At 46.1% G+C, this 72,089-nt stretch overlaps 1 protein-coding gene across 1 annotated transcript; it reads right to left on the minus strand.

Moving 5' to 3' along the window:
* Positions 1-27,966: 27,966 nt before the first annotated feature.
* On the minus strand, positions 27,967-50,627 carry LOC146350872 (uncharacterized). The gene is made up of 5 exons (XM_084841934.1): positions 50,468-50,627; positions 38,210-38,327; positions 29,038-29,116; positions 28,217-28,447; positions 27,967-28,123 (listed from the first exon to the last, which is right to left on the minus strand). The coding sequence occupies exons 2-5, from the start codon at positions 38,318-38,320 to the stop codon at positions 28,062-28,064; spliced, it is 483 nt and encodes a 160-aa protein (XP_084698060.1). The 5' UTR covers positions 38,321-38,327; positions 50,468-50,627; the 3' UTR covers positions 27,967-28,061.
* Between the last annotated feature and the right edge of the window lie 21,462 nt (positions 50,628-72,089).

Genomic DNA, 72,089 nt, shown 5'->3' on the forward strand with positions numbered 1-72,089 from the left:
GTAATGTTAAGACCATACTGTTCAGTAGGAGAGTTCACACATTCAGCTGAGAGTAATCAAGTCTTGAATAATAAATCATGTGCTGAGAGATGAAGCAAGGAACATGCATGTATGAACCAGCCTTTAATCTCTTCTCACTAAATAACTTCTGGAGTTGCCTTCCTTGTGTACTGTTACTAGCATGTGTTCCAGAACCAGACCTCTTACACTAGGCCTATACAGTTGTGCCTAGGATGGTCCCCCAAAAGGATGAAATGCATCACCAAAAAAGAGGATACACCAATTTGCATAACATTTGCACATGCAGATTTGCTTAGCAAATGTATATGTATAGGTGCAAATTTAGAAATAATAACTATAATTTAAATAGAAATACAATATATCTCACCATAATGGAGAAGACTGACCAGGTGACCTGTGTGCTCAGCCTGCTGTCCAGATGTTCACTGTTGATGGGCAACTTCAAGGCCCCTCCCTTCTCCCCCTTTTATGGTTCTTTAGCTTTAAACTTTAGCTTTGGATTGGGCATCTCTTCGACGAGAGGGTACCTTCAAATATAGGACTTTAGAGACGTGACTGAAAGGTTGCCTGCACTCATAAAGCCCACTGACAGGCCTTGTAGGTCCCTTTCAACCCTACTATTCTATGATTCTATGATTCTATGACTATCCTCTGCCACCTCTCCAAAATAAAGGACAGTCCTCTTTAAAGCAAGACACCTGGCCACTCTAGTTGTGTCCACCAAGCCAACACCAACCACATGTTGTGACCTAAGAGCCCAACACTGTTTTGGCAGTCCCAGACAGGTAGCAAAACCAGGAGGTTTATTATGAAGCTGGGCAGAGGATAGTCCTATATTCAGTTTGGGGGTGTCACAAGTTGTGATGGCCTATCTTTCACTCGGAACTCCTGCTGCTACACTAGGGCATAAGTATCACAAGACAGGAAATTGTCTCTAATTTGCATTTAGAAATATGAATCATTTTTTGAATGAGATGCAAGTATTTTGGGGAAATGCAGGGGGCAAAACCATTAAGGATCACAGCTGCAGAGAAATGGGAACAGCCTTAACAGAACCACCAGGGGCCTAGATCATTAAGCAATATTGCTGCCTCACAGAATTCTAATTGAGCATTAGAAGAGCATAATAAACCTAGTGTCAGAGTGACACCAGAATTAGAGAGATAATTAGGTATGGATATATGACTCTATTATATTTATTAAAACACACTAGATTTATGCTGCTTGATGGTCTCCAATGTTACAACATGTCTTCTTGTGGGTAATTTCAGGTCTGCAGTGTATATTCCCTGTAAACATCTTATTACATAAGAATGAAGGTTTAAGGGGAATAATTTTACCATCATTTTCTCTGTCATCTCTTCATTTTCTGAACTGTCTCTCTGCTACCCAGCTTGAGAAAAGGCTATGGGTTTTTATTTGTTCTCGGTCAATGTAAACCACCATCTCTAATTTCAAAACAGTAACTGCTAACCTTGGTAATCTTACCTAGTAAGCGGAAGATGTAATACTGCAGTCTGCTGAAGATGCTATCTTCTGTATCACAGACATTGTCCTTTACAGATGCAATCCGGAACTGTTAAAATCAATGGCGTTTCACTGGTGACTTTAATGAATTGGGAAATGCACACTTAGGCTGTAATCTGGCATGTTGTTCAGCTGCTTGAATTGCATTGACTTCCATGGAATTTAAAAAGCCAAATAGTGTGCAGGATTGCATCAGTGCCACTTTTGGTTGGTTAGATGCCTATAACGTTCAGGCTGGTTTTGTGCTTCAGTCTTTTGGCCCACAGGGGCCCCAGTTTTTCTGGGTAGATGTTAGAGGCCCAGGATTGAGTTCTGAATTCTTGTTGTGCTCCTATGGAATTGCAGCACGCACATAAGGTAGTATCGAATGAGACCACTGTGCTCCCGCTGTTTCCATTGCACAACTGAGATCCACTGCTTGGGCAATGCGGGTTTAGTGCTTCATAAAGCAAGTCCTGAAAGGAGCAGAAATGCTTGTTTCTGGATCAGGACCAGTTGGCAGAGCTCCATTATGTGAGCTCTGCTGACCTGCCCTGTTCTGGAAACGAGCATTTCCACTTGTTTCCAGTTCCTATCCAAAGTGCTAAATCCTCATTGTTGCAAGTGGTGAGCTGCCTGGTGCTTGGGCGGCTTTGGATACTACCCATAGATTTGATTATATCATTACCTTGCACCAACTGGAAAATAACAAACCTTTCATATTTTAGAGTTATGTGTTCAGATATATCCTGGGGTGCAGTTCTCCTAGAACTATCACTGCAGAAAGCAACTGGAAAATGGCTTATCTGAATACCCCCTTCATGTGGAGAGCTAGGGTGCTTCCAGACCAGGGTTTTAATGAGCAATCACCCTGCCTCATTCCTGGAATTTTACTGGGGAGTCCAGACAACATCATCATCCACTTGTAATCCTCCTGTGTTTTCCCACCGCCTCTTCCATTTTTTTTTCTCTGTTAAGAAAAGACAGAATAGCTGCACAATGCCTTCTGATAGTTAGCGCTGGCGTGGGACCCCTCCATCTGGTATCACTCCTAGAATCTCAGGGGAAAGGGCTCTAGTCTTGCCTTCTCCCTGATGTACTATTCTATCTATGCAAGGAGAGAGAGGGAGAGATTTGATGCTACCGGTTTAATCCTTTGTGCTCTTTAAGGAGATGGTAAGGCATACTTCTGCATTTGTGTTGGGCGCTAGTCATGGAAGAATCAGTCTCCAAGCTCAGGTGGAATCCAATACCTCTCTCCTCCATGCTGTAGTCCCCCCCACACACACACACTGCCCCCCCAAATCTGCTCCGGAGGGTCCCCCAGCCCTCCAAAGCAGACTTTGAGGGGCTAGGAATGGGCTCTTTCCCAGTTCCACTGACAGAAGCAGTCTTTATTGGATTTCACCTTCAGGCTCCTCTGCGGCTTGCAGTATGTTGCATGGCTGGTCCAATATTTGCTATCTGCTATAAGTGTTCGGATTCATTTATTATTGCCATTTCTATCTACCTTTCTGCAAAATATTCAAGGAGCTTACTATATTGTAAAAAAATACACAGTCATAATTTAAAAAAAACAAAAACAAAAATCAGTTCAAAATCAGAAATAATCCCCAAACCCCAAAAGGCTAAAAAAGCCAGTAACAGCATAAACACTTTGTTGTTGTTGTTCAGTCGTTCAGTCGTGTCCGACTCTTCGTGACCCCATGGACCATAGCACGCCAGGCCTTCCTGTCCTGCGCTCTCTCCCGGAGCGTGCTCAAGTTCATATTCATTGCATCCGTGATGCTATCTAGCCATCTCATCCTCTGCCGTCCCCACAAAACTCCCCCAAAAGCTCTCTGGGCTGCAAAGGGGCCAAGTGGACCTCTGTTGGGAGGCTGCTCCTGATCTTGGATGCCACTGCTACAAAGGCCCAATCTTGGATACCCACCTGCCATATTTCTGAAGGTGGAGAGATGCAACACAGGACCCATGACATAGGGTTGCCTCCCCCTGCCTGATTTCTTCTGGCAAGTCTCTTTAAGACAGTTGGCTTGTTGGAACTGGGCCAACTGTTTTTCCTCTTAATTAATGGCTGGCCCCTTTCTTGTTCCAGCCTGAACAGCAGCACATGTATCACACCTAGCCCTGATAAAACAATGGGGTGTGCTCACTCCTTTGTGACTGGAGAGCTGGTAGTAGGTGAATGAGTTGTTGGTCTGGGGTTTGTCTCCTGTTAAGGAGATGGTGGTTTGTGAGGCATTCTCTGATGACTGTAGTGTGGGAATAATTTGGAGTCTGTGGAAGTTAGATAGTTTTAAAGTTTGGGTTTGTTTTCGGTTTAAATGTGTCATCTGTTTTTCCTTTGTCTCTGTAAAAGCTCAGAGAGAGAATAAATGCATTTTTTCCTTTTCTAATTTGGGTGTGTGATTGAGGTTTCTGAAAGAGACCTCAAGGAGGAGTGTTTTCTCCTGATGTAGCCTAACCACTCTAGCATACTACCAAGGTATTTGATCCAGGTCCTGGAAAGGGAGAGTTGCTGCCTAAAGGAGACTGGGTAATTTCCAGCTCTGTCACAGGACCTTAAAAGAAGAGTGATGTTATGGATATTTTGGTATTCCAAAAGATATTTTGGTTTATTACTTTAACAGTCTGATCCCATACACCAAGTATGCTGGCAGGGAAAGAGATACTCCACTACTGTTGTAGCTGGGCTGTTGTGCTGGCATATTTTGTGGCAATGGCATAGCAGTGTTATTTCACCCCTGTAACAGGGCTTTCTCTATATCTTATAGGCCAGCCTTACCTAACCTGGTGCTCTCCAGATGTGTTGGGCTATACAACTCCCAGCAGCCCTAGCCAGCCATGCTGGGGAATTGTCATCCAACACCTCTGGAGGGCACTGGGTTGGAGAAGAATGCTATAGCCCCTCACCTGCATAATCTCAACTATAGGATTGTGCCCTAATGATCAAAAACATCACCTTATGTTGAGCCTGGAAACAAACTGATGACCAATCAAGTTGGTACAAGCTCAGAGTCCTATGATCTGAGCCACGGGCTGCAGTCAGAACTCCAGCAGCTGCATTTTAGGTATTAATCTGTGCTGTACAGGAACTCAGAATTTGTTAATCCGCATTGGGAAACAGACAGAATCCACAAAGGGTGTGTGTGTGTGTGTGTGTGTGTGTGTGTATCTGACAGAAATTTGTGTAGCTGACTTGCAGCCTGGTACCAAAACTAGACACCTGTGTAGCTTTCAGGTAAATAATTAGGTTGGCTGCCATTTTGGGCCCACCTTCAAATGCCCCAGCAACTAACTAAAAAAGAAATTACAGAATCAGACTATTCCCATCCCACTTTAGTTCTGAACCTCTTGGGCAGCACTTTTTCACCTTCAGATGCAGCAGCATTTTGAAATGTTAGTAGTAATTTCCTTCCATCTGAATCTTAATAACTGGAGGAGGTTATGTGGGGAAAAAGCAATTAATTGCCCAGCATGTCACCCAGATTAACTTCCTGGAGCTTCAAAGCCCAGTATGTATTTAAAGAAGTATCACAGAATTGAATGCAAGTATGAGGGAGGAAAAGAGAACTTGGCTCATTTTAAGCAGATTGACCCCTTCCAGATCTATTGTCCCTGTGCCAATGCTACATTACATGCATATATAGAGTCAGATGATAAAATGTGGATTCCTATATGAAGCCTATAATGTCAACTCTGCTAAATGTTTGCTTTCACTATTGCTGTTAATTGCTAAGAAGATCCCAGGAGCCCTAGATAGCAATCTCAGCTAGCTGGTTGTGAGCATGTGATATTGTTGAAACAAAAGAAAGAACAATAGCAACATTATTCTTACTGTTGTGTATTTAAGTGAATCTGAGCATTCATCATTACGGGCAAGTAAATCCCATTGGCTCCAAAGGAGTACCTTCAATCTAAGAACTGCAGTGTAGTGCCCAGTCATCAGTACTGAAGCCACATTGACACCAATATGATTTAAAGGCCATATGGCTGGGTTCGCATTGTGAGTAACAAGCCATGGGGGGTTGTCGTGTCATCCCAACCTGGCCCACTTTCAGCATGGTGGCTTAATTCTTATGAACAAGCCAACCTGACATCCTATGGCTTATTTTATCCCCAATGGGTTGTGGTTCCCTGGGTTCATATGACACAATTTTATCATGGGTTGCGGTGGTCAGCTAGAGAAACAGTCCTCTCATTGTGATCCATCTCACTTCCCAAAGTCTACCTAGCAACAGATTGCACCATTCTGTCCACACCCTCCCTCCTTCCCCAGCAGTCCCCTCCCTCGCCTCCTGCACTCTGTCGCTGCGCACTTGTTAGCAAAGTAGTTGTTTCTTGCTCATGTGTGCCAGCTGTGTGTGATCTGTGCAGTGACCTTGAATGAGCTTGTTATAAGGTTAACAGCTTTCATTAGAAAAGACAAGTATAGGCAGGTGCTAGGGTGGGGGAGGTGAGAAAAAACTCTGACAGGAGTTGGCAGATGTAGAACATGCCCCGAGTATGCAGCGGACCAATCGAAAAAAGGCTGCTGATGTAGCAAGGATATGGATTCCACCACAAAGAGAGCTGGGATATGTGCTAGAGCAGGCCGGGGAAGGAGGGGGGAAACAAGCTGTGGCAAGCCTGGGCATTTGTCCCACACAGCATAGCTTGTTTGCTGGGGTGTTTTATGAGCCCGCTCTATAACTGTATAATGCCGGTGTGCTGTACTGGTGAGAGTGTTGGACCAGGAGATGAGAGATCAGTCATGCTGGTTGGGGATGATGGGAATTGTAGTCTAACCCACCTGGAGGGTGCTGGGTTGGAGAAGGCTGAGCTAGGCTGTAACCACTGACTGCAATCCAAATTAAGTTTAACACCCGTTGAAATCAGTAAGATTCAAGTGGACAATTAAGCACATGTCAAAATGGGCTGCTTGACCAGCCTAGTCAGACTGGACTGCCTTAGCTGCAGTGGTACTTAGTGTCTTTACCTGTTGCTAAGATGGTATGCAGAGCATTATTACGAATGTATTAGTTACTATTACAATAAATATAAATTATTAGTATTATTTAGGCTTGGCTTCCTAGCCATGTAATGGACCATACAGAAATGGGTGGACCTCCCCCTATGAGGATAACCCCCTCACAGTCAATGCTCTGGGGCAGGGTGGCATGCCGAACACTGCCTTGCCTAGGGTTTGCCCACCTGACTGGCAGAGACACATGGCAGAGTGCAGTTCCAGACCATGCTGCTTATCTTGGCAGCTGGCTGGAACATGAACACAGTGTATATTAGATGGTTTAATATCAAGTGCTTTGCCCAATTTGCTGATAAGCTGCTCAGTACATTTTGCCCGAGTTCTGGCCAGTCGAGGTGGCTTCTTACTCTCTCAGGATGCAGGCAGCAGGTCCTCAGTGTCTTATTTAGACTAGTGAAGCAAGTATCTCCTGTCAAAATGGAGAAGACTTACCCACTCCCAAGGTGGTGGATGATTTATGGACCCAGTGGCCTGGGTGCCTGTCCCAGAAATCCCACCTCCAGGAGGGATACTGGAGTGGGATCATGTGTCCTTTCTATGAATCCACCATGGGCCGATAGGAAGAGTTTAGAACCCTGAAATATATGATTCAACCCCTCACTAATTAGCTCAGCAGGGACATGTGACCCCTCTATGATCATGCCCCATTACCATGGACCAATAAGAGGTTTTAGAGCTCTGAGACCCAAAGGGAGTGGAGATGGCCTCCATCTCTAACCCTTCCCAGTACTGACATTAGTTCTGTTGGTGAGAATTTTCCGTCAACTAAGCTTCTTCCTAAGGAAGAGAATCACATTTGACTTTAAAAGATGAAACTTTGGATTTGTTTTATGGTTTGGCTGATTGCGTGAAGTGGATTTTAGAGAAATGTTGTCTTTGTGTATACTGTCCATTTGCATGTTTTTTTATAGTTCAAATTTTGCACATTGTACTTTTAATGTTTTAACCTTTGTAAATTGCCCAGAGAGCTTTGACTATGGGGTAGTATAAAAATGTAATTAATAATAACTTCTCAAAGATGAGGGGATTGATAAAAAGGGAGCTGAAAGGGAAAGTCAACTGGGTCAAATAACTTCAGAATGCTTGGGGGGGGGGCTGTTACTCAAAACCACATTAATACAATCTCAGCTAAAATGTATACCACTGATCAGGAAAGGTGCCACCAAGTCCAAGATATCACCAGCATCATTAACCAGAAGTTGAAGAATTGTTGAAAATCTAGAGTAAGGATTACTATTATTTAATAGATTTATATAACTGCTTACCATATTTTAAAAATACCTCTAAGTGGTGGGGAACATCTGGCCCCTGCGGTCCTAACCTGCAGATATGGAGTGCAATACTAGGTGGGCTTGCTGCATAGTTCCATGTCTTCTTCTCTCACTACTGGAACCAATGGTGGGGGGATTAGATATACCATTCCCAGGATGAGGTAGAGACAGCTCCAATCCTGGGGACTCCCTGGCTCTCTTCACACCTGAGTTTTGTTTTGTTTTTTTATAGCAGGATCGTTCTTCTTTAATCACTGTTCTTCATGGGAGCTTTAAACGCCACTGCTGCTCTCCTGCTGCTATCTCACAACTTTCCTTCCCTCTTCCTGTGTTACCTGAGAACGGGGGAAACCCGGCAGTTTCTGTGCTTGCAATTGAAGTCAGCATTTCCTCCCTGTGTATTTCCCTTTTAGTGCTTTGTGTGGGTGTGTGCTAGGGGGTGTTGCTGGGCAGTGTTGAATAACATTGTCATGACAACAAATTGGTGGGAAGGGGGGCAGGTCACTGACTGGGATTCCAGTTACCATTTCTGCCTTTCTCCCATTCCACTACAGGCTCCGAGATCCCCTTGAACACAGCAGTGCTTACTTCTGAGTAAACCCATTGGCTGTAAGGAGTAAGTGCCATTGAAATCTGTGTGGCTCGCTTCTGAGTAGGCATGCATAGGATTGCATTGTAAGTCTACTTAGAATAGCAGTCTTAAGGTCTCCCACCCCCTTCAATGCATTTACTTTGAACCTCCCCTCCCACTGACTTCACTGACTGCTTCTTCTCCCTTTTGCTCACCAGATAGGCTTTTTTCCTCCCAGGGTGGATGGGGGTGTCTCCCTTCTCAACCACGCAGGAGAAAGGCTTGACAGTTAGGATTTCAATGGGTATTAAAAGTCCCTTTTCTCCTCCCCTGAATAAATTCATCATGGAGAGCTTGGAATGGTCATTTGTAATAGTTGCCTTTTGCGGTGTGTTGTTTTAGATCAGGCAGTAATGCTGAGGTGGTTTTCCATAATACTCCCTCCCACCTAGCCAGCCACTATCTCTTCTCCTAGCCCACCTTGCAGGGTTGTTGGGAAGCCAGAATAGGGGGAAGAGCAACAACAACATAGGGTGGTGGTGGAAGAAAGCCAGGTCTAATGAAGGTGTCCCCTGTGAAGTGGTCGGGGGGGGGGTTGCTGCTAGGAATGGCTTGATGCATTGACTGTATACAAGTCCTTTTGTGGATTTCTTTCTTCTGTAGTTGGGAACCTGGAAATCAGTATACCCTTCAAACTCAGTAGTGCAAGCAATATATTGCATTTAATTCCATCACACACTGACATATTTAGCAGAGAAGGACTAGCAGTACCAGCAACCTTGGGGTAAGCCACCAAGAAGACTCTCTTTCTCAGACAAAAGAGGGGACCAGCTCCCATAGCCCCCTATCCAGGCTACTAGAAGTGCTTCTGACTTCCCTCCTGCTGTGGAGGAGCGGAGGGATGGGAAGGAGCCATCAGTCATGTTACAGGAACCAACGATCAGGGGACGGAGACAGGGTATGGAGCTGGCAGCCCCTTCTGTCCTGATTGTTCCGTGCAGCTCGGCCCAGCCATGAAAAGGTATAATGGGAGGGACATGCTATGAGAGATGCCTGTATACAGGGCCAGTGTAAATCCCGGAAAGGATCTGTAATCAAAAGGACTGGTTTGTAGTGGGATAAAATGCCAGGTGTGAAGAGAGCTGCTGCCAGATGAAGGGGGCTTGGATCTAGTAGATCCAAGGCTACCTCTGTCTGTCCCTAGAACACCGTCTTTTGAGACTTTCTGGTGCCTATAACTGGCAGTAACACTGCTGGTGGTAGAGTTATGCCCAGGGAAGCTTTTCATAGGTGTACACTGGGGCCTCTGAGGCCAACACCCTCCCATCAGCAAATCTCTTTTCTGCCAGCAGAAAGGGGGACTTCCAAACCCCTCTGGGATGGCTGTCCCAGGGGGTTAGGATTGCTCTGCCCATCACTAAGCCTCAGATTTAATTAAAAAAAAACTAATGAGAACTAGACCTGGGCAACTACTACTTAAATTCTACAGGCCTGGATACAATTCAGAATAGAACAGTGGAGGCTGTTGGTCTGACATGCATGCCTTTGCAAGACTACAGATTTAATTCCAGATTTCTTTGCCCAGTTTTTTTTTTAAAACCCCCAGGAGAGTAGTTTGACTTTTCTTTTTTACATGGATGGTATCCATGGCTTTTAAATGTTCCTGTCTGAGGCCCTGTTATCTGCAGGATGTGTGTGTCGTAACTTGTTTTATAAGTAGAAACTCACTTTGTACAAGCAGTTCCCAGATTTTAAATGTACCATGTGTTTTCCCAGCTAGATCTAAAGGTTAGCAATTTAAATATGCTAAAGACAAATCCCAATAATTTATTGGACCTCATTAAAAAATGCTGTAACACAAAAGACAGGGTGTAACATCTATGCAGGGAACCATTGTCATTTTAATGACTGATAATGCTTGAAAAAAGCCATGATTTTTGTCTTCACATCATGGAGTGGTGGTTGCAGACGCTTGGCCTCAAATGTAGTTACAAACCCATTTTCCTGTAATAAAGATAAAAGAGTAGCTTTGTTAGGTGATGCTTTGACTGAAGGCAGATTATTTTCTCAGTCCAAAAGTAGTATATCTGCTTTTCCTCTATCCCCCTCACAGAAATATAGTTCCCTAGGGAATAAATGTTTAAAGCCCTCTGATCTGTAGCACAGATTACATTATCGGGGGGGGGGGGGGGTTGTTGTTGTTGTTGCTGAAACGTATGCATCCCTCATTGCTTTCTTAGAAAGTGGATCCCCTTTTCAGGAGGCTGAATAGCGAGTAGGGTTTGTAACAAGTCCAGCTAATAAAGCTGCCTTAAAAAAAAACACAAGTCCACAGTCCCACAAATCCTGCAAACCTCTGATGATGGCATAAGTAAAGCAATGGGTGGGGGTAGGGTGGGTTGCTATAAAGAAATGTAGAGATCTACTAATGTAGCTGTTTCTTGCAGTGGATAAAAGATAAAAATGGTAAGGATTTATTATAAGCACACACACAAACACACTCTTTGTGCTTCCTGATGAGGCTTTTATCATGCAATTGGCCTGCCTCGTTTCATTATTTTTTGTGTGTGATCAATTTATGAGGTGCCCAACAGCTGAAGCTCTCTGGGCAATGTACAGAATAAACGTGAAAATAAAACCAATTATAAAGCCACAACATAAAACACATTAAAAAGTATTGTTTTCAAAAGCAGCAACAAAAATGCAGCATTGAAAAGCGAAAAATAACTGAGCACCTAAAAACATGGAGAAGAGTAGCAGGGGTGTGCATGGTTGTGCAGACCTCCAAGTTGGCACACCAGCAGAGCCCAAGATAGGGGGACATGAAGGCAGTCTATCCACAGCAGCTGAGGACGCAGCGCTCAAGTGTGTTGAGAAAGCTACGTTATTATTATCCTGTTGTGTACGTATGCATAAAAAGTGGTCACATCTGAAAGAGATGGTGAAGAGGGCTGAGGGCTACAGGGATGTTGCTGTGCCTAGGCGTATGGTGCCCAGGCCCTGAACCTATTTCCTAGGGCTTCATAGCTATTCCCCAAAGCCCTGAGTGTCCAGTGGTGCCAATGTAGGGTTCTTTTTCTTAGTTTAATTGCCATGCAGGGGGTGATTTTCAAGGGGGATTGCAGCTGGGGAGGGAAGGGTTAACTCCCTCTCCTCACATGCTGCAACAACCCACCCACCCCCCGCACAAAACTCTCCCTGCACTGCAATTAGAGAAGTTAATCAAAAGAGAAATTAATTAACTGGCTTTGCCTCCTGTGAAATTACCCTAATAATTATTTCTGTATTTGCATACATAGAGATAAATCAACATAAGCAAATGTTATGCAGATTTGTGTCCTATGGGCCTGGGCCCTGAATATTTTATGTGCCAGCAACACCGCTGGCTACAGCACAGCCCTAGACAGGATTTGGGCTAGTGCCTAAGATGATACGTATGAGATGTCAGCTCTTTGTAGTGGTTTTAATAATAATAATAATAATAATAATAACCCCAAGATCTCAAGTATTCAACTTGTGGTAATATACGTTTTAAACATGTACAAGTAAACCCTGCCAAAGGCTGGAGAAAAGGGAGGAAAGGAACTAAATTCACCACAGGAAGGTAGTACTGGAGAAGGAAGGTTATCAAAATATCAAAAACATCAACACTTTCTACCAGTGAAGACCTAAAAACTCCTCTGATTGCATGGAGGAATCTAAGCATGTTCAGCCAAATGCACAAAGATTCCCCCCCCCTCGACTTTCTGTTCAACACAGAAAGGTCTAGGCTGCAGAAGGTGGGGAAGGGACACTGGGGTCAGGGTGAGCGTTTGAAGCTCCGCTCCGTCCTTCAGGTGTTCTGAGGGCCAAAACAGACATCACCTTAAATCGGACATCACAGTGACATCCTTCTCTTTTTGTTTCATTTTTACTCTAGAGCAGGGTGCAGTACCTCCGGCTTGGGGGCCAAATCCCACTCACTTGAGGTCCCAATCCTGCCCTCCACAGTCTCCAAGACAGAGATGCCCCCATTCACCCAGTGCTGCCCCCTTTCCCCCACCGACGGATCATTTGGTGGTTTCCTGGATTTAATGCAGTTTTCCCCCTTGAAAAAGGTTGAAATTAGCGCTGTGCCAAACCCTGCCCCCTATTTTTGGGAACTTTTTCTCTCCCTGCAAAAGAGGCATTGTTTTTTCTGCCTCTTTTGCAGGGAGGTGGAGAATTTCGGAGAATTTTCTCTTCTGGAGGGGGACAGGGTTTCCACATACCTTTTTTAAAGTGTAGCCGATTATTGAGAGGTTTTTACTTTTTAAAAAACACGCCCTGCACTTCATAGAATCATAGAATAGTAGGGTTGAAAGGGGCCTACAAAGCCATCAAGTCCAACCCCCTGCTCAATGCAGGAATCCAAGTCAGAGCATCCCTGACAGATGGCTGTCCAGCCTCGTCTTGAACGCCTCCAGTGTGGGAGAGCCCACCACCTCCCTAGGTAAACTTCCAGGAGCTGAGGCCTCTTCTCCAGCCGAGAGTTCTTCCTGAATTCCTATTGGAAAGGGCAACGTCACATGGTCTCCTGGGAGTTCAGAAAGAACTGCCAGGCTGGAGAAGAGGCCTGGGCTCCTGGAAGTGCAGGCAGTGTCTTTACAAAAAATAAAAAATAGAAAGAAGACCCCTTAAGAATTGCCTTCACTTAAAAAGGTATGTGGAAATCCTGTCCCCCTCTGCAAGATGAAATTCTCTGAAATTCTCACCCCTCCCAGCCTCTTTCTCCAGAGTTTCATTTTCATTCCACCCCACCAAATGCTGAAAATGGAAGAGTCAAAATTTTCAGCACAGCACTAGTTGAAATGCCTCTCCTAAGGCTTAGTTACTGGCAGTGAAAGTTTTAAGCTAAAATATCCTGGTATTTTTGGCCCTGCTCCTTTGACCCCCCCCCTTTTGCTTTTGGCCCCACCCAGGGTTGGCATCAATTGTAGGCATGTTGGGCAAACTTGCCAAGGGCCCACACCCAGCAGGAACCCACTGACCAGAGCCCCCTGTGCTTGCTCCTCCATTTCACCATTGCAATGTGCTTATTCACCTGCCTCTCATTCTGGCCCAGAAAACAGTGGTGGTGAGAAGGAGTAGATGCCCCTGCCTACTTGTGCACTGGCCCTCTGCCTGTCAAGCAAGCAAGCAAGTGGTAGCAATGATGTGAAAGAGGATGAGGAACAATAACAGTGGGTGACAATGGTGGTGGGAAGGTAGACACACTGAGGGAGGGGGGCCACTGAGGCCATTTTGCCTAAGACCCCTCAAAAACCTGGAGCTGGCACTGGCCCCACCCATCAGTGGAATGTGGCCCCCAAAGAGTGTCTCTCAAATGTAATTTAGCTCTTGGGTTGAAAGAGGTTCAACACCCCTGCTCTAGAGTAGGTGCAGGTGCCCCAATTTGGATCAGAACCCTAGCCTGGGGGTGGGGTGGGGGCTAAAATCTGGATCAGGCCCCCTGTCCCTACTTTAGAGTAAAAACTGAAAAAAGACATAGCTGCTGGACACAAATTTAAAGTAATGTCTCTTTTGGCCCTGATAACGTTCAAAGGCAAATGAACAAGGCTCAGGGCAAGAAGTATTCAATTACCACGAACAAGGAGAGGAAGGGGAGGAAGACTAGGTTTGTAACATGTAACTAGGGATGTTGGAGAAATCCACAACGGATTCAAATGAGTTTGAATTTTTATAAATCTGACCTGCGGAATCTGCAGCAGCCTGGCTTCCTCCAAGTTGCATGGATTCTGTGGGCTTGCTTGAGGACCATTTTTTTTAACTTTCTGGAATTGTATGTAAATTTAGTTGTACAAAAATATGAAAAAGACCAACCAAAAATGTGCATTTCCCCCATAGACTGAAAATGCGATTTGGGTGGGATTTGTGCATTTTGGGAGGTTTTGCGCATTTGCACAAGTGCATATTTGCACAAGTGTCCATGAATGCAAGTTTGGGAAGTTAAGAAAAATCCAATTCCGTCAATGAGCAGCGACGGAATGTAGGGCCCCTGACAACTGTGAAACACAGACGGAACAGATTCAACAAAATCTGTACGTTCCTACATATAACCATAGTTTACCATAGGATCGTCCTTTATATGAAAAACACACCTAGCTTGCAGTGGGCCTAGATAATGAATTTGTGCATATTGTCTTCACCTACCAAGGGAGGGAGCTGGATCAGGAACCCTATAAGGATCTGGATATGCGTCTTGTTGCAATATGAATTCAAATGCAAAACATCAGATGCGACCCCCCCCCCCCATCACACTACTTAGGAGCAATGCCAGTTTCCATCTGCATAGGGCAGGCAGGCATGGGGGAACCTCTGTCCCACTAGATGATGTTGGCCAACAACTCCTATCATCCTTGACTATTGGCTATGCTGGCCAATAGTCACTATTGGCTATGCTGGCAATGTGGGTTCTCCAACCACTGTCTTGAGTTGTCTATGTATTGTTGTGTGTGAACTGCCTGGACTAGGGCTATCATGTTCAAACATAATTAGGTTAAATTATGTTTCTAGTGAGCATGCTGTACATTTTGAGTAGAACCTTTTCCTTCACTCCATATTTATACTTAGGGAATGTTAATACCCCTAGAATAAAATCATTTTATGAACCATAAACATTATTGGAAAATATGTTGAAAAATCCAAATGTATATCTTAGTTTGAGTGATTGCTCAATAAACAACCTTTGTTAAAAATAGAATCCAGAAATACTGGTGGCAATCTCTGGAGGAAAGAATTCCTGTTATGGTATAGAAACCTCCTATTAAACAGAATTAAAAATAGTACATATTTATCTTCCTCCTTTGGTCTAGGAAATCTTGGACATATTTCAGGAGAGCTGATCCATGGCCAAAAGTGAAAAGGAAAACATGAACATCTGTTCGAAGATACTTCTTTACTCAGCAACAATGCCACCTACTGTACTTAATGGTTATATATCAGAAAAAAGTGCAGGTTTTTACTTCAGATATGTTACACTCCCTAAGCACTTTCATTTGGATTCATGGAAATCAATGGGACTTCCATGGTTAAGAGTATATTATCCTTTACAGTAATAGAAAAACGTTGATACAAATCCTTTTGAAATCTGTGTGATGCTTTCGTGATGTTAAACTAGATAAAATCATGGGTTGTTTGTCTGTCTGGGGCATAAAGGCAAAATGGTATCTCAGTGTGCTCCCCTCAAGAAGCTTCAGGATCAAAGTACACATTTCTTTAAAGACATAACTAGCAGCTATGTCTCTCCGCCACACCCCTCAAAAGCAAGCATGGAGACTTGATCCGCATGAGGGGAGCTTATTTATTTATTTTATTTATAGTCCTGCCTTTCTACCAAAAGATGGTGCCCAAGATGGCTAATATGAAAAAACAAAATCCTAATTAAAACATAACATAAATCCAGATTAAAAACACAACAATGAAAGAAATAGCACACAACCAATGGACCTCCCCCCTTCAACAATAGGCCACTTTATAGGCCAGAGGCCTGTCAGAATAAAAATGTATTTGCCTCCACTGCATTCCCAGTCTGGATTGGGACGCCGCACCCACAATTTGCATTGCCAAAAAGGGATCTATCCATTTCAATGGATCATTTGGGGGTGGGGGGCAATGTGAATTGCAGATGCAGCCCCCCTGATCTGGATTGGGACTGTAGATCTGGATTGGGACTTGAATAGGGAGCAAAGGGTTAAAGCTCGCTATCCCCATGCTGGGGTTCCCTTCCAGATTGGGTCCCTCATACTTGTAGTTGGCCCTTCAGTCTGCAGCATACACCACAAGACTGTCCTTCATCTCTTGAGAGACAGAGCGGCTTCTCTGAAGAGCTGTTTCTACCGTAATGTAACAACTGCATTTTTAAAGTTGATTTTCGTACATATCAGCAGTCTTTGGGGCTTGCAAGAACACACTAAATCCTCCTGTGATAAATTCCTTCAGCTTTGCAAGGTTTTCTTATGACAAAGATGTTCTATGTGGTACTATTTTGACAAAAAAAAAAAAAAACCCGCACAAATGGGGAATGAGTTTCTCTATGAGGTAGAATTGTACAGCGGCAAAATGACAGCTTTGTGGTCAGTCAGTGTGTTGGGACTAATCCCTTGATGATCCAAACACTCCTAACTGATTAGCCCATAGGAAACAAGAAAGTAGCAAGAGCTGAACTGAAACTTCATACTAAACTGATTTTTTCAAGTTGGATTTGGAGGGTTTATTTATCTGTCTATTTGCTATCTGAGGCGGAAAGTCCCACAAATGCCTTTCCACCTCCATGGCAGTAAAGATACATTAAATAACAAGCAATTTTCTGTCCTATCAGGACACTGAAAATCAGCTGCCAGAGGCCCAGACAGGCCCGTCAGACAGGCCCTCATAGGAACATAAGAAGCGGCCTTAGACGCAGTCAGAACATTAGTCTAACTTCCTCATCACTGTCAAAATGTCTCCGGGTTTCAGGCAGGGTTTTTTTTTCTTCCTAAAGTGGCCATTTATGAATCTCCAATAATGATCAAAAACATAATCAAAAAGAGGATAAAAGATGGCATGTATTTACAAAAGATTTGTATATGCTATTTTATGTGTATAGATGCAAATATAGAAATAATTATTATAATTTTAATAACAATACAGCAAATCCCACCTGTGTGACTTGCTCAGTCTGCTGTCCAGGCGCTGTTGACGAGCAACTTCAAGGCCCATCCTTCTGATGGTTCTTTATCTTTAAACTGGACTTGGACTGGACAGAGGATCTCTTCAAAATATAGAGGACTGTCCTCTTTGAAAGAGGACACATCACTACCCTAAGTTTTTTCAGTCCTAGCTGAAGCTGCTGGGGATTGAACCTGGGGCCTTCTGCCTGCAAAGCAGGTGCTCTAGCACTGGGCTACAGCCCTTTCCACTTAGCTTTAGTAGTTTGTGCCATCACATCTAGGTCACATTGACAACCCGAGTTTGTGCATCACTACTCAGAAGTAAGTCCCATTGTACACAGTGCACAGAAGGAAGTCCCACTGACCTTACTCCCAGGTAAGTGCACATAAGATTTCAGGGTGAGTGCCCTTCGACTACATTTTAATCATCAACCTTGAATGAAATGAAGTACATATCTTTAAAGCGAGCCTTTTCCAAAAGAAACACACAGAGGCAAAAACACAAATTATTAAAATGTAGGGAACTAAAAACCATTTAGATTTTGTCCCCGTACAGCTCCCATAGTTGTTCCTAGTAGCTAGGAGAATTTAATCAGATTTTTTCGGACGCAAACAATCTCAGAGGAAAGCCCCCTGGTGGACAATGTGAGACATTAATGCAAGAGTTTGCTGGTGGCTGAAAAGCTAGAAGAGTAAATTGTAGAGAAGCATTAGAACTCTGGAGTCCTGTAATTAGGCTCCCTGCCTTCCTCTAAACTTGGTCAGGCTCTTCCTCGGGTGACTTACAAATATCCAGGAATAGCTAAACTGTACGCTCCTCTTCTAGCTCAAGCAACCATTCTTTTAATGTGGCAAGAAGGAATTCAGTTTAATGAGCACGTAGCCTTGCGCTGGCTCAGTAAAAAGCAGTCTATCATCATCATGTATAAAAAAAGAACTTCTATATTTGCCTGTTCATACCTCTCTGTACTGCATTTTTCATTTCAGATTCTAAACGGCAGTGCTTCCAAACGATGGTCTCTTCTTCCAAGTCAAGCAACTGTTGCAGACATTCTCTTCCTTTTTAGCCAAGGACTGCAAGAGGCCCCAGGTGTGCCCTTGAATACTTCCCGGATGGAGCACGTGTAGAAGCAGTTCCACAGTGTTTCTGGGAATAGCTAAGGTCTGAAACGGAACAGTTTTCACTTCCTGAAGCACAACTGTCAGTTTCAAGAAGCTCAAGAATAAATCATGGCCAAGGTCACTCTGGATTACAAGGGCAATAGCAATCAGGAAAGCGTGGCAAAAGTCCTAAAGAAAAGAATATTTTAGTCTTAGTTATTTCATCTTATGCCAGGTTAATTTTTTCAGCTTAGTTTTCAATTGTTGCAACCTTAGTGCTATTTTCAGGGCGGGCAACTCGTGGCCCTCCAGATGTAGGCCAAAACATCTGGAGGGCCACAAGTTGCCCACCTCTGGTTTATATCATGGGTTGAATCCAGATTTAGGCACATACAACTAGGTTGGTAGAAGTGGATTTACTCACTCCTTTCTCCCCATATCAGCCCCACCTGCCCCTGAAAATGCTACATAGGGGGTCAGGGGACCCTGCTGAAAGGGGCAAGCTGTGGTGTGGATGGATACCCCAAAATCAGGCAGAAGCACCTTCCATGGGAAAGCAAATTCTGGATCCAACTCCATAAATATATTGGTGTGTGTACACATATCCAGTCTTAACATTTAACATATTTCTGAACAAAGTCCATATTGATATCAGCATAGGATATTGATATATCCCAGGTGAACAGGATGGAGTGGAGCTGAGGAACCTTCCAGATATGGTTGGACTCCAACTCTCATCAGCCACAGTCAGCATGGGAGTCGTCCTATAACAACTGGAGGGTCAAAGGTAGGGATGTCAGGGAATTCTGCAATGGAATCAAATGAGTTCACATTTCCATGGAAACTGATCCATGTATTATTCTGCAGTAGACTGGCTTTTCCCGAGTCGCATGAATTCCACAGAATTGCAAACCAGATTTTGTTTTTGTTTTTTACTTTCCTAAATTTTATGCAAATCTAATAATAGAAAAATACATAACATAAAAGAACACCAGCCAAAAATGTGCATTTCCCCCATAGCGTAAAGCATGGAAATGTGCCTTTGGGGGGGATTTGTATTTGGGGGGGGAATCTGCATTTTCTTAATGCGAGGTTGCATAAATGCAAATTTGCACAAATACAGGAAATGGGGAAAAATCCAATTCTGCCAATGAGCAGATGATGGAATGAAAGGTACGGACAATCTGTGAAACCCAGACAGAATGGATTTTACAAAATCTGTACATCCCTAGCCACCGCTTCCCCAGCCCTGCTTTAAAGGAGTGTGGGAGCATAAATGTAGAAATAATTTTAAATAGAGATTTAACTGTGATGATAGTGATTGCCAGCAAGTGGGTTGTTACCACTGAAGGGGTCAATGTTGCCTTAAAGCTGGGATCACAGGAAAAAAATACATCTGTGTACCAAAATGTATTTTTCCATAGAAGCAAAGTATATGAATATATAGTTGCTATTCAATATATTTTAAAGAGACCTTTAATGTGAAACATGTGCTTGTTTACCCTAAGTTCATTGGACTGAACTGGAGTAACTCTTGACAGCAGATTCTTCTCTACAGATAGTTTGTTTTGTTGCTTTGTTTTTGTGGCAGCCATCAATGAGAATTCCAATTCACCTAAGTGTGGCTTTGCGAACAATATTAAAACCTTCAGTTCCAAGTTAGGGACACACACATTCATGCTTTCATGCCACCTGAAACATGAACAAGTCTTCTGACAGAAATAAACACCAAAGAACCTGTTTTCCCTACTGAGCACGTGCACAGAAATTCAGCCCAGCAATTTATCCCCAAAATGTTTCTTCTCTCACTCAGTATTATTTGCTGGTTTTTCAGATAGGGGACACAGTGAAAAGTAAAAAATAATGGTCCATTGTTTTCCCTGGGTTTGTTAGAGTTCTGAGAAATCCCTTCCTACGTGTAATTAGGGATGTCAGAGAAATCCATCCGAAAGTTAAATGGGATCGAATTCAGACACATCCAGTCCGCAGAACCCTCCCCAGAATGGGGTGCCCCGGTCTACTCGGACCGGAGCTCATGCAGACCCTTTTTTTTTTCTCCGCTGAAAATTTTACGGAAGTATTTACGAAGGAAAATTCGCAAATTGGGATGAAAGAAATAGACATAGATGGCGAAAGGGATTTTACGAAACTATTTAATAAATACGCAGTTTCCTGCGACGACGCGGCTTTCTTTCACTGGGAGGGACGGGGTCACGAAGTACATGTAGCCTGTCTGAGGCTGAGTCACAAAGTGCACATAGCCTCATCTTTTTAAAAATTGTCTATAAAGGTGAGGTCAGGTTCAGGTGAGGTCAGGTGAGCGAGATCCCTCCAGGCCACCACCCCACCCCACCAGGAAGATAACGTCATTGAGGGGAGGGAACTCGTCGACCATTTTTCCTGCCTTCACACATAGGATGGCGGTGTGTGAGTGTCCAGCAGCCTCAGTTGCTCCCATCCAGACTAGAGACCAGAGGCGCCACTGCTGCAGACAGAGTGTCCATGTCCAGCAGCTGCAAGGAGTGTGTTTCTGTGTGTCCCCGTTCTATGGCACTGCAGTTCAACCTTTATTACAGTGAAGGTATGTTCTTTCATATGTTTACTTTACCTGAATGTGCCCCTATGCTTAGTGATTTTTGGATGGGTTGGGGCAGGGGGAACTGGGAAGGCATCCTCCAGCAGCCTTTGTTAGGCCTGCTGAGAAGGACTCCATCCTCCATCCTCCTGGGCTTTCCAGGATTAATCCATGTGCTTTTCAACTCCATGTGCCCCTATGTACTTAGTGTTTCTGAGTGGTTGTGGGGAGGGCTTGCCTGGGTGGCCAGGCCAGACCAACAGCCTTTGATAGGCCTGCTGAGAAGGACTCCATCCTCCATCCTCCTGGGCTTTCCAGGATTAATCCATGTGCTTTTCAACTCCATGTGCCCCTATGCTTAGTGATTTTGGGGTGGGTTGGGGCGGGGCGAACTGGGAAGGCATCCTCCAGCAGCCTTTGTTTAGGCCTGCCGAGAAGGACTCCATCTTCCATCCTCCTGAGCTTTCCAGTATTAATCCATGTGCTTTTCAACTCCATGTGCCCCTATGTACTTAGTGTTTCTGACTGGTTGTGGGGAGGGCTTGCCTGGGCGGCCAGGCCAGGCCAGCAGCCTTTGTTAGGCCTGCTGAGAAGGACTCCATCCTCCTGGGCTTTCCAGGATTAATCCATGAGCTTTTCAACTCCATGTGCCCCTATGTACTTAGTGTTTCTGAGTGGTTGTGGGGAGGGCTTGCCTGGGTGGCCAGGCCAGGCCAGCAGCCTTTGTTTAGGCCTGCTGAGAAGGACTCCATCCTCCAGCATCCTGTGTGTACTGTAGGCTTGTATTTTTCAGGTCGCATGGATGGACTACATCCTTCATCCTGGGCTTTTCAGCCTAATCTGCTGTACAATATGCCCCTATTTAGTTAGCATTGGATGGCTGGATTGGTGGGGAACTACTTTTACACTGCACTATATCTGCGATTGTAGGCTGTCCACGTGATTTCAGCTTTGCCACATGCATTTATGTCTCCTTCTGCCCAGAGACATGAACATGGAGAAAAGAGGAACCCGTAGTCAATCCAGCACTCAAAAGAGGTGTGGACGCCCAGCGAGAACATACACCGCTGAGGTTGCATTTCAACGGTATTTTAAGAATGAGATGGAAGAGGAGGAAGCCCAAGGTACGACCAGCAGCGACAGCAGCCCCAGCAGTAGTCCACCCCGCAACCGTAAGCAGCGCACACCACCAATTACTGCCACAGAAAGTGGCACCGGCACAGCCGGTCACAACTCCAGAGGAAGAGGAAGAAAGTTCATGGATGGTGAGCGGAAGGGCAGTGTCTCCAAAGCGGATGAAAATGTTCCCAAGGAGACTGTACAGCGGCGGAATGAAAGTCAAGATGTCTACATCATTCCAAAGGATGAATCTGGTAAGACTCTGTCATCACAGGTGCTTGTAAATATCTGGACACAAATAAATATCTTTGAATATTTAAATAGTCCCTACATTAGCCTTCTGCAACCTGCAGCCTTCCAGATGTTTTGGGCTACAACTCCCAGCATTTTTTATTATTGGTCATGCCGGCTGGGCCTGATGGGAGTTGAAGTCCAAAACCTTTGGAGGGAACCATTTGGGGAAGGGATCTTCTTCTTCAACACTACAAAACATACACGACTGTTTTACATTCATTCATATTCATTGCTGTGAACATATTTCATATTATTTAAATGTTATATGGTACTCCAGTACTAAAGAAAACCCCAACTCTTTAAAAGAACTGCAATAATTTCTCAAACAATACAGCTTTTCAGTGGGAAAACACTTCAGTGTTTTGTTCTTGCTTTGTTTCCAAAGCCATTCATCATAGTTTGCTGTCTTGTTTGGCCTTGATCTCTTTTAACTAGAACAGCAATGTGAATTGATTAAGCAATTACATTTCTAAGGATGGTTTTTAAAACAGGGCCTGACTAATCAGGCACTGCTCCTGGGGGACCACAAATGCACCCCAGAAAAAGGCAGTGGGATTTGCTAAGTATGTGCTCAGGACCAGCCCTATCATTAGGTAGCAGCGAGGTGTTGGGGCACAGAACTGTGGGTGCTCCTCAGACTGCCTTGTATCTCCTCAGCCAGCTTGTTGTCCTCTGGAAGAAGCTCTCCCATTGTCACTGTTCAAGTAAGATTCAGCTATCGCTCTATGTAGGATGGAGGGGTGCCATTTTATCCTTTGCCTCAGGAAGCAAAACGCTTTGAGCCAGCCCTGTATGTGCTGAGTCTCACACAGTGGTATAATAGAGCTGATGCAAAGGAGTGGACCTTGCAAGGGAGCCAGATATCTCCTCCTCCATGCTTTTCAGACTTTTACCAGTGAGGACACGTTTAGATAACTCTTGTGGAGTTTTGAAGTCTGTACAGTACATTTTTTTTGCACCTTGTGTCATGTGTTGTTTTCTCAGTGCTAGCTAGTGCAGTAGTAGCTTACATCTGCACCTTGTGTCATGTTGATTGATCGCAATTCCAAGCTATGTTTCATAGATTTCTACAAGTACACAGTTTTATTCTCTTGGCTATTACTCATGTGTAAAAGGTGCATTTCTCATGAAACTCCGCTTCTATCTATTTTGAATCTTTACAGCGATGCCCACAACCGTCCTCCCTGCATCAGAGAGCAGAAGTGGGACAGGTGAACCAGGTCTACATAGGGATGTACGAAAGTCACTTACCTTTTCGCAGCTTGGCTTTGTGGTGGGGGGGCGACGCTTCGCTTTTCCCCCCGAAGTTCAGGCGAAGGGGGGGAGGCTTCCCACCTCGCCCGGCTGAAATTCAGGCCGGGGGGGAGGCTTCCCGCCTCGCCCAGCCGAAATTCAGGCCGGGGAGAAGCGCCCCGTCTCCCCGGCCACGAAACAAAAAGTAAAAAAAAAAAAAAGAAGACCCCGTGATAGGCTATGTGACGATTTACGTAGCCTATCATGGCTAGATTTCCAAAGTCAGCCGTGATAGGCTACGTAAATTGTCACGTAGCCTATCATGGGTGACTTTGAAAAAAAAAAGCGCGTACGCAAATGGCGGCGGCCCATGGGCAATGCCATTTGCGTTCCTTATTTTGGCACATCTAGTCTACGTAAAGATTTACGTAGACTATGGCGAAAATAAGGGCACGCTATTTGCGTTGCGTTGACTTTGGAAATCTAGCTGTGATAGGCTACGTAAATCGTTACATAGCCTATCATGGGTGTGTTTTGTTTTTTTTTACTTTAGTTTTTTTTTTTTGCAATGGCGGTGGCGGCAGCCGGTCGGGAGACCGGCTGCTGCCCCTGCCTGCGACGAACCGCCGCTGAACCGCCGCCGGGACCCGCCGCCGGGAGGGACATTCGCCAAAGGTAAGTCCCGTCCTGGGGGGGCGGGGGAGGGGTGGAGAATTTCACCGCCGATTTCGGGGGGCCGAATGCGTTGGCGCTCGGCCCCCCGAAGATTCGGGGAGAAATTCTCCGCCATCCCTAGGTCTACAGCTGCCTGCTGATAATCACCTCGTGGGCAGCAGCTCACGTGATTTGGAAAAAAAGGCCAGAGGACTTAGTTTCATCAGTGATCTGGACAACGAAGATGAGGAGCCCTTCTATATCAATGTCCCTGCTGAGACTGAGTCTTACTCTGTGTTCCACTTCCAGCCTGCTGGGTTCTTTGGGAGCAATCCCAAACCTCAGGAACAAATATCCCCTGCTAAGCACTGGTCAGCGCCATCAACAACACCAACAACAACACCATCCACAGATGAGTGGAAACGTGCAGCTCCCGATGCCACCTCATCTGAAACCGATACCCCCATTCCCCAAAGAAGAAATGGTGGTGGCAGGGTGAGTTCCTATGTGTGGCGCTTCTTTAAATATGCAGAGAACGACCGCTATGTCACGCTTTGTGATATTTGTAGAAGCCGTGTGCGGCTAGGAAAAGAAGGGGGCTGTGGACGAGTGGGCACGTCTGCCATGAGGCGACACATGGGGGTGCATCATGCGCTTCTTGTGCCCAAAGATAGCAATGGGAAGTCCCTGCCACAACCATCCAGAAAGAACATTACCGCCTTCTTTGCCTCATCTTCCAAAGACCTCACGCAAAGTGGTCTGGATGAGAAGGGCACAGAAGGCAACTTAGCTAAGAGGCAGGCGTCAATTGAGAAATGCCTCACGCTGACACAGAAATTCCCCTCTGACAGCGTCCAGGCACGAAGGTTGAATCACGACCTGACAGAGCTCATTGCAAAATGTATGCTTCCCTTCTCCCTGGTGGAAGACGAGGTCTTCGTGTGCTTCATGAAGAGATTGTGCCCTCGGTGGGATGTCCTCTCTCGTCACTACATTAGTGGCATTGCCATTCCAGCCCTGGCTTCTGAAATCAGAAGGGTACTCCAACAGGATTTGAAATGTGCAGTTGGAGGAAGTGTACATTTAATGAGTGATACATGGACAAGTAATCAAACAAAGTCTTATCTGTGTGTCACCGTGCAATGGGTATCCGTCAGTGCAAGCAGCCGACTGACTCGGAGAACAGCGACATTGGCCCTCACAATGCTCTCAGGGACACACACAGCAGAAAACATCAGCAGTAGCATCAGTGGTGTTGTTCAGTCCTGGTTGGCCCCCTTAAATCTAACAGTGGGCTGTGTAGCAACAGACAATGCCTCCAACTACCTAAAAGCAGGCCACATCGCACAGCTAAACCATGTTCAGTGCGTTGCGCACTGTTTGAACCTTGTGGTGCGTTCCGGATTGAGCAACGCATCTCCTAAAATAGGCAAGCTACTTAAGGTGGCCCGATCCATTTGCACCCACTTCAGGCAGTCCTGCTCAGCAATGGAGGCAATCGGCGCCATCCAATGTAGCCATGGCCTTCCAGAACACAAATTCATTTTGGATGTGTGCACACGCTGGAACAGCACATTGCATATGCTTCAGAGACTCTGTGAGCAGAGATCAGCTATAAACGACTACATTACTGAGAAACAACACCACTCCAAATTTTTTGTCACACCACATCATTTTGAACATATTTGATGAATGCTACTGAGTGCAGACTATGCCACACTGGGCCAAGTTCTACCTGTGCTGAAGATTATAGAGGGGGTGCTGAGAAAATGCCATGCTGAGCTTTGTAAGCGCACCAGGGCTGTAGGCAGTCAAGTCCCCAATCCTGCAGTTAGGCTTGCTGAATTCCTTCTGCAGGAGCTGGGCACCAACAAACACATCACTTCAATGAGGGGGGACATGAAATACGTTGCTGCCACATTCCTTGAACCACGGTTCCGGGATAGCACAACAAGGGCAGTTCGGAACCCTGACTTTCGAAGTCTAAAAACCTATTTGACAGAGAAAGTCATGGAGTGCTGCCAGAGAGATGTTGTGGATGGGAAGGAGCTGGGGAAGAGTGAGGCTAGTAGTACTACTACCTCCCCTGAAGATAATATCTGCAGCAGTAGCACCATCACCAGCAGGAGGGGCGATGATGACGCCACAGCAGCTGCACCACCAACATGACATACAGACACAGGGGCATCTTGTGGAAAGTTCTACCTGTACTCCTCAATGGCAGTGGAGCTCGGTGTAAGCGGGAGCGGGCAGGGGAAATGTGCCAAAGCAGCCAGGAAAGGATCAGCTTATGATGTGGCTATCCAGGAACTGGAAGCTTATGCCACAGAGAGTTTCTCAGGAACACAGAGCAGCCCAGAGAGTGATCCTCTCCTATACTGGGAGACAAAATGTGGTGTTTGGCCAAATCTGACCAAAGTCGCCATTTGGCATATATCTGTCAGGGTGGACACTGAGCCCATAGATTCCTAGAGTAGTTCTGCTGCTGAGGAAGAGCAGTCACTCCTTCGGGAGAGGAGCGCGCTCCTTTTTCCCAGGACCAACAGCTGACGGAGATTCCTCCCACCCACATTCCTAGTTTAGAAAGCAGTCCAGGGAGTGACTCAGCACAGATAGCAGACTGGATGGCGCGGCGCAGACACAGAGAGCGGCGCCAAAGGGTTCGCGCTCAAAGAACAGATGTGCCCAGAGGATCCAAGGGAAAAGGGGAGGGATTCTCCCTAGTCTTTATATTCAGGGGTCTGCCAGTAATTGCCTTTCAAACGGGGACCAACTGTTCCAACTTAGGGCATAGGGATGCTGCTGCTCAGATCTAGTTGCTACCTGTAGAGTTATTAAGTTGTAAGAGAAGAATAAAGCTTTGAAAAGAATCCCTTTGTCTGTGTCTGGACTTGGCTACTGGATTAGACTGAGAGAGCCCTCCAAGGAGCCCTTGACAATATCTTGCCCTCCCTCGAGTGTGTCCTCTGAAAGGCTTTTCTCCTCCACTGGCAACATTGCCACCACCCGCCGAAGCAGACTCACACCGGAACATGTCTCCACCCTTGCCTTCATACGCTCCAACAGGGAATGGATTCCCGAGCAGCACCTCCCTCCACCACCACCACCAGCTGTCAGCAGAGAGTACAGCAGTCATCAAGTGATGAGGAGGACCCCTGGGATGATGATACTGCTGCTAATGTGAGCCAGAGTTCTGAGGGACAGTGAGGCAGAATCATATAATTGTGAGTGTGGTCTCACTGAGGTGTCCCTCAGAACTTTGTCCAAACAAGCAGTCCCTGTCTGGCCTGGGCAGAGCCCAAAGCACTGGCAATATGTAGCAGAGCTTTATAATAACTCACATGCAGAGTCCAGTTGCGCTGCCCAGCTGTGTGTGGCGGACTATGCAACAGCGTACATCCCTACTACACACATGCACAATTTTCTATGCATGCCAGTGTACTTCGCTATTGACTGTATATGTGTATCTTTACCCCTCTGAATGTTAGTATGATTCTGATTCCCCAAATGTATGTATAGTTCTAATTCTCTTGATGTGTGCTTTTAATTTGTTTTAAATTCTTCTTTCATAAATCAAGGAATTGCTTTCAAAGACCTTGTTGTGGTCTTTCTCTTGACTCCCTCAGCTTTTGGGTTTTCCTAAGCACCAAGAGTTCTATGTGAAAAGATCCCTCTGGCATGTGTTTAGTTTACATGTACGTGATATGCACCTCCACGTAAAATAAAGCATACTTCATAACATCAGGGATGCTGACTGACCATCTCCCTATGAGGGAAGCTTACAGCAGCTGGGCTTGTTTGGCTGGGAAAGCATTCTTGTTGTGGTTAACAGTAAGCGAACACAGAGATCAATGTGTAAAATGATCTAGATTTAAAAAATTATATCTGTGGACTTGAACCAAGGAATTGTTAACTTTTTTTTTAGAAAGAACTTTATATACAAACAGAACAGATCAAAACAAAACACAGAAACAATTGTAACATTGGGCTGGGGCTGGGCACTGGCTGGCTGCAGGCCTCAGTTCGGAGGAGGATGCAGTTCCCGCTCCATGGCCTCCACCCTTCTTTGAAGGTCATCACCTGTGTGTAGAAAGAGAAGAATAAAGCACAATGGTAATATGCATCTTGCAGTCAGAGTTGTTAGCTCAGGTGCCATTCTGTAGTACTACTTACAGGTCCTGCTGAGCCTCTGGACATCTGTCAAGAGACGCCTCAGGAGCACAAGAGGAGAGGCTTCATCTGTGGAAGAAGGGTGGCCTTCCTCCATAAATGCTGCTCCTCTTGCTGCTGGCTCTTCAATCTCCTCCTCCTCATCTTCCTCCTCTTCTTCTTCCTCTTCCTCCTCTCTCCTCTCCCTCTCTGCGGCCCTCAGTGCCTCGTCCGCCAGCAAGGCACGATGCGCAGCTGTGGGATGTCACAGTAACAGAATGAATGCATTTATATATGCGGTGAGTGAACAAAACCACAGTCATTGATTGATCTGTCTATCACCATCCCCACTACATAAGAACCACTGATTCTGTCCTCCCACCACAAGGTCTAATAATGAGGTGATAATTAAGGAGGCAGATTATACAGTGCTGACAGTTTTGGCATGATGGGGACTGCTGGACTTCTGTAAACATGCACAGGATTGCACTTCTAGTCACCCCATTTCTACATTTACAATGCCATGGTATTTATTTATTTTATTGATGCATTGCATAAATGCCACCTTTTTTCCTAGTGCAAGGAACCCAAGGCGGCTCACATTATCCTCTTCCTCTCCATTTAACGCTCACAACAACAACACTGGGCCAAAGTGTTGTTTCTGACTGGGCCAAAGTCACCCAGCGAGCTTCCATGGCTGAGTGGACTATACCCAGATCTCCAAGCTCTCAGATGAACACTTGCTCATGAGTTGACTTGAGTGCCAATGTCTTGGTAGAAAGGTGGGGAGGGTGGGGTGCAAAAATTCAGCAATCACTACATGAAGAAGGATGATGTGCACACACCGAGAGGCTGGTCCTGTTGCTGCTGGGCTGGTGCCACTCCCCCTGTGTGCACTGTGCAGAGACCGGCAGCAGCATTTCCCTGGAAATGGACAGCATGTCAGTGTGTAATATGAGTTGTAGCCAGGCCCGCATAATCCTATGCATGTGGTTGTACAGGAAAAAGCAATGCAGTTCCCAGCATCCCTTCAACCAGCCAAAGTGGCCGGAAGATGATGGGACCTTTTTCTGTCCAAGTCTATGGGACAGAAAAAATCAACAAGCATAGGATTGCAGGCTAAATGTCAGGATTTGTTTGTTTCCACATGCGACCACAAAGAGATAGCTTCATTTTCAGTACACATCCTTGTTTTCATATTTAGTTAAGCTTGATGATGGGATGGAATAAATATAACGTACCAGGCATATGCCTCTGCGAAAATGGGGGCTGGCCTGCCTTGACCCACACTCTGTGGATGCGCCAGTAGTGGGGGGGTGGGTTGGACAGCGGTGCCCTCCTCTCAGCAGCAGCCATCCCCTCCCTCATGAAGGACTGCTTTAGTGCCTTCCATTTGGACCGCAATTGTCCCGTCGTGCGATGGTGGCCCGCTCGCTCCATCCTCCTCTTTATCCGGGCTCAATAAATTTCATTGTGGCAGGAGCAGCTGCCAAACAGCGCTGCCACCACCTCGCTGCTCCTAAATGTTAATGAGGAGGGCCTTGGTCTCCTCATGGTCCCACCTCCTGCCAAGAACTGATGCAGCCATTTTAGAGCAGCCACACTACTACACACACTACTATACACACCAGACAGCCACGCACAACCACCACTTAACTACACACACACACACACAGACCAGACAAAACCACCACAATGCACAAACAACACTGACACAAGAAAATCCACTAAGCACCACCACTAACACACCACCACCACCACACAACAGAACTCCACCCACAAATCACCACACAGACACAAACGCAGATGCAGACAACATTCAGGAAGTTAGCAGGAAGTTGACAACAGATTTTGTGGAAGTGGAGCTGCAGCCCCATTTTTTTTTTTATTTGGGAGGCGGTTAGGTTAACAAGACCAGTAAACGCAAGGAACTTCAAGCACAAATACACAGAAATTAATAAAATCACAGTCCCTGTCCCTGCCCGAGAAAACAAGACAGTGGGGGAGCGCACAGAGGGCGGGAAACATTCCAGTAGGGATGGACAAAAGGGACTTACCTCGTCCCGCAGCTTGCTTTGCGGTGGGGGGGAGGTGCTTCGGTTCTCCCCCCGAAGTTCAGGCAAGAGGGGGGAGGCGCCCCACCTCGCCCGGCCGAAATTCAGGCCGGGGGGGAGCGCCCCGTCTACCTGGCCGCGAAAAAAAAAGTAAAGTAAAAAAACACACACACACCCGTGATAGGCTACGTAACGATTTACGTAGCCTATCACGGCTAGATTCCCAAAGTCAGCCGTGATAGGCTATGTAAATCGTCACATAGCCTATCACAGGTGAGTTTGAAAAAAAAAAAAGCTCGTACGCAAATGGCAGCTCCCATGGGGACCGCCATTTGCGTTCCTTATTTTGGCACGTCTAGTCTACGTAAAGATTTACGTAGACTACGGCGAAAATAAGGGCAACGCAAATAGCCAGTGTAGTGTAGTGGTGAGAGTGACGGACTGGGAGCCGGGAGATCCGGGTTCTAGTCCCCACTTGGCCATGGAAGTTCACTGGGTGACTTTGGGCCAGTCACAGACTCTCAGCCCAACCTACCTCACAGGGTTGTTGTTGTGAGGATACAACGGAGAGGAGGAGGAGAATGTAAGCCGCCTTGGGTTCCTTGAAAGAGGAAAAAAGGTGGGATATAAATGCAATAATAAAATAAAAATAAAATAAAAAATAAAAAATAGCTGCCGGTGCTGGTGGAGGGGGAGGAGGAGTTTGAGGTCACGGAGATTCTGGACTCCCGCCTTTCTCGCGGCTGCCTGCAGTATCTAGTGGACTGGAAGGGGTATGGGCCAGATGAGCGAACCTGGGAACCCACGGAAAATGTGCATGCTCCATTACTGCTGAGGCACTTTCACCAGCTGTACCCCCACAAACCCAGGGCCCCAGGGGAAGAGCACGAGGGGGGGCCTCATGGGAGTGGGCATGATGTCATGGTGGAAACTGAGCCGATAGAACCCGAGAGCAGTTCTGATTCTGAGGAGGATCAGCAATCTGTGGGAGAGGAGCCAGCAGCTGGCAGAAATTCCTCCTGCCAGCATTCCTGAGATAGTGATCCTAGCAGTGAGAAAGTGTGGGAGGGGGGCTTGCTAGATGCTCGACGCAGACGCAGGGAGTGACGAGCGATGGAGGGCATGGAATGGAGGTGTAGTGCCCGTTTGGCGCGCAAGCAACAGCCTCCTCCCGTGGACCCAAGGGAAAGAGGGAGGATCTCTCCCTAGCCCATAAGTTCAGGGTCTTCAAGTGATTCTCCTTCAAACGGGGATCAACTGCCTACTCGGAGCATGGGCTACTCTGCTGTTCATTGCTTAGTCACTGGTGATTAGCATCTGAAAGAGTCATTAAGTTGTAAAAGGATTAAAGCCTTGAAAAGAATCCTTTGGTCTGTGTCTTGAGTTGGCTATTGGAGTGTACTGAAAGAGGCTGCTAGGGCGCTCCTGACAGCTTGATCCCCGTTCTTTTTTCTCTCTCTCTCTCTCCTCCTACTGCCGAATGGAGGGTGCCAGGGACCTGGTGGTGCAAGCTCTGGTGCAAGAGAACCAGATTCTCCTTGATCAAGTGGCTCAACTGACGACTGCCGTACAGAATCTACAAGCTGCGGTTCAACCCCCACCACCTCCGATTCCCCCTTGCTGCAAGTGCCCAGTGGCTTTGCCAGAGAAGTTTTAGGGGGAGAAAGGACTTTTTCAGATTTTCCGGGCCCATTCGGAGCTGTACATGCGCCTTCGACCTGAGGATTTCCTGATGGAACAGGTTCGTGTGGGCTTCATCATTAACCTACTTTCAGGCGTGGCAGCTAAATGGGCTTCAGGACTTCTTCTCGCTAATGGCCCCCTGCTCGGGGACTATCAAGGTTTCATGACAGCGATGGCCAGATTTTTCGGTGACCCCCTGTGCATGCAGATGGCTTCTCAGGAGATTCGCCGCCTCAGGCAGGGCAAGGACTCAGTTTCCAGCAATGCGACAACTTTTTGCTTGCTGATGCAGGATTTACAGTGGAATGATGCCGTGCTGGTGGCTCAGTTTTTGGACGGTTTGAATGACGAGATCTTGGATGAGTTGGCACGCATGCCTAGCCCACCTACCTTGGAGGACCTCATCCAGACCTGCCTCCAGATAGATAGTCAGCTGGCAGACCCGGCGGGGTCTGAGATTTCCCTCCTCCCATTCCCCCCCATTTCCTGCCCCCTCCCCCACCCCCCGCCCCTGCGGTGCGGATGGAGGAGACCCTGATGCAGCTGGGAGCTACCCGAGCCCCACTGCCACCGGAGGAGCTAGAGCGGCGGCACACTGAGCGCTGATGCTTTTGGTGTGGAAAACTGGGACATTTCGCCAAAACCTGCTGCATTAGACCCGCAGCTCCTCTGCCTCCCCTTCCTCTCCTTACTCCTCCTCCTCCTCCTCCTCCTCACCCCCAGGCCTGACTAGGCTGCCCCCCAAGCCTGTTGGGGGGTCTCCAGTGTGGGGGTTGGTTCCACACCTGGTGGGTGCCTTCCTCAACCCCCCTCCCATCTGCTATTCCATGTTCACCTCCGCTTCTCCCAGTGGGGTGGGGTGGAGGCCCTGGCTTTAGTGGACTCAGGGGTTATGACCAGTTTCATGGACAAAACATTCGCCTTTTTCCACAAGATTCCTACCCTGCCTTTTCCTGTCCCCTTGGCATTGGAGACCATCGATGGGTGTCCTCTTTCTTTGGGCACGGTGACCCGGATTACAGCTCCGCTCACTCTGCGTGCCCAGTCCCATGTTGAGCAGATACAGTTTCACTTGGCCAAGGTTCCCCAATACCCAATCGTGCTGGGTGTTTCCTGGCTCTCTAAGCATAATCCTCAGATTTCTTGGGAGCTTCAGCAAGTGGATTTTGCATCTCCCTACTGCCGGGAGCATTGTCTCCCGATCGAGGCGCCAGTCCCAGTCCAGGCCTTAACCCTTTCCTCCCCCTCCTCATCTGCTTCTGGCAGTTCATCAGCTACTGTGATCCTCCCAGAGAAGTATGCAGCTTTTCAGGATGTTTTCGACAAGAAGGAGGCTGACCAGCTCCCCCACACACACCGCCCATTTGACTGTGCCATTAACCTCATTCCAGGGGTGACCATCCTTGCTGGCCGACTGTATTCGATGTCGGAGCTGGAACTTCGAGCTCTGCAGGAGTTTTTGGACACAAACCTCAGACGTGGCTTCATTCGCCCTTCCTCCTCCCCCGCCTGTGCCCCTACTATCTTTGTGACCAAAAAATCTGGAGAACTCTGCCCAGTGCACGACTACAGAGCCCTCAATTCGGTCTTGATCCCCGACAAGTACCCCCTCCCCCTCATACCGAAGATGCTGGAGTGCCTGGGGCGAGCCAAGATTTTCACAAAGTTGGACCTGCATGGCGCCTACACTCTGATTCGCATCCGGGAGAGGGATGAGTGGAAGACCTTTTTCGGCACCCGGTACAGAGCGTATGAATACCTAGTGATGCCGTTTGGGCTCACCTGTGCCCCCCCCCCATTTTCGCGTTTTATGAATGCCATCTTCCAGGACTATTTGGACACTTTCCTCATTGTGTATCTTGATGATTTACTTATATTTTCTGAGGACCCCCACGCCCATCAGCACCATGTCTCCGCCGTCCTCCAGCGCCTCCGCGAGCACCATCTTTATGCCAAGCTGGAGAAATGTGCATTTGACCTAACCTCTTTGGACTATCTTGGCTACATTATCTCAGCTGATAGTATCAGGATGGATCCTGCAAAGGTCCAGGGTGTCCTCTCCTGGCAGGCTCCATCCACCAAGAAGGACTTGCAAAGTTTTCTGGGCTTTGCTAATTTTTACAGAAAGTTCCTGCCCAGCTTTGCTCAGCTGACATCTCTCTCACGGACCTCCTTAAGGGCAGGAAATCTCCTTTTCATTGGACGGCATCTGCCCAACAGGCTTTCGAGGAACTTAAGAAGCTTTTTTGTTCTGAGCCGATCCTGTTACATCCCAACCCCAGGAAGCCTTTTGTGGTGCAAACTGATGCCTCTGACTTTGCGGTGGGGGCGGTGCTTTTTCAGCCAGATCAAGGCGGGCAGCGGGTTGCAACCCTGCGCCTACCACTCCAGGAAGCTGAACATGTCTGAGAGGAATTATACCATCTGGGAGAAGGAACTGTTGGCCATCAAGTCCGCTTTGGAGTCCTGGCGTCATCTGCTGGAGGGGGCACAGCACCCAGTTGAAGTTAGAACCGACCATCGCAACCTGGAACATCTTCAGACAGCCCGTGCCTTAAACCAGAGGCAGATTAGGTGGCCACTTTTTTTCCCCCGGTTCCATCTTAAGATTTGCCATGTGAAGGCCTCTGACAACCTACAAGCGGATGCTCTTTCTCGTAAACCGGACTTCCAGCCAGGGGGTGAGGGAAATCCCCCCCTCTCTGATTCTTCCCCCACAGAGCCTGGCAGCAGCTGCAGTGCCTCGCTGTTGGGAGGAGCTCCTTCACTCTGCACAGGCTCAGGATGCTTTTGTTTGCACAAAAGTGGAGGAATTGGGGCTAGCCTCTGCCCCCCCACTCTACCCCCTTCTTTTTGCGAGGTGGCCTGCTTTACCATTCCGGTCGTGTCTATGTGCCTTCTAGACCCCTCCGCGAGAAGGTCCTCCATCAGTGCCACGACTCCCCCACCGCTGGGCATTTTGGCTTCGCCAAGACCCTGCACGGAGTGACGCGGGATTTTTGGTGGCCTCGTGTGTGTCAGGACATCAAGACCTATGTCGCCTCCTGCCCAACCTGCCAGCGGGTGAAGGCCCCCTCAGGCAAGCCCACAGGCTTGCTTCACCCCCTGCCTACCCCCTCAGGACCTTGGAAACTGCTCTCCCTTGACTTCATCACTGACTTGCCTCACTCACACGATAAGACCACCATTCTGGTGGTGGTGGATTTGTTTTCTAAGATGGCCCATTTCATCCCCTGCTCTGGGTTGCCCACAGCCAGGTAGACGGTGGAGCTGTTTTTGGCGCATGTTTTCCGGCTCCACTGATGGCCCGAGGGTCTCATTTCGGATAGGGCTGCCCAATTCACTGCTCATTTCTGGAGGGAGCTACTTGGGCTTCTCCATGTGATGCTCCGTCTTTCCTCCGCCCACCATCCACAGACGGACGGTCAGACTGAGCGCACCAATGCGACCCTGGAGCAATATTTGTGCTGTTATGTCAATTACCAGCAAGATGACTGGTTTTCCTTGCTGCCTCTCACAGAATTTGCTTATAACAATGCCTGCCATGCTTCCACCCACCAAACTTTTTTTTGCCAATTTTGGTTACAACCCCAAGGCTTTCCCATCCACCTTAGCTCCCTCTTCAGTGCCAGCGGCCCATGACTTTTTAGAGGAGTTGCGAGCGGTACACCACCTCTTATGGGACTCCCTCGAGCAAGCCAAGACAGCCTACAAGGCCTCTGCAGACCAGCGGCACCAGCCAGGTCCGTCTCTGCAACTGGGGGACTGGGTTTGGTTGTCCACGCAGTACCTCCCCTCTCACTCTCCTGCAAGGAAGCTTGTACCTCACCACATGGGGCCTTTCCAGATTACGGCCCAGATTAACCCTGTTGCTTTTCGCCTGGCTCTCCCCCCCTCCATGAAGATCCATCCTGTTTTTCATTGGTCCTTGCTGTCCCCCCTGGTTTCTGGCGACCCTCATTGCTCGGTCAGTTCCCCCCCACCGCCGGTGCTGGTGGAGGGGGAGGAGGAGTTTGAGGTCGCGGAGATTCTGGACTCCCGCCTTTCTCGCGGCTGCCTGCAGTATCTAGTGGACTGGAAGGAGTATGGGCCAGATGAGCGAACCTGGGAACCCACAGAAAATGGGCATGCTCCATTACTGCTGAGGCGCTTTCACCAGCTGTACCCCCACAAACCCAGGGCCCCAGGGGAAGAGCACGAGGGGGGGCCTCATGGGAGTGGGCATGATGTCATGGTGGAAACTGAGCCGATAGAACCCGAGAGCAGTTCTGATTCTGAGGAGGATCAGCAATCTGTGGGAGAGGAGCCAGCAGCTGGCAGAAATTCCTCCTGCCAGCATTCCTGAGATAGATAGTGATCCTAGCAGTGAGAAAGTGCGGGAGGGGGGCTTGCTAGATGCTCGACGCAGATGCAGGGAGTGACGAGCGATGGAGGGCGTGGAATGGAGGTGTAGCACCCGTTTGGCGCACAAGCAACGGCCTCCTCCCGTGGACCCAAGGGAAAGAGGAAGGATCTCTCCCTAGCCCATAAGTTCAGGGTCTTCAAGTGATTCTCCTTCAAATGGGGATCAACTGCCTACTCGGAGCATAGGCTACTTTGCTGTTCATTGCTTAGTCGTTGGTGATTAGCATCTGAAAGAGTCATTAAGTTGTAAAAGGATTAAAGCCTTGAAAAGAATCCTTTTGTCTGTGCCTTGAGTTGGCTATTGGAGTGTACTGAACGCTAGGGTGTTCCTGACATGCGGGCATCCAGCTGGGGCTCGAGGCCTGCTAAAAAATCAGAGGCTTGGCCCCCTGGACACCAGTCCACAGATCCCTGTACTTGCTCAACTTGGCGCGTGCCAAGTTGGGCAAGTGTGGGGATCCCCAATCCCTTGCCAAGCCGCAAAATGGCATCTTGGCCTTTTTTGTTAAGGCTGATTTTACGCAAATGGCAGCCATAAAGCGACCATTTACACAAGATTACAGGCATAAATGGCCATTTACACATGTAATCTTGCATAATTAGCCACTTTTTGGCCACTGTTTGTGTAAATCTGCCTTTACAAAAAGGGCCAAAGGATGGGGCGGTCGCAGACTGCTTGGCAGGTGCTTGTGGACCACCCGGCAACTCACCGTGGGCGGCGGGCAGCCAGTGGGGGTCTGGTGAGCCGTGTGTGACCTGGACCACAGTGAATTTGTCCATCCGTATATGTGTTTCTCTGCCTTTAGTTGCCAGGAGAAGGTAGACATGTAAAAACCCTGCTCAGCAGCGATCTGAGGGATATGCTCTGCTTGGCTGCTGCTGACTGGAAAGCACTTGCAGCGGGTGGCCCTTTTTAAGCTTCTGAGAGGCCTAGGGGCTGGAGGACTCCCCTTCCTTCTCACTGCAACTAGTATCATTGTCATTTTTCCCAACTGGAAACACAAAACAAAAACTGGTGCTGAGATGGGGTGAAACAAGCCTAGCTCAATCATGAGCCACACTGAAATACTCATCTCAGGTGGCCAGTTGGGAAGGGTGGCAGTCACCTGGGCTGAATCTACACTTAGCAGTTTTACCGTTATCATATTGCAGTGATAACTATTGGTGCACATGACACCAGTGGGCACCGATAGTTATCACTGCAGTATGATAACAGTAAAACTGCGATGTGTAGATTCAGCCCTGCTGTCTCCTGTCTGAGCCCCCACTGCTATATTGCCCGAGCTGTCAGAACAAGCCCATTGGCAGCAGCTGCTTGGTTGGGCACTCCATGGCCAGTCTGGCACCCTAATGTATGCTGCAGAGCAGGGGTTCCCAACCCCTGGGCCACGGACCAGTATTGGTCCATGGCCTGTTAGGAACCGGGCCGTACAGCAGGAGGTGAGTGTAGGGGTGTGCGAAACCCCCTTACCTTGGGTCTGCAGGGGTCTGCAGGGGGGGAGGCGATTCATCCCTCCCCCCCCCAGAATCCTTGCTGGCCCTGGCTGGCTCTGCTCCACGGCGAGTCCGCGGAGCCGCCGGCCAGCTCTGGCCGCTTGCGGACTTCAGGCCACTGGGACGCAAATGCCGTCTGCGTTCTTTGCAGTAATAGGCTATGGAAAGATTTACGTAGCCTATTACTTGAAGCATCCCGAAACCATCCCGCCGGTCCATGGAAAAATGGTCTTCCACGAAACCGGTCCCTGGTAGGGATGTCAGAGAATTCCGCCACGGATCTCGGTGAGGCTGAATGCCAGTGCATTCAGTCCCCCGAAATCTATGGCGGAACGGCCTGCCCCCCCGCCCCCCCACAGATCCCCCCCGGGACGAGACTTACCTGGGGTGGATCTTCTGGGTGGTGGCGGCTCCGGTGGCAGCTCCAGCGGCGGCTCCAGCGGCGGCTCCGGCAGCGGAGGGCGGTCTTCCAACCAGCTGCTGCCGCCGCCATTTCCAGGCTTGTGAAAAAAAAAAAAAAGGACGTGACAGGCTACGTAAAGATTTACGTAGCCTATCATGGCTAGGTTTAAAAAAAAAGAAAAAAAAGACATGATAGGCTACGTAAATCTTTACGTAGCCTATCATGGTTGGGGGTGGGTTTAAAAAAAAAAACGCGTACGCAAATGATGGCAGCTATGGCCGCCGCCATTTGCGTTCCTTCTTTTTACCGTCTTAATCTACATAAATATTTACGTAGACTATGACGGCGAAAATCAAGGGGAACGCAAATAGCGTAGCGGGTGCTAATTGTGTCCCCTTTTGATTCGCCGTTTTAGCCTACGTAAAGATTTACATAGGCTAAAACGGTGAATGAAACAGGGACGCAAATAGCGCCCGCTACGCTATTTGCGTTCCCCTTGATTTTCGCTGTCATAGTCTACGTAAATATTTACATAGATTAAGATGGCCAAAAAGAAGGAATGCAAATGGCAGCGGCCATAGCCGCCGCCATCTGCATACGCGGTTTTTTGTTTTGTTTTTACCCAGAGCCCTCCGCGGCCGGAAATTCGGCAGCGGATGGCTCTGGCCTGGCCGGGCCGGGCCTGGCCGGCTGCTCCGTGGAGCTGCCGTGGAGCACAGCCAACCGTTCAAGGATTCCGCGGGGAGGAACGGAGCACCTCCCCCCCCGGCCAGGATTCCGGGGGGAGGGACGGATCGCCTCCCCTGCCACCATCAACATAATCCATGAAAGGTAAGTCATTTTTGTACATCCCTAGTCCCTGGTGCCAAAAAGGTTGGGGACTGCTGCTCTAGAATACTGCTTCTGCACCACTCCAGACCCCACTGCTGGTACCCAGCTGGCTGGGCCTTGGAGCACTGTGGGGGGGGGGGGCTTTCTCTTATGACTGAAGTATGGCAGGCACCACACCTCAAACAAAAGAGAACGTGAGTGAGCAGTGGCTGCTCCCCAGGAAGGCATTCCATGGCTGCCAGCAACCAGCTCGGCAAGCCAACAGCTAGAGCGCCTGATTGGGTCAGCTGCCACCCAAGGCTGAGGCTGGGCCATATGGGCTGATGTAGGCCTCTCCAACATCTCGCCCAGCCAAGTCTCAAAAGACCTGGCTTAGTCTTTCAAGATTTAGCGAACTCTCATGATATCTCACCAAGTCTCGTGATACTTTGCCAGAGGCTTGGCAAAGTCTCATGAGACTTCTGCTGGCTTCTCTGTGGCACCAGCAATGGTGAGTGAGTAGCGGCTGACGGCTAGCGGGGTGGGCACAGAGAGAGGCAGAAGGCCTTTGCCTGATGCAAAGAAATGGCTTGGGCTAGCCCTGAGTGGGAGTAGCTGATTTCACTTACAAAATAAAACATCTACTTGGCGTACCAGTCACCAACTGTAATTTGAGTTTATAAGGTTTGTTTAAATTAGTTAATTTTTGGCAAAAGGATGTTACTTACTAACCCATTGTGGATTTTGGTACTTTTTCCTCTCATAGTTTATTGGTTTCTAGAACCTCAAGTTACCAGGGGGACTCTCATAAATAACATTGGCAACCGTGCCTATCAGGAACTTGAGCTAAGTGATCCAGGCCGCTATTGGCTAGGGTGATAGCTCCATTGCCACCCCCAGCCAGGCCATCAGCCAAGCTGTTGGTCTGTTTCTGACTATGTGGGAGAGAAGGAGGTAATGAGTTAATGGGCTCTATGTTGATTAAAGTTGCATGTCAAACAACTGGATAATAATTAGCAGATAGCTCCACTATAGTCAATGGCCTAGGAAATTATGGAGCAAACCCCAAATAGTAACATTATTCCTGGTCCTGGGGCTACATTTTCACACACTGTTGTTACTCCCATGAAAGGAAAGTGATCTAAGCATTTCAGATATTGACAAAGAGTAAATATTTCAGCTACGGATGGCTGAACCTTGCTTGGCCATCCAGGTTTTGTGAGCATAGCCTTTGAGTGCCCACAAAACCTTGAGTGTGTTTGTGGGTGCTCAGTGGGCATGTTCACAAAGCTCTGATGGGTTGATGAGCCTTACCTTCAGGTTTCCCCAAATGGTCACACCCCCTTTTCCATGTCACCAGGTAGTTCCTGCTCCCCCACCCACCCACCTATCATTTGGTGGCTTTCCAGCTTTTGTATGATTTTTTCCACAATCTGAAAGGTTTAAATGCTTTTCCTGAGGTTTAATTACTGGAAGTAAGAACTTTAAGCTACAATAGAACTTCTGGTTGGGACCGATGTCGCTCTGGTAGCTTCCCACGGGTCTCCATGGGAGCTTTCTCAAACAGCTTTTTAAAAGGTTGAAAAACCTTTTCATCTCCCCCCTGGAACGGAAGGGGGGGCAAGGCAGCAGCTCTGGGGAACATCTTGGAGAAAGGTAACTCCCATGCGATAGTGGAGGGGGGGGGGGCTGGATTCCAGGATTATCTCCCCAGAGCTTTACCAATGCAAAAAGCTGTAATGAGACTCCTATTTTATAGGAGAAAACAGGGCTGATGTGTTCCATAATAATATATGCTTTTAAGAAATATCAACAACCTTTGAGGGATGATTTAAGAAACGTTAACAATATTTGAGAACATCGGAGGACCTGTAAGATCTGTTTGAGAGAAACATGTCTGTTCCGAGGAGAAGAAAGGAGCTGGCATCTACTCCCCCTGCATCCTCTATGTCAAAAGTGTTGAAGACAGAAGATATAGGGGAATTATTCACGCTTTTACGCTAAATTGCAAATACTTTATCTTTGCAATTTATGGAGCAATTCAAAAGGCTGGATTTAATCCAAAATTCCATCACCGCCTTGCAAGGGGCTGTAGATTTAATTAATGCATCATAGAAAAAAATGGAGACGAAAATTAATGAGCTTGAAAACCAAGTGGCAGGAAATGAAACTACGACACAAATTTGTTTTAAAAATATCTCTGATAGAATCTCTCAACTGGAGGCCTTCACGAAAAGATCCAATGTACAGATTATTGGGATTAAAAATCTGCCTAATGATGTAAAAATGGCTATTTTTGTGGATAAACTTTTGCATGAGATTCTCCCTATTTCATCTGATTATTTGCTTGATATTGAGCAGGCATTTCGTGTGCCAAATGCTAAATGGACTGATTACACCATCATAGTTCAATTTGCAAAAGTCTCCACAGAGAATTATATCCTGCACTTGGCAAGGGAGACTGGAAGCCTTTCCTGGAAACAAGATAAAGTTAAGTTATTCCCAGACTACATCAAAGAGGTGGCGAGTAAAGAAGGCAATTTATCAATGCAAAGAACATGGCAAAACAAATGAACTTACAATATTACTTAAAATATTCTGCTACACTTTGTATTGTGTCTGAAGGTCAGATGAAGTTGTTTTTAAATCATGAAATGGCGGAGGCTTGGCGTAACGTAAAAATGCGTGAGAATTCTGTTACAACCCCATGAACTGGAATCTTCAAACAAGCTTTGTTAACTGTTTGTGCTTAGTCTATATGACTCAGGCTAAATCAGAAGATAAATGATTATATATTGGTTTATTCTCTTTTCTCTTTTATTTTTTCTTGCTTTTCTTTATATTTTTTATTTTAAAATAGATAATATATCTAGTATAAAATTTATTACTGATGGTTGAAGGTTTATATTAAGTTTTATTATTATATAATACTATATATATATTTCATTATTATTACTACAACTACTAATAATAGTAGTAATAATAATAATATAGGCTTTTAGGAATGAATTGTAGACCTGTTTCCTTGATATAAGATTGATGATATGATATAGAAGTGTAAGGTTGTTTATTAAACTGTAAGATTGTTAAGGTTATAGATATAGTTTTAAAAATAGAATGGCATCGGAGGCCGGGGGCGTGTTGGAGTTTAAACTTGATTTTTTGAGGGGGAGGGAGAGGGGGAGGGAACGGGAGGGATTTTTTTCTTTTTTTCTTCACTTCCTTTCATCCTCCCTTTCCCCCTTTTTCTCTTTTTTCTTTCTCTCTTTTTTCTTCTCTCTCTGTTATTGTGGTGTCCTCATCAGAGTATTGTACTGTTGGGAAATTGAAGTATTGATTAGGTTGTTGGTAATTTTGGTATGGTTTATTTCATTTATAAAAATAAAATAAATAAAATATATTCAAAAAAGAAAGAAAGAACTTTAAGCTACAATATGCTTGTATTTTTGGTATTTGGCTCTTCCCACTACTGTAATGCAGCCCGAGAGCTTCTCTGAAATGGAATTGAGCCCTCGGACTGAAAGAGGTTCAATGTCCCTGTCCTAAATGAATCAGCCCATATGAACTGAAATGAATCAACAGTCTGACGGAACAAATCCAGCCTAAGTGATTGATTGTTTCCCTTGCAGGGCATTGTGGCAGGATCAGTCATATCCCAGGCCAGCTGATATGTTTGTTTGTGGTTTGTGGCTCAGTTGCTTTACTAGATCATTCTCATTTTGTCACAGCTTCCCATTCTTGTAGCTATTTTAGCTGAAGTGGTGGGTAGCTGTTGTATAGGTAGGAGGAACGATTGCAGAATCAGCAGGCCTCAAACACAACTGTTCTTTATTCAGCACACACAGAAGTGACAACTTAGCAGAAACTCCACCCACTGTTGCTACTCCCAGCTCTGCAGGAGCTGCCAAGGTTCAAAACAGTAACTAAGTCACCGTATCCCCCCTTAGAATACATATTATCAGGGAGCCTGTCCATGCTGGGGAGCAAAAAGGAAGGTTGTACTGTTTCCATATGCAAAGGCTGAACCCTGCTTCCTCCATGTCGTCGTGATGAAGGTTTTGCATAGACAAGGCCTGCCCAAGTTGTGATCTGTCAAGACCAAAGCAGTCCACTAACCATGTATTGTGGCCGTAGTCAAAACACATCAGCTCTTGAGCAATATAAAAACATACTAAATAAACAAATAATAAATAATTTCAGGCAGGGAGTAAAAAAACAGGAAGTGAGTCATATATCAGGGTGAAGAACCACACGACTGGGGTCCTAATCTGGCCTCTACAGTTCTTCAGATAGCCAGGCCCTCTTCTCCATGCCCCATCCCTTTCTCCCCAAAACTTATCATTTCGTATTTTCCCGGCTTTTGTGCCATTTCCCCCCCATTCTAAAATGCCACTCCTAAGGCTGAGTTACTGGCAGGAAGAGCTTTCAATTAAAATATGCTCACCTTTTTGTCCCCATCCCTTTAGCCTTAGGCTCTGCCCACCACTGGAATGCAGCCCTCCAGAGCTTCTGTGAAATAGAATTCTGCCCTCAGGCTGAGAGAGGTTCGACAACCCTATCATATATGTACCTCAGGTTGTATTCAGCTTTGTGGATTATAGGCTGGGCAAGTCTGCCTTACATGATCAGATACATATTTAGTTTAGTCCAAATTAATATGGGAAAGTGGGGAAAAAACTAGCATTTTTCAATCTATTTATTTTTGACCATTCACCGGGGGAAGGGTCGAAAAGAAATTGCACCTGAAAATGGTGAGAAGGGGTGAGAATTTCAGAGGCTTTTTGGGTTCTGTTTCGTTGTTGTTAAAAGTCCTTTTAACAACAACAACAAACAACAACAACAAACAACAACAACAACTCTTTGCTCATCTTCCAGGCACTCAGCTGACAGCAACACTGGAAAACCCCAAAGGAGGAAGTCCGGCTTAAGTCCTCTAGTGGGCTTTTTAGAAAGCTTAAACAGCTGGAGATGCTGAATGGGCTAAAAATGGTAAACTACACACACAAACCCTCAGCCACATCCTCACAGTAAAGTGAGAACAACTGAAGCACCACACCCTAAGAAATGTCTCTGAAATTCTCAACATCCCAGCTAAAGAGGCAGAAAAACAGCTGCCTCTTTTGCAAAGAAACAAACAGGTGGCAAAAGAGGCAGGTGGGGTTTCAGCACAGCACTCGAAAAAACCCACCTAGTCCTAGAAATATGTAACGTGTATTAGCAGTCATGCATACCTGCTAAACCACAAACCCCGGCAATATATATAAAAAACCACAAGATGGCGCATTTCTATAACATTGGCTCTTCTGCTCCTTTCCAGATCAGAGCGTTTGCTATGAAGTGATCTTTGCCTGATTTTATTAATGGACTCACTTCCCTGAGCTGTTACAAGGAAAAATGAGATAAATACCTCAGAGTGCTCTGCACACCTAAAAGTGCTATGTAATAGGGTGGCCAATTATTAACTGCCACACAAGAGGAAATGCATTACCAAAAAAGAGGGCACTGATGTGCTTAAGTACTGCATATGCTAATTTATATGTATAGTTGCAAATTTAGAAATAATTATAATTTAAATAGAACTAAAGTACATCTCACCATAGTGTGGAAGACTGTGGGGGTGTTTGTAAGATCGCATAGGGAGAAGAAGCCATTGTGGTGTCTCCCGCTGCCCCCCGCGTGTCATCTGAACCCGGCACATGGCGCTGCATGGGTGGTGTTGCTCCCGCCCTACAATCCCTACTGCAAGTTGTGGGTTGTGAGGTGGGTACAGAGCCACCCCTGCTGCACCATGTGCAGGGCTTGGATGACCCCCCAACCCATGCTACATTGTGGAGAATTATGCAAATGGCAGTTGGGGGGGAGGGGAGGGAGAAGCCATGATGGCTTCTTCTCCCGATGGGATTGTCAGAACTAGTCTGTGACAGGTGACCTGTGTGCCTTGCTCAGTCTGCTGTCCAGGTGCTGTTGATGGGCAGCCTTAAGGCCCAGCTTTTCCTTCTGATGGTTCTTTTGCTTTAAACCAGATTTGGACTGGACAGCCTTCCAAAGAGAGGGCAGTCCCCTGTCAACCCGTCAAATAGAAGATTTTCCTCTGTAAAGGAGGACACATGGCCACCCTACTTATGGGAATACCTGGTAATTCTGACAATTCTCACTATTTTGAAAGTATTCCTACTTTACCATCAATACAACTGTTGAAGGTGAGGTGAAATTATGGTTCTTTGCAACCAAAGAACTGAACAAAGGAATTTTGTTAACTGGTTTTTCTTCTTGCAATCAAAACAGCTTCATGAAATATTTCTTAGCGATTGCAGGTGAGAGAGACACACGCAGACAGGCCTAAAATGTTCACAGGTTATTACTGTCTTACTTCTTGGAGTGTGTGTATTTAAAAACAAATGGATGTGAGGAAGCCGCTCAACATTGCAATTTTATTTACTGACTGCTAGTTCTGGTTCGTTTATGTGGTTGCCTTTGTACTGCTTTTAGCATGTTGTAAATGTGCTTTAAATTATTGGTTATATGTTTTTAAATATTTATTTATTTATTTATTAAATTTCTATACTGCCTAATAGCCAAAGCTCTCTGGACAGTTCACAAAATTAAAACCACAAGTACAGCATATTTTGTAGGCCCCACTGAGTAACTCCTATGTTTGGAGGGGCAAAGCAGGGTATATATATATATATTTCTTAAAATTAGTAATAATAATAAATAATAAACATCAACTTTATGCACCAGCTTTTCAAAGGAAAACAAAGGGGGGGTAGTGTAAGAGTAACCAAAATAGGCCACTTGACTAGGCAGGAAAGTACACAGAAGGAGTCCCAGAGTTCAATCACCTTTAAATAAAAAAAAAAGCAATGTTTTTTTCCCCCCCTATGGAATTAAAACTCCTTTTGTTTTTGCTTGCTTTGTCTTTTACCATTTGATGCCCATAATTGCCCCACTGAAATTAGTTGAAGGGTGCTTCCAGATGAGGCGTTTATGGCACCATCATCCTGCCTCTTTCATGGAATTTTACGAGGGGTCCTTTTCCAGTCATAGCCCTCTCATATTTTTCCACCACTTCTTCCATCTTTTTCCTTAATGCAGACAATCCTTTAAGGAAAAAATGACAGAACAGCTGTACAGTGCCTTCTGATTGCTAGAGCTAGGAGCCCTCCATCTGGAAGAACCCCAAGAATCACACATATTCGTATTTAAATGCTAAATGGGAGACATTTTCTCAACTCTAAAACAGGCCATTGTCAGGGTAGTACCATATAAAATGTTCAAATTCAAGGACCTGGCCAGGAGTTTATTAAGAAATAAGGATGTTCTTAAATGAAGAGCTGCTGTTATATTATGTGGGACTCGGATATTCTGGGACAAGGAACACTCCTGGCTTACCACTACTTCCTCACCCTAACCCCAAACTTGTATGGTTTCCTGTACTGTGAAAATGGAATTCTCACCTTTGGTCAACCAACTCATGGGCTTACTTTTGTGCAGCATTCCAGTGAAATCCTTTATTACACAAGTCTGTGTCTTTGCCATCAACACAGGAGAAACAGGTATGAGCTACACTACACATGGCATATTCTAAGACTGTACCAGGATTTTCCCAAATCTGCAATGCAGACACACACGGAGATGCCCTGTGGCAAAGTGGGGATCATGCCCAGGGATGGTAGAGTCATCTGGGCAATTGAATGACATCCTGATTCTTCCTCCCCAAAAAGCGTTTGCAGAGGGACTCACAGTCGTCCTCAGGACTGGCAGCTGTCACCATTATCATTGCCCAAATTAAAACTGATTTGCTGTAGTGTACATTGCTCCCGGGCTGACTTCAACTCTTGGGGGCCCATGGGCAGGATATACTTAGGGGGTTCCCTTTCCTTAGTGGACCCACTTCTTGTTACTACTGCCTATATGCTTGCCTTTTCCGTCTTGGCCCAATCTACGCCACTGTCCAGAAGGAAGCAACAAGAGAAGCGGAAGCCGCCACACATAAACACCACCCATAGGGGGTCCACTTGTGCATTGCCAAAAAAGAGGAAATGCATCACCAAAAAAGAGGGCAAAAGAGGACATGCCAATTTACTTAATATTTGCATATGCAAATATAGATGCATAGACGCAAATTTAAAAACCATCACTATAATTTAAATAAAAATACAATCTATCTCATCATAGTGGATAAGTCTGACTAGGTGATCTATGCGTCTGCTCAGTCTGCTATGCAAGTTCTAACTGTTGATGGGCAACTTCAAGGCCTGTGCTGTTCTCCCTCCTTATGGTTCCTTGACTTTAAACCAAACTTGGGCTGGTTAGCTCTTCAAACAGAGCACACCTTCACACAGAGGACTGTCCTTTGCCAGCTCTCCAAAATAGGGGACTGTCATCTGGAAAGTAGGCTACCTTACCCCATGCCTCTGTTGAAGGCAAACTTCCCCCAATTCTGTTCCATTATTATTCCACAGTTCCCTTATGCTTTGGTTTCTGCTTCAGCTGACTTCCAGCACGAAAATAATTTCTGAACACTGATAACAGATTTTGTGCATGACCCATCACATGTTGTTCACCATACATTCTCTTTCTCTCTTTGGTTTTCTGCACCAGCACTCCAGCAAATATAAAATGTTCCAATGCAGAGTAAAGGAACAACTCCACTTCTGCAGGGTTTTGTTTTTGTGTTTTTGCTTTCCTTTCTGCAGAATCCCAGAGCTTAGCTTAATTTATACACTTCCTTTTTTCCTGTTTGACCCCATTCAGCATTATCTACAGCACAAAGCCTGAAAATACAAATCCAGAAGAACCATGGATTCCATTGTTATCAATGCCACTCTTTAAAATGTTTTGGTAGTTTGAAAACAAACCCCCAACTATAGGAAGTGATTTGTCAGGGGAGAACTTAGGATCTCTAGTTAGGATCTGGCTCCTGCTGCTTATCATACAGTGATAATAAAGGCTCCATCTGCTAAAATTCCTCCATGGCAGAAAGCATGGTACTTGTGTCACCTGTTCCACTTGAAATATGCCCAAACATTTTGGGAGATGGAGGCACACAGCCAGTTTCAGCATTTGCCTGTGGGCAATATGAAAGTGTAGAAAGAGGGGAGAGGGGAAATCTCTGTCCTCACTCCCTTCTTCCCTGTCACTTGGAGTTCTGGGAATTCCCCCCCCCTCCTCCTGGCACTTGAACCACATTTCAGGCATTAGGGAGAGAAAGCATATGCCTCCTAGAGCTGCTGCCAGGTAACAGGGTTTGGGTGTGAGATGGAGAAATCCCTCTGTGGTTCAGATTAAAATCCATGCTGAATAGAAGCATAAATGTAATGCTTGAGTTCATAGCAAAGACATGCATTGCAAGTTGCTCAGGTTTGCATTCTGAACATGATGAACCTCAGCGAAATCACTGTTCAGAAAAATTTTCAGGAGTGTAAATATTTGCATGATTATACACATTCAGCTCCTAATATATCTCATGGTTGTGTACTTAACTTCCCAAATGCTCCAGGAAAGGGAGCATACACACATCGGAATATATTTCTGTTCAGCACTTCACGTGTTAACATTTCCTTTCCTTCTTGCCCTACCTAAGACTGTCTCCCAAACAACCCTGCTGCCATAACTACGCACACAGGAGTATATTTCAAAATTCTCCATTTCCCTTGTCCTTGCTTGCCAAGCAGCAATGCTGCATCCCTTTACTCCTCAGTGGCTCTTTCACCCTCCTTATCGTGCATCAAGGTTCCTGTGTGTTACATAATGTGACAGCAGTACATCTGTTCCTCGGCATAAATGAGAAAGGACTCAGGAATTCACAGAAGATTAGATGCGTTGATAGAAACTCCTCAGGAATCCCGATAATATCTATGACTAATCAGCAGAGAAGGGGGAGAGTGTAAGTGAAGATAAGCAGTTACTCTTTCCCCAGCTTTATTTGTCACCTGGGACTTCAGGTCCTGGTTTCATATAGTATAAGAAATCTCTGCAGAATTCAAGATGGAGGAAAGCTGTGATAGATTGTGATGCAAATAATCAGCCTTTGACAGGCATTCAAAAATAGCAGGAAGTGCAGACGTAGGCCTGCAAATAAATTCCATCACCAATATAGCCATAAGATCAGATTTCCCCAGCATGGCCAGGAATGCTGGGGCTTGTGGCCCAAAACTTCTGGAGGGTACCTGGTTTGGGGAAGGCTGCCTTAGATACTCCTGAGTGTATGTGACAAAGATACAGGGTCTACACCAGCCTTCCCCAACTTGATGCCCTCCAGATGTGTTGGGCTACAATTCCTATCACCCTCAGCCTGCTTTCCCACCCACATAAAAGGATATCACATATCTTTTTTCCTGTCTGTGTAGAAAAACAGCTGAGGGGGTGATTTGGGGCAGACAAATAGCAGTATGATGTAGTGGTTAGAGTATTGGACCAGGACTCAGGAGATCTGGATTCTAATCCTCACTCAGACATGAAACTCACTGAGGGACTTTGGGCAAGTCACTGACTCTCCACAGGATTGTTGTGGGGATAAAATGAAGGGAGGAAGACTAGTTAAACCAGCTTGGATTCCTGCTTATCCTCCATTCCTGATTTCAGTCTCCTGCAGCTGCTTTTCATTTATATAAAACAAAAACTGTTGTGAAGAAGGATTGTAGAACTGCCCATCACAAGTATTTTGGCCCTAAGCTGACATTCCAAGGGATATTTGAGTACATATTAATACTTGCATTAGTTCTATGGCATAATGTAAAATGACCACTGGAGGGCCCCATTACATTTATTAAGTCAAATACAATTTCAAAGTTCAAACCAGGAATGTTTCTCCAATAACTCGAGAAGTTTTGCATTTCTTGCTATGTTACTGAACCAGTAAAAATGTTGCAGCTGCATTATCATTACATCTTTAAAAGAGAGTTTACTCAGAATATTCTTCCTGATCGACTGAATATTCCATAGGGTTACAACACTATGGGTGGAATCCATTGGCTTCTTCGAGGTTTTCTTTATGATTCTTCATAATAACAAATTATATTTAGTTTCTTTTCCATAATCTGAGGAAAGATTATGACAAATCTTTGACAAATATTGCTGCATATGTTCTGATTTTTATATACAATAAAATCATGCCATATTTTATAAAAATCAGACATTTTTATATCTGATATCCAGTTACTTTTATGTCACCATTCAAAACAAAACATTTTCTTGATGCAGCTCACAATAAGAAATTTTAAACAAAAATAATGCAATACAATAATAAACATTAGTTTCTAAACATTAAGATCAAACAGTTATTTACTTAAAATGTCTAAAGACTATAAGATCAGCATAAAACGCATCAGAGCAAAAACAAGCATAGCATCACAGTATCAGATCATCCTAATAAGAAACAACAACAGTGAAAACAAGAGCAATAATAACTCAAACCAAACTAACCTTTCTATCTAAAGGTGGATATAAAAAGGGTCTTCCTCAAAGAAAATAGGGCAGGAGCCAAGTGTATCTTTCAAGGGAGGAAGTTCTAGTGATTAGGGGCCATCACTGAAAAGGCCCTGCCTCTTATCCCACCAATCAAATTGTATCTACTGCAGGGCCTGTGAGCAGAGCCCCTGTGGGTGATCTTAAGGCCTAGCCAGGTCATATGACTGAAGACAGTCATTCAAAGTAACCTATCCCAAACTGAATATTTTAAACTGGAGTCAGAAGTGAATAAGCAGCCAGTGCAGCTGATATGGCATTCAAGCATGGGATCCTTCAGTTGTAGCCTGAAGTGGTTTAGCCCAAGGATAGCTGCACCTCATGATTTTCTCTCTGTGTGAAGTGTGAACTTCCACCACCACCACCACCACCGGTGACTGGAACGAAGGCATGACACACAGCTTGGGTAAAGGATCAGAACTTTATTTTTAACCCAGCATCAGCATCAAGCAACGCCAAACCAATTTAACAAACTAGCAGGGGCATAATGGAGTGGGGAATTCACTTCAAATATTCCTACTCAACTGCCAAACAGGAAGTTAGCCAAACCCATACAGCTGGTGGCTAGGTGGGATGCAACACCATGGCGAAGAGGCTGGGAAACAAATGGAGTGCCTTTTTAAAGGGGGAAACCGCTCAACCCCAGTCAGCTGGTCAATATCATCCACAGGGTCATAACGCTGATGACCCGCATCACATGTTCCACATTCTGGCCTCAAGGGAGGTGAATTTGTTCCCCACTCTAGTGTGGAGGAACAGCAGTCTTTTATACAATTCTTTTCCTTTCTGTACTAGACTCCAGACATAATTTGCTTTGTGCTTTTTTGAGGGAGACGGCATGAAAGACATTCTTAATACAGTAAGGTAAACCTGAGTAAATTGTCTTTGTTCTCTGTTGGTGGGTTGGGCTTCGCTCATATATCACTTGAAACAGTGCAAATGTGTGTTGAGAGCCACAGGGAAAACAAGTGAGAGTTTTCAGCAAGCAAAATGCTGAAGTGTGCACTGTTTTATTGTTTACCTCAGACCAGTTTACCTCCTAGCCAAGTTCCTCCTTAGCTAATTACTTACTGTCTCCAGTGTCCATACTGCAATTTGAAGCCAATAATCCAGTGTTCTTAATTTAACTGTGTGGAGTTGCCCTTCTGCATAAATTCTTAATCCATCTCTACTCCCAAAATGATGTCACTTCAGTAGTATATCATAGACACAGAATGCTTTCCAGTTACCAGGAGCAAACTGGTAGCTGCTCAAAAAACTTGACACAGGATACGTGAAACCACATGGAAAGGTGGTCAAGTTGTAGCTCCTGAACAGCTGGTTAAGTCACAGAATGCTATGCTTAATCATGTGTTTGGAGGGTATGGACAACCACCTGTCTGCATGGTACAGCAACTCATCTCCACTCTAAGCTTTCTTCTTCATAGTTGTCATCTAATGCCACTCTTAAGCCTTTAAGGGGCTTCTACATGATTCTATCCAAAAGCCACTCTTAGAAGAAACCTTCAGCTTATCCAGGGTGCTTCCAGATGGAGGGCTTCTAGCACTCCTATTAAAAGGCATAGTGTCATTATTTGGTCTTTTCCTCCTTAACCAATGTTTTTGTGGAAGGAAAAAAGAATGAAGAAGCAGTGGGGAAAGATGGAAGGGTTACAAATGGAAGACAACAATGTCTGGATCCCCTGTAAAATCCCATGAATGGGGCAGGGTGATTTCACAATAAAAGCCTCATCTGGAAGCATCCATAGCTCCGATTTGCACATAATACTAACCCATGATTTATTTAATCCATGGTTTGTAGACCTATGTAGGGTTGTCTGGCAGACAATTGAACATACCCAAATTCATTTTCTCAATCCCTAGGATGTTTGTTTTCATCCTCTGCCCCCAGTATCCTTTGCGACACTGCAATACTGGCATGTAAAGTAGCTGTGTGTGTTTTTGTTTTTGTTTTACCCACAGCCTCTGTAGCCTGGAGAAACAACCCATGAACAAGTTCTAGGTTTGTATGTAATGATTTAAACAACCCAGAGTTCACAACCCAACAACAAATCCTGGGTTCTCTTTCTGGGTTGTTTGTGGTTACCAAACCATGGTTTGTTAGCATGGCTGCATTCACCCATAACGACAACCCAGAATTCAACAACCCATACCATGGATTAACATTATGTGCGAACTAGGCCATAGTCCCTTTACATTTGTTACAGGAAGAGAGGAGGAACAACACCCCCAAGATGACAGGCGGTGTGCAAACTGCATATGGAAATATACAGCCATATACAGGGATAATACAGGCTTTCACAGATGGTCTGCTGGCATAAAAACAGACTCTGTGTCCTAAGGACATGTCTGGCCCAGATGAGGAAATGGAAAGTGCAGTCCCTTTTACTTTCATGTGCGACAGTAAAACAAAAGTAAAACAAACCCCTGCAAACTGGGCAGTTGAAGACAAACCGCACCTGTTCAGAAGGTGGGGAGGGGCAGTGTTGTAGAACATCAATGCTTAGAAAATCTAATCCAGCAGTACAGTTTTTAATTATCTCTGCAATGGCTGTTTCGAGCCGTACCTGTCACAAATGTTTTTGCTGTTACTGCGAAAATCAAAGCCTGCTTCTTTGAATAATCCTTATCTTCTTAGGGATAGGGGGGAGGGGTTAAGGCGTTAGCTTGAAGTTGTGCACATTTTTAATGGCAAAGATACTGTGTTCTGTGCCTCATAAACTGATTTTATGGTTGCAAATGATTCAGACTTCTCTTTTCCTTTGTGCCACTGCTTGTCTCTACAGTTTGCACCCGCACATTCTGCTTTGTCTTGACCTGCCCTGCCCATGTGCTTCTCAGTAGCTGGCGATAGTGACTGGGCGTAGCTGTTACAAGCTAAGAATATTGGGTTTGCTGTGGTTGTTTTCCCTTTCCCAGATTGGAAGGTCACTCAGTTCAGAAGGGTGCCTTCTCCGGCTTCGTACCAATCCTATGTATGTTTAGATCTCATTGTGTTCAGTGGAGCTTACTCCCAGGTAGGGTGCACACAACAGCAGCCTTAATCTTGTTTTTACTAGAGCTTCAGTAATTCTGTATTTGCTAGCTCTTTGCTCAATTAATTCCTGAGTTTATATTTCTGGATAACTGCATGCTATGGGTTTGAGCTGTGAATGCAGTTTAGAATAGAGTTGCACACTAAAACCCTTTTGATTTTAACATCATGTTTTTGCAGTCATTTCACATGTTCATTTTTTTAAAAAAAATTAAACATTTGTCTTGCTAGTGTAAACATTAAAAACAGAGTTCAGTGCTTGTGTTCCTCATTATAACACTTATTTAAAAGTCTTGCCCTTGATGTTTTGCCTATTCTCAGTTCAGAATCCAGACTTGTGTAATGTGTGTAAGAACATTCTGGGCACAATGGAATGACTGTTATCATTATTTTTGATAGCAAGATAGGTTTCACGTGGCTTGATAAGCATATGATTGTCTCAAAGGAGGACTTTGCTTCTTGCATAATAGATGTCTACATGCCTTCATGCAGAACCCAGTTTTGCTATGCTAGGGAAATAGTGATTTTTAAATGGTGCTTTTGAAATACTGTTTATTTATGCTAAGGGGCAGTTCAAACTAGAACTGAGCCAAACATTCTTAGAAGACTTTTTTCTGAGAAAAGTTGTGAGATTTCCTTTTTTATCATCCCCAACCCCAGACCTAGAAAAAGGCCACTTTGCAGCATTTTCTTCAAATATTCTCCTCCATTTGTTTTGGTAGTTTCTGCTATTCCCTCCCTCTCCCCGCCCAACCCCATCCCAATGCCCTGGAATGATGCTAGGTTGTGTTGGGTGCAAAATGGTGGCCAGACTAACAACACAGTTGTTGCTACTGTTGCTTGGTGTTGCAACAAAATGCAAATACTACATTCAAAGTTATTATTTCTACTGCCACTGCTAAGGGTGAGCCTCCCTCCAAAGGAACGCTGGAGAATTTCTCAACTCCCTGGAGAAATTTGGTGAAATTGTGTCTGTCTCCCCTGCTTCCCCCCCCCCCATTTCTCAGACCACAAATAAGATGAAGAATTCCAAGATGCCATTTTCACACAGTTCTAGTTCAGGTCAGATTCTGCTGGAGGTAGGTGCCTCTCTTTCCTCTTGGATTCCTGCTGCTTCTGTCCTCGTAATACTTGGAAGCAGACTCTCTTCTCCTACTGAGAAATCACATTAGATGCCGACTGTGAAGAAGAAATTATGTTGACGTTGTGAAGGGTGTTTCCCCCCCCCCCAAAAAAAAACAGAGAAATGTACTGTTCCAAAGAACTGCCTGCTCATTCCTAGTTTGGTCATAAAACATACGTGCACCAAATTCTGCAGTCAACTGTGTGTGCCAAAGAAAAGACTCCCCCCATCCCCAAATTAAAAATACTCTTTTTACACAGATAAAGATAATCCCACTGGGATTATTCCCTTGCTACTGTCTCCAGTGAATCATTTACTTGTCTAGGCCCATGCTGAAGCTTTCAGGAAAAAAATCTACTGTTCATAATTGCCTGTTTACTACTTCAGTGTAGAGTAGCGGTGGTAGAGGGCATGAAGGAGGATGGTTAAGAAAATGAATAAAGTGCTCCTGCACCAGTGTTCTCCATACCTCTCATTTTCTTATGAGGTAATTATATCGTAGCTCATTAAGCATCTTATTTTCTCTGTATAGCAATCTATATTATCAAATCGCATGCCATAATTGCAAAAGGAAACTCCAGTGTGCGTGTATGAGCAGCAAGACTACTTAGTGAAGTGGCACTGAGCAAAATGAGGCACTGTTTGAAGGCTAGCATCCTTCTGGCTTTGCAGAAAAATAGTCCTAAAGCATGTCTGTGCTCATGTCAGTCTGTTTCCCGCCTCCCAGCTGAGCAGAGCAGAGCAAGCTGCTCCAGCTGGTCCAGGGACTACAGAAGCAGGCAAGCTCCCAGAGAGCGAGCGAACAGAGCGAGCGACCAGGGGGAGCAAACAGGAGTTGGCCAGGGGAGTTGCAGTGATTGAAGAGACAAAGGAGACAAAGGAGACAGAGGCTAAGAGGTAAGTGGGTTGCAGGAAGCCCAGGGGGCTGCCCTTTATCCTTCTGATTGGCTGTGAGCTCACCAGGTGCTTCTGAGAGCTCCAACTGAATTGGAGGGGTGTGGCCTGAGTACTCCCAGCAGCTGACTGGGCGGGAGGCTTCAGTCTGTTTCCCGCCTCCCAGCTGAGCAGAGCAGAGCAAGCTGCTCCAGCTAGTCCAGGGACTACTAGGGATGGCGGAGAATTTCTCCCCGAAACTTCGGGGGGCCGAGCGCCAACGTGTTCGGCCCCCCGAACAAGTTTCGGGGAGAAATCCTCCGCCCCCCGCCCCCCCCCGGGACGGGACTTACCTTCCCTGAATGTCCATCCCGGCGGCGGGTCCGGCTGGCGGTTCGTCCGGTGTTCGAGCGGGGCGGGAGCGGCAGCCGGTCTTTCGACCGGCTGCCGCCCCCGCCATTGCAATGAAAGAAAAAAAAAAAACCACGTCCCCTGATAGGCTACGTGACGATTCACGTAGCCTATCACGGCAAGATTTGCAAAGTCAGCCGTGATAGGCTACGTGAATCGTCACGTAGCCTATCACGGGTGACTTAAAAAAAAAAAAAAAAAGCGCGTACGCGAATGGCGGCCCCCATAGGGAGCCGCCATTCGCATTCCTTATTTAGTTGCTGTAGTCTACGTCAATGTTTACATAGACTACGGCGAAAATAAGGGCAACGCTATTTTTTTTTTTAAGTCACCCGTGATAGGCTACGTGACGATTCACGTAGCCTATCACGGCTGACTTTCCAGATCTAGCCGTGATAGGCTACGTGAATCGTCACGTAGCCTATCAGGGGACGTGTTTTGTTTTGTTTTTTTACTTTCGTGTTCGCGGCCGGGCGAGGCGGGAAGCCTCCTCCCCGGCCTGAATTTCGGCCGGGCGAGGCGGGAAGCCTCCCCCCCCGGCCTGAATTTCGGCCGGGCGAGGCGGGAAGCCTCCCCCCCCGGCCTGAACTTCGCGGGGGGAGCAGCGAAGCGCTCCCCCCCACCGCGAAAAAGCTGCGAGAAAAGGTAAGTGACTTTCGTTCACCCCTAGGGACTACAGAAGCAGGCAAGCTCCCAGAGAGCGAGCAAACAGAGCAAGTGAACAGGGGGAGCAAACAGGAGTTGGCCCAGGGAGTTCGGCAGGGGAGGTCAAGGGGGAGGCCCCTAACATTTTTTTTTAATTATTTTTATTTTTTATTTTAACTAACTTTTTTCCATTTATTTGTCTTGTAACACACACTTTCACACCAGTGGGACTCTGCTTTTAATCTCCACTGAGTAGAGGAGCAGGCACAGGCTAGTCTAGAACAATCACAAAGCTAGAAACAAAAATGGAAAAGAGGCTATGGAAGGACAAAACTCTCCAGTGGTGGTGACCTGCAAGGTGTGTGCCATGTTTGTTTTCTTGCCTGAGAACAACATGGCCTACACCTGCAACAAGTGCAAGTTGATCACACTGCTGGAAGAAAAAGTAAGTGGACTGGAGCGGCGACTGTCGACCCTCCGGGGAATAAGAGAACACGAAGAGTTCTTGGACAGAATGGGGGAACTACAGCAGCAAAGGGCAGACTAGAAGCTTGAAGAGCAACAGCAAGATGAGGCAGTGGGAAATGCTGAGGTGAAGAAAAATGGAATAGAGGATACTCCTTGGAAAAGGGTGACAGTTAGGAGAAGAAGAACTAGACGCCACTCTGCACCAGTGGAAGCAGTGGAGCTGTGGAACCGATTCCAGGTACTTGCGGATGAGACTGGAGGACAGCCTGCAGAGGAAGAATCACAGGGGAACCTGCATGAGAGTGAGCAAGAGGCTAAAGGTCAGTCAAACAGAGGCGATGAAACCCAGGCCTACAAGAAGAAGAGTGGTAGTAGTGGGAGACTCCTTGCTGCGTGGGATCGAGACCCAAGTATGTCGCGAAGACCCATGGACTCGCCAGGTATGTTGTCTCCCGGGAGGATGGATTAGAGACATGACTGAAAGGTTGCCTGCACTCATAAAGCCCACTGACAGGTATCCCTTTCTTCTCATCCATGTGGGAACAAATGATACCGCCAAGCGGAGCTACGAAGAGATCACGTCAGACTTTGAAGCTTTGGGAAGGAAACTCAAGAACTTTGGGGCCCAGATAGTTTTCTCATCCATCCTTCCAGTAGTTAGAAGAGGGATAGAAAGGGAACGAAAAATACTCTGGGTGAATGACTGGCTACGAAGGTGGTGCCGACGAGAGAGATTTGGATTCTGGGACCACGGGCTATACTTCCTGGAAGATGGGCTGTTGGCTAGGGATGGGTTGCACCTCACAAAGGATGGGAAGAATGTGTTTGGCCACAGCATGAAGAACCTCATCAGGAGGGCTTTAAACTAAATCCTACGGGGAAGGGAGATGTAATGTTGGGGGTAACAATGGACATAGGCGCATGTACTGCAACGGAGAGAACAGCTCTGATAGCGCCCAATAATACTCTTCAGACACATGTAGGAAGAAAGCCAGACTATGAAGCACATGGTCTTCGATGTCTATATACTAATGCCCAGAGTATGGGAAACAAACAGAACGAACTTGAACTCTTAATACAAGAGGGAAATTATGACCTGATAGGTATAACTGAGACTTGGTGGGATGACTGTCATGACTGGAATACAGCAATTGAAGGATATAACTTGTTCAAAAAGAACAGGAGGAACAGAAAGGGAGGTGGGGTTGCACTGTATGTGAAAAATACATATCTCTGCACAGAAATACCGGAGGAGGAGCTTGGTAGCCCCATCGAGAGCATCTGGGTTGAAATAAATGGAGCAAAGAATAAAAGGAACCTGGTGGTCGGAGTCTTCTACCGGCCACCCAATCAAGGAGAAGACAAGGATGAAACTTTTGAAAAGCAAATAGCCAATGTTTTAAGGAAGCATGATGTAGTAGTAATGGGGGACTTCAATTTCCCCGATATTTGTTGGGAGACAAATTCTGCAAAATGGCCCCTCCAGGAAATTCCTGACTTGTATGGCGGATAACTTCCTCCTACAGAAAGTAGAGGAAGGAACTAGAGGATCGGCTATCCTTGACTTGATCCTAACCAACAGAGATGACTTAGTGGATAAAATAGCAGTTACAGGAACTCTGGGGGAAAGCGACCATGTTGTACTTGAGTTCTTGGTTCTAAGGGAAGCAAAAGCCGAGTGTAGTCAAATGCGTACCCTGGATTTTAGGAAAGCTGATTTTAATAAACTCAGAACAATGATCAGTAAGGTCCCATGGCAAGCGATGCTAGCGAGAAAAGGAGTCCAAGATGGGTGGGAGCTTTTAAAATAGGAAATTCTCAAGGCATAATCACAAGCAATTCCAACAAGAAGAAAAGGTGGAAGACAACAGAAGAAGCCAATGTGGCTTCACAAAAAGCTTAGGGATGACCTGAAAACAAAAAAGGACACATATAGGAAGTGGAAAGAAGGCCAAGTAACAAAGGAAGAGTACAGGCAGATAGCACAGAATTGCAGGGATGGCGTCAGGAAGGCTAAAGCTGAGAATGAGCTGAGGTTAGCAAGGGATGTTAAAAACAACAAAAAGGCTTTCTTCAGCTACGTGCATAGTAAAAGGCAGAGGAAAGAAATGGTGGTTCAGCTATTAAATAAGGATGGCAAAACGATAACAGATGACAAAGAAAAGGCAGAGGTGCTCAATTCCTACTTTGGCTCAGTCTTCTCCCAAAAGAGGGTCTATGACCCCCCTGGCAAAGGCAAAGTACAGGCTGAAGGGGCAGGATTGCAGCTTGAGATCGACAGGCATATGGTCAAGGAACACCTCATTACTTTGAATGAGTTCAAATCTCCAGGGCCAGATGAACTGCATCCTAGAGTCATAAAGGAACTGGCAGAAGAACTCTCAGAACCACTGTCTATTCTCTTTGAGAAATCATGGAGGACGGGGGAAGTGCCAGATAACTGGAGGAGGGCTAATGTTGTCCCCATCTTCAAAAAGGGTAAAAAGGAGGAACCTGGGAACTACAGACCAGTCAGTCTGACATCAATCCCTGGGGAAATTCTGGAGCAGATCATAAAGGAATCCATCTGGAAGCACCTTGACAACAATGCCGTGATTACTCGAAGCCAACATGGATTTGTCAAAAACAAGTCCTGCCAGACAAATCTGATCTCATTGTTTGATCAAGTAACCTCCCTTGTAGACCGAGGGAATGCTGTAGACATCATATACCTCGACTTCAGCAAAGCTTTTGACAAAGTGCCCCATGATATCCTGATGAGCAAACTAGCTCAAAGTGGGCTAGATGAAACAACGATCCGGTGGATCCACAGTTGGCTACAGAATCGGACTCAAAGAGTGCTTATCAATGGGACCTTCTCAAACTGGGGAGAGGTAACGAGTGGGGTACCGCAGGGCTCAGTCCTGGGCCCAGTGCTCTTCAACATTTTTATTAATGACTTGGAGGAGGAGGTGCAGGGAATGCTGATCAGATTTGCAGATGACACAAAATTGGGAGGGATAGCTAATACTTTAGAAGACAGAAACAAAATTCAAAGTGATCTGGATAGACTGGAGCTCTGGGCAGAAAACAACAGAATGACATTTAATAGGGACAAATGCCAAGTTGTGCACCTAGGAAAAAGAAACCAAATGCACAGTTACAAGATGGGGGATACGTGGCTCAACCACACTACAAGCGAGAAGGATCTTGGAATTGTTGTCGATCACAAGCTGAATATGAGCCAACAATGTGATGTGGCTGCAAAAAAGGCAAATGCTATTTTGGGCTGCATTCATAGAAGCATCGCTTCCAAATCCCGGGAAGTACTAGTTCCCCTCTACTCAGCACTGATTAGGCCTCATCTGGAGTACTATGTCCAGTTCTGGGCACCACACTTTAAGAAGGATGCAGACAAACTGGAGAGGGTTCAGAGGAGGGCAACAAAGATGATCAGGGGACTGGAAACAAAGCCCTATGAAGAGAGACTGAAAGAACTGGGCAAGTTTAGCCTTGAGAAGAGAAGACTGAGGGGAGATATGATAGCACTCTTCAAGTACTTGAAAGGTTGTCACAGAGAAGAAGGCCAGGATCTCTTCTTGATCATCCCAGAGTGCAGGACACGGAATCATGGGCTCAAGTTACAGGAAGCCAGATTCCGGCTGAACATCAGGAAAAACATCCTGACTGTAAGAGCAATACGACAATGGAACCAATTACCTGGGGAGGTGGTGGGCTCTCCCACACTGGAGGCCTTCAAGATGAGGCTGGACAGCCATTTGTCAGGGATGCTCTGACTTGGATTCCTGCATTGAGCAGGGGGTTGGACTCGATGGCCTTGCAGGCCCATTCCTACCCTACTATTCTATGATTCTATTCTATGATTCTATGTGTATGCATACATACAACGTTCTAAAATATCAGTGGAGACTGGAAACACTGATTTCGGTGGGGCTGTGAATCCATTCTGGTTTTTAGTCAGAACCAGCCAGAACTCTAAAGGAGCTATCCAAGGTGCTGAACCTATTTGGGGGCTAGTCCCTTGGGTACTGTGGGCCATGACTTACAGGAGTGAGTATTTGCTGCTTGGCAGCAAGATGCCCACCCTGAGTGAGAGACAGGGGTTAGGGAGTTCGTGTGTCAGAACTGCTTCCTCTGCCCAGGGTGAGAGCCTGTGGTGGCTAGAAGTTGGCCTCCCTCTGGGTGAGAGGCAGAGGAAGAACTGGCTGTAACCCTCCAGGTGAGAGATGGAGTGCGCATGAGCCTGCAGAAGTAGCTATGAATGACTGGGAAATAGTTTGCTGGTGGATTGGCAAGTCTGATGTCCTTCATGTGACCAGTGGCTGGTTATTTCCACCAACTATTATCTGTGACTGTGCTAGGTTGGCTGTGGATGAATGGAGTATGTGAGCTTCGAATGGTTGTGGGTATGCTTGAGTTGAGAGTGGGTGATAAGAGGGTGTGGGAAGCTCTATTGTGACAAGGATGCGCTTAGAGAATACAGGGATCCTGGATGGTGCTTCTACCCCAGTGACTTGGGGCAGAAGGAGTTATGGTAGGAGGAGGGGGTTGGGATACCAGAGTAGAATGGGTCACAGATGTTTATACACTGTTCCCCTTCTACCCCCCTTCTCTAGCTGTCATGTACCTGGTAGCTCATCCACTGTGCCCTCCTGTCTTGTGGTGCTGCTATTTAATGCCAGGTCAGCCTGCAATATGACTGCACTCATCTATGATCTAATCGTGGATGAGAAGACCAATCTGGTGTGTATTACTGAGACCTGGGTGGGTGAGCTGGGTGGAGTTGACCTGACTCAGCTCTGCCTGCCCGGGTACTTGGTGCAGCACCAACATAGGTTGGAGGGCTGGGCGGGTGGGGAGTCACCGAGTTTCATAGAACCTCCATCTCTACCACCAGGAAGCCACTCCACCTTGGAGCAGGTCTTGAGGGGCTGCACCTGGTGTTGGACCATAGAGACAGATTGGAGATGCTGCTGGTGTACTGCCCACCCTGCTGCCCAGCAGCCTCCCTGACCGAGCTGGCAGAGTTGGTCTCAGGTGTGGTGTTGGAGGAACCCAGGACAGTAGTTCTGTGTCAGGATTGATTCTGAGCATATGGAGATAGTTAGCAGTTAAGATGCAGAAGGGGAACAGCCAGAACTGGGGGAGCCATCTTCCCAAGCCAGTTCAGATATGGATAGGCATGCTTCTCAGGATGCTAGCACCCAGATGGCTGGGCCTGAAGGCCCCCCCCCCCGCTTCCCCTCCTCCGTGAGAACCCAAGAAGAGGAGAAAGAGAGTGTGGCATGTGACCTGAGGGATGCTAGACTGCAGCGCAAAGCAAAGAGGGAAAAGGCGGAGGTCAGACGGTTGACCCAGTTGGCAATGCATGAGGGTTGACATAGGGGAGCATCACTGGAAGGGAGGGGCATCCCTGCCTAAGTTATTCTAGCCAGCAAGCTCTTGTTTCAAACTGCTGGCAACATCATATCTCCCATTTGGATCTCGTGTTGTCATTCCTTGTAGCCTGAGAGTCTTTGAGGATTTGCATCTGACTGTAATGAACCTGTTGATAGTGAATTAAAGGCGTGAGACTCAAGCCTTTCTTCTTGTGTGTGTGCATGAGGAAGGAGAGGGCCAAGGGAACGTGACATTCTGGGTGGCTTCAACTTCCATGCTGAGGCTGTCTCTGGAGCTCCAGCTCGGGACTTCATGGCCTGCATGACAACCTTAGGTTGTCTCAGTTTGTCATTGGCCCAACGCATGAAGCAGGTCATACCCTTGATTTGGTTTTTGCTCCAAGCTGTGAGATGAGTAATCTGAATATTGGGAGGGGGGGTCCAAGTAACCCCATTGTCATGGACAGATCATTTCCTGGTGAGATTTGAATTCACAGTGTTACTTTCCTCCTGCAGGGGTGGGGGACCCATTCGGATGGTCCGCCCCAGGAGATTGATGGATTCCAATGGATTTTTGAATGCTCTTGGGGCTCTTCCAGTGGAGAAAGCTGGTGGCCCAGCCGAGGCCCTGGCCTCACTGTGGAACAGTGAGATTGGAGGGCCATTGATTGATTGCACCTGAGTGCCCTCTCTGGTGCTGTGGAGCCCGTTCTGCTCCCTGGTATACTGGGGAGCTATGGGCAATGAAACAGGCTGGATGTCAGCTAGAGTGCAAATGGTGCAAGTCTCGAAGTGAGGATGACTGAGCACGCTCTAGAGCACATAATCATGCCTGTTGTGTGAAGGGATGTCAGAGAATTTCACCACGAATCTCGGGGAGGCCGAATGCCAGCACATTCGGCCCCCCGGAATCGGTGGCGAAACGTCTACGCTATTTGCGTTCCCCTATTTTCGCCGTAGTCTACATAAATGTTTACGTAGACTACACGTGCCAAAATAAGGAACGCAAATGGCAGCGACCATGGGCGCCGCTATTTGCATACGCGCGGTTTTTTGTTTTTTGTTTTCACTCAGCCATGATAGGCTATGTAAACATTTGCGTAGCCTATCACGGCTGACTGCAGGGACGCAAACAGCGGCAGCTACGGCCGCCGCCATTTGCGTTCCCGGCCGGCCAGGATTCGCAGCGGGAGGGATGGGGCACCTCCCCCCCAGCCAGAATTTCGGGGGGGAGGGACGGGGCACCTTCCCCCCGGCCAGAATTTTGGGGGGAGGGACGGGGTGCCTCCCCCCCCACTGCGAAGCAAATTTCGGTTCAGGTAAGTGACTTTCATACATCCCTAGACTTGTGTGGCAGTGCGGGCAGCAAAGAAGGCTTACTTTACTGCCTCCATTGTGTCCTCAAGTAGCCGTCCAGCGGAGCTCTTTCGGGTGGTGCGGTGACTGTTAACACTCTCCCCAGTGAATGGGGCCCTGGTTCCCTCAAGGACCCACTGTGACCTTTTTGCATCTCACTTTGAGGACGAAATTGCTTATCTCTGCAGCAAACTTGATGCTGTTGTTATTGCAGTTCCAGCCAAGGTGTCTGATGCCACCATCTGCCCGATTTTGTGGGATCAGTTTCAGTTGCTATGGCCTGATGACGTGGACAAGGTGCTTGCAGCAATGCGACTGACCATGCGCCCTCTCAATGTTTGCCCCTCCTGGCTAATAAAAGCTACCCGAGGGGTTATGACTGGGTAGGCCAGGGTGTGGCGAATGCTCCCCTTTGGAAGGCAGTAGTGCGACCACTCCTGAAGAAGCCTGCTCTGGACCCAGTGGTATTAGACAACTACCACCCAGTTGCAAATACCCCTTTCTTAGGGAAGGTAGTGGCAGAACACCTGCAGGCACTCTTGGAGGATACTGATTATCTAGACTCATTCCAATCTGGGTTTCACCCTGGTTATGGGACTGAATCAGCCTTGTTTGCCCAGATGGATAACCTTTATCGAGACAGGGGCAGGGGGAGTGCAGCCCTGTTAATTCTGCTTGATCTCTCATCAGCTTTTGATACCATTGACCATGGTATCCTCCTGGATCGACTCCATGGGATGAGTATGAGAGGCACTGTGTTACAGTGGTTCTGGTCCTACCTGCAGGGCTGATTTCAGAGAGTAACATTGCGTGACCATTCCTCAGCCCATTGGCAATTGAACTATGGGGATTCTCAGGGTACTATCTTGTCCCCCATGTTATTTAACATCTATATGAAGCTGCTGGGAGCAGTCGTTAGGGGATTTGGAGCCAAGTGCCATCAGTATGCTGATGTCACAGGGAAATACAGAGGTGTGTCATCTGAATCAGGAGAGACTGTGCAAGTCCTGGACCAGTGCCTGAACTCAGTAATGGGCTGGATGAAGGCCAATAAACTGAAACTGAATCCTGGTAAGATAGAAGCCCTGTGGGTGAGTGGTTCCTGAGTCTGGGAGATAGGGTCATTGCCTGTTCTGGATGGGGTTGCACTCCCTCTGAAAGTTCAGGTCTGTAGTTTGGGGGTACTCCTAGATCCATCACTGTTGGTGGAGGCCCAAGTGGCCATGGTGGCTCAGAGTGCCTTTTACCAGCTTTGGCTGGTTCACCAACTATGGCCTCTCCTGGACAGGGATAGCTTGGCCACAGTGGTACAGGCACTAGTAACCTCAAGACTGGATTACTGCAACACGCTCTATGAGGGGCTGCCCGTAAGGCTTCTCTGGAAGCTGGGGCAAGTGCAGAATGCAGCAGCTCAGCTGTTGTCAGGAGCTGCCCCTTTTCAGCATGTAATTCCTTTGCTGAGGGAACTGCGCTGGCTGCCTATCTGCTGCTGGGCCAGGTTTAAGGTTTTAGTACTAGTGTGCAAAGCCCTAAACAACTTGGGATCAAGATACCTGAGAGACCGCCTCCTTCCTTACCTACCTGCCTGGTCAATGACGTCATCAGAGGGCATCTTCCTCGTGGCTCCACATGGACCCATGGCCCAGGTGGAGTCCACCAGGAAAAGAGCCTTGAGTGCGGTGGCCCCGTTCCCGTAGAACTCCGTACCTTTGGAGGTCAGGCAGGAACCAAGATTGTATTGTTTCTGGCACCTCCTGAAAACAGCACTGTTCCAGGAGGCATTACTTAATTGACCAATCACGGTTTCTATTGGCATTCTGTTTTTCAAAAAGCATGATTTTAAGGTGTTTTTAAATCTTTTTTATTCTTTTACTGTTTTATCTTTTGTGTTCACTGGTCCAAAATCTGTTTTAGATATGGAGTGGTATACAAATATTGTAAATAAAATCAATCAATAAGATGACTTGGGCTGGCCGTGTGTGTGTGTGTGTGTGATGTGGTTATAGGGAGTGAGTACATGAGAGAGAAAGTGCAAGCAAGAGAAAGAGTGAGTGGGAGTGATGTATGTGTGAAAGGAAAAAGACTGGTACAGAGAGGTTACCAAAAAGCCCTTCTGTGACTTTTCACGTACCTTGTCTTCCATATATAATAGGCTAAACATTGGGGATCTACCTGTAAGCCCCCCTTTAACCACTGGCTGAGCTCATAGACGGCTATTCCAAGGAGAGGAAAGGTCCAGTCATTAAAAGATGATAATCAATGCAGTTGATGTGAGGGATGTGGAAGATCAATTTGGCTTGAGGAACAATCACACATTGGACCTAGGGGGAGAACAGTGCTGTAGGGAGGCCACGCAAGTGAAGTTTCATACACACAAGCTAGGTACTAGAGGGGAAGTATGGAGCTGGGGGGATTTACAGGTCATCACTGTAAATATCAGGCATTCATTTAAAACAATTGGCCAACATGGTATTTTTGCCTACAGGTTTGTAGGTAAAAGCTTTCTTTATCCTGTTCCTCTTCTCAACCTATCAATTACAGCTTTTTGACACTGGCAACATTTCTTCTAAAAGTCCCTTGAAAGCCCTGGCTTGGTTCACCCCATCTTACAGGGTGGTCTTGTGTCCTACTCAAGAGAGGATAGTCCTCTGTTTGAAGGGTTTCTGGAGGACAGTCCCCGATATGAAAGTGTCCTCTGTTTGAAGGATTGTCTGGTCCAAATTGAATGTAATGATAAGGAGCCATAAGAAGGGAGATCAGGGGTTTTGTGGTTACCTATTAACAGTTAACATCTGGACAGCAGACTGAGCAAGTTCACAATATGGTGAGATGGACTGCATTTCGACTTAGATTCTAGGAATTATTTCTAAATGTACATCTACACATATAAATTATCATATGCAAATGTAATTAAAATTGGTGTGTCCTCTTCTGTCCTGTTTTTTTTTATTATGCTTAAGTGGCCACCATACCACCTTCTGACTTTTAAGGCCATTGTCCAATTGCTTCAGAAACCTTTGCGCTCCCCTTCTGGCTTGTTATTTCATCAAGGTTTGATGTGGCAATACTTCAACAAAACACCTTGCCAGTCTATGACCTCTTTGCTGAAGAATCAAGTGAAAAGATGCAGTTATGGTTGAAGGCCTCTGCTATTCCCACTGCATTCCCTGCTTCTCTTTCAGCCCAGCCAACACTGGGCATTTTAGCACCCCAGGCAAAATATCTAAAAGATTCTTCATGTTTCACACTGGATCTTAAAGTCAAAGGACCTTGCAACTCTTCATTACCCATGCTACCACCTATCACCTTAATTTCTCTAGGCGTCCTCATCCCACATAACCTGCAAATGCCACCCTCACTACTTAGAACATAAGAACATAAAAGAAGAGCCCTGCTGGATCACACGAAATATCTGAAGGTCTGAAGATAGACATCTGCTCCTACACAGCAGCTATATCCTAACTCTCTGTTGAACATCAAAGGTGGTTATCACATGACAATAAGTTGTTCTTTTAAAATAAACTTTGTACTAAGGCATATGATTTGACTAATAGGCATTTATGAATAACTTTGGAGTTAGGAAAACAACAACAACCAATGGTATAAACCAACATCCAGTTGATTTACAGCCCAGTCTGTTAGCCACAAACAAATAGTGTCCATGTTTATTATTTATTTATTTGAAATATTTATATACTACCTGTGATTAACAAATTCAAGTGTGGTGCACAAAATTTGTTAAAGCAAAAAGTAAAATAAAAATAAAAATCCACAATAAAAACAAGCTAGACATTCAGTGCTAAGCTAGACATTAAAATCAGCCAATGGTTAAACAAATAAGTTTTAACAGATGCTGAAACACCATCAAAGTTGGCACCTGTTGCACTGTGTGTGGAGGAGAGGATTCCAAAGGCAGCCTGCCTCAACCAAAAAGGCCCTCCAACTGGTTGCTGTCCAATATATATGTGCTGAGGCATTGCAGAGGACTCTTGAGGTCTAGTATCACTCACTTTGAACTGTCATGGTTGGAGCCAACATGATAGATACTGATACCAATAGCTTCCATCTTTTCAAGGAACCTGGCATGAAGAGAGAGATCTCATTCTGTGAATGTGAACCATGAGGCCAGGACTGTCTCTGACTTTCTCAAGGATCTCATAGGACATGAGCATAACAGTACACTTGGCTCATTGGGGCTCTTGGTATGATAACGGTAAAACTGCTGTGTGTAGATTCAGCCTTGGTGTGCTTCAGCAAGTGCTTTCAGAGCTTGTACTGTCAGCTAGAGATGCTGGAGAAATCTGCAATGGATTCAAATAAGTTCAGGTTTCTATGAATCTGACCTGTGGATTCTGCAGCAGGTGGTCTTTCCAGACTGGCAGATTCTGTGGACCTGCAGACTGTTTTTTTAAACTTTGGGGGTGGGATTTGCTAATGTGCATTTGCAAACAGGAACAGAATTCTCATACACCACTCAAAAACCAGATTCCATCAATGAGCAGAGGATGGAATGAAAGACATCTGACAATCTGCAAAACACAGTTGGGACAGGTTTAACAAAATCCACACTTCCCTACCGTCAGCCACATTTCCCATATGGAGCTGACTTTCACACAGCGATATTTTTCTTGTATAGGGTGGCCCTAAGAATGGGAGAAATTATGTACTAGGAGTGCTGATTTATGACATCAGGAGCATCACTCCTGGTACCCACACAGCTGACCTTTGCATCTCCAGAGTCTGTCCTTGAGGAACAACCTTCCACTAGAAAGATGAGAGCTGGGTTACTTTTTAAAATTCATTTTCCTGGGCAAAACATGTGAAATGTGCATGAATGGCTACTGCTAACAGAGGGGCTTGGATGTTCAGAAGCAATGATGCTAGATGGTGAAGAGGTGGGATGCAGTGTGTGAAAGAAGGAAAGATCAATTATCCTGAATGTGGATGAAGAGAACAGAGGGTTGTTAAGCCTACTTAGAGTAGACCCACTTGAAATGAATGGCGCTTACATTAGACTAATACTGGATACAACCCAGACCTACAATCTAGGAAGTTTACACCATGTCAGATTATTTGTCAAGCTACCTCAGTACTGTCTGCTCTGACTGACAGCAGCTATCTAGGATCTCAGATTAAGCTCTTTCCCATCACCTGATCTCTTTAACTCAGCCAGGGTGCACAACCTGCTAACAGTGAGGAAAGAGCGATCTTTATCAGGATGGCTTGGGGAGGGGGTGGAGAGAATGCTTTCCACTCCCTCCTCCAGATCCTCACAGATTACTCTTTCCCCACCACTGCTAACAGCGAGGAAAAAAGATATCTGTATGAGGATCTCTGCAATATGTGCATCTGTGTGCATCTGTGGGCACTGCGCTCTCTCCCGGAGCGTGCTCAAGTCCATATTCATTGCATTGGTGATGCTATCTAGCCATCTCATCCTCTGCCATCCCCTTCTCCTTTTGCCTTCAGTCTTTCCCAGCATCAGGGTCTTTTCCAGGGAGTTTTCTCTTCGCATTAGGTGGCCAAAATATTTGAGCTTCAGCTTCAGTATCTGTCCTTCCAATGAGCAGTCAGGGTTGATTTCCTTTAGGATGGACTGATTTGACCTCCTTGCAGTCCAGGGGACTCGTAAGAGTCTTCTCCAGCTCCACAGTTCGAAAGCATCAATTCTTCAGTGCTCAGCCTTCCTTGTAGCCCACATTACTACTGGGAAAACCATAGCTTTGATTATATGGACCTTTGTTGGCAAGGTGATGTCTCTGCTTCTGACTATGCTGTCTAGGTTTGCCATAGCTTTCCTCCCAAGGAGCAAGCGTCTTTTAATTTCATGGCTACAGTCACCGTCTGTGGTGATCTTGGAGCCCAAGAAAATAAAATCTGTCACTGCTTCCATTTCTCCCCCTTCTATATGCCAGGAAGTGATGGGGACAGATGCCATGATCTTCGTTTTTTTAATGTTGAGTTTCAAACCAGCTTTAGCACTCTCCACTTTTCACCCTCAACAAGAGGCTCTTTAGATCCTCTTTGCTTTCTGCCATTAGGGTGGTATCATCTGTGTATCTGAGGTTGTTGATAATTCTCCCAGCAATCTTAATTCCGACCTGTGATTCATCCAACCCGGCGTTTCTCATGATGCACTCTGAATATAAGTTAAATAAGCAGGGCGACAATATGCAGCCTTGTCGTACTCCTTTCCCAATTTTGAACCACTCGGTTGTTCCATGTCTGGTTCTTACTGTTGCCTCTTGACCCTCATACAGGTTTCTCAGGAGACAGGTAAGGTGGTCTGGTACTCCTATCTCTTTAAGAATTTGCCACAATTTGTTGTGATCCACACCATCAAAGGCTTTAGCATAGTCAATGAAGCAGAAATAGATATTTTTCTGGAATTCTCTTGCTTTCTCCATGATCCAGTGAATGTTGGCGATTTGATCTCTAGTTCCTCTGCCTCTTCGAAACCCATCTTGTTTGGGTTTCAAACTTCCGGTAGTTCTCAGTTCACATACTGCTGAAGCCTAGCTTGTAGGATTTTGAGCATAACCTTGCTGGCATGTGAAATGAGCGCAATTGTATGGTAGTTTGAGTACTCTTTGGCATTGCCCTTCTTTGGAATTGGAATGTAAACTGATCTTTTCCAGTCTTGTGGCCACAGTTGAGTGTTCCAAATGTGTTGGCATATTGAGTGCAGCACTTTAACAGCATCACCTTTTAGGATTTTAAATAGCTCAGCTGGAATACTGTCATCTCCGCCAGCTTTGTTGTTAGTAATGCTTCCTAAGGCCCACTTGACTTCACTCTCTAGGGTGTCCGGCTCAAGTTCAGTGACCGCACTATCATGGCTATCAGGGACATTCAGATCTTTCCTGTATAGTTCTTCTGTGTATTCTGTCCACCTCTTCTTAATCTCATCTGCTTCTGTTAGGTCCCTGCCTTCTTTGTCCTTTATCATGCCCATCTTTGCACAAAACGTTCCCTTGAGATCTCCGATTTTCTTGAAAAGATATCTAGTCTTTCCCATTCTATTGTTTTCCTCAATTTCTTTGCATTGTTCATTTAAGAAGGCCTTCTTGTCTCTCCTTGCTATTCTCTGGAACTCTGCATTCAGTTGAATATATCTTCCCCTTTCTCCCTTGCTTTTCACTTCCCTTCTTTCTTCAGCTACTTGTAAAGCCTCATCAGACAGCCACTTTGCTTTCTTGCATTTCTTTTTCTTTGGGATGGATTGAGTTGCTGCCTCCTGAACAGTGTTACAGACCTCCGTCCATAGTTCCTCAGGCACTCTGTCTATCAGGTCTAATCCCTTAAATCTATTCCTCACCTCCACTATATATTCATAAGGGATATGATGTAGGTCATACCTGAATGGTTTAGTGGGTTTCCCTACGTTCTTCAATTTAAGCCGAAATTTTGCAACAAGAAGCTCATGATCTGAGCCACAGTCAGCTCCAGGTCTTGTTTTTACTGACTGTATAGAGTTTCTCCATTTTTGGCTGCAAAGGACATAATCAATCTGATTTCGATATTGACCATTTGGTGATGTCCATGTGTAGAGTCACCTCTTGTGCTGTTGGAAAAGAGTATTTGCTATGATCAGCGTGTTCTCTTGGCAAAACTCTATTAGCCTTTGTCCTGCTTCATTTTGTACACCAAGGCCATGCTTGCCTGTTATCCCGGTGATTTCTTCTTGACTTCCTACTTTGGCATTCCAATCCCCTATGATGAAAAGGACATCTGTTTTTGGTGTTAGTTCTAGAAGGTGTTGTAGGTCTTCATAGAACCAATCAACCTCAGCTTCTTTGGTCTCAATGGTTGGGCCATAGACTTGAATTACTGTGATGTGTGGCCCCCAACCCCTGAGCCAGCATCACATGTGGCCCTTTGGGGCCAAAAAGATTGTGCACCCCTGCTTTGGCTGGAGACATCCATGAAGCTATGCTCCTTTCCCTGCAGGAACCTCCCTAGAAAGTAATATGATTCTCAGTTTAAACACTGGCAGGCAGTGACAGTCCTGCAGTGTGATACACACAGTGCAGCCACATACCGTTTAGCACAAATCATGCTTTGAGAGGTTAATCTAGTATAAACTCTAAGATCAATGGAATGTATTCCATCTAAATGTGTTCAGGACTGAGGCCCCCGGCTGTGTCGTTCTACAGCACAAGAAATCACCATTGTATTTTTCTACAGGAGTAAAAAAAAAATCATGGTGACCTGTAGGTTCCAGAAACCTCATTACAACACATCCCCCTAGCTGTGAGATAAACATGCCCTTTATTATTAAAACTGTAAGAA

Source organism: Heloderma suspectum, chromosome 3 (assembly GCF_057233095.1).
Source record: "Heloderma suspectum isolate Gila_16-S chromosome 3, 16-S_ref, whole genome shotgun sequence".
NCBI classification, from domain to species: domain Eukaryota; kingdom Metazoa; phylum Chordata; class Lepidosauria; order Squamata; family Helodermatidae; genus Heloderma; species Heloderma suspectum.

Excerpts from the sequence above, each read along its gene's own strand:
- LOC146350872 (XM_084841934.1), bottom strand. The coding sequence starts at position 38,320 with ATGGCGGCGGCAGCAGCTGGTTGGAAGACCGCCCTCCGCTGCCGGAGC. Across the intron at positions 28,448-29,037 it reads GCAACAGGACCAGCCTCTCG|CTGCGCATCGTGCCTTGCTG; the intron begins GTGTGTGCACAT and ends GACATCCCACAG. Across the intron at positions 28,124-28,216 it reads CCAGAGGCTCAGCAGGACCT|GTGATGACCTTCAAAGAAGG; the intron begins GTAAGTAGTACT and ends TTCTACACACAG.